Raw genomic sequence first — 72089 nt, forward strand, 5'->3', positions numbered from 1 at the left:
ACTGTGGTGTTTCTGCATATAATCTATATGTATATATTTATTTGATACTTCTCTCTCAACATATGCACACATATACACATAGAAGAAGTGATTAACTTTTTAGGAGTTAAAAATAAATTTAGTGATTTTTTCCAATGTTTAAATAAACTATTGAGAATCATTTTGGGTTTTTCCATAGTATTGAGACAATTGGAAACATCTTTTAGAATAACAATGAAACTTGTACTATAAACATGATTGTATATACAAATTATTATTATGATGCCTTGCACATAGCCTGCCCTATCTGAAAACCCTCCATTATTTCCAAATAGAGTCTAAATTCTTAAGTCTATCATTCAAGGCTTTCTTACAATTTGACCTTCATCATTCTTTCAGGATTTTTTACTTACTATTCCTTTACATCAACCCTCATTCCAGTCAACTGGTCTATATATCATCCCTGGACACATCAAGTCCACCCTTACCTCTGGATCTTTTATCTGATCATTTACCACACTTGGAATGTTCCTCTGGCTTCATCTTTACTTATTAAAATCTTACTCCATCTTTAAAGGTCCAGTCTAAATGTCACCTCCACCAAGAAGCCTTTCCCAATTTCTAAAACAAATGTGGTCTTTCTCTCCTCTGAACTACCAAAGTTCATACTTTGTTCATACTTCCATTATGACCCTAGAATCTCAACCTTTCAAATCTCAGCTCCAACTTGACCCTCCCCCATACTAATTTTTGTCTACTTTGGATGCATTTCTATGTTTTCATGCTCTTTTCCCATTCAAATGTAAGTTCCTTTAGAGTGAGGACTATTTCATTTTGGTATTTATATTCCCAGAATCTGGCACATAGTAGATGGTTAATTAATGCTTATTGATTGACATTTATCACCTCTTACCTTGTAATTTGTACATGTCTTAGTTTCTCCTTTAAGAGGAGTATTACAGTAAGTGTGCATGTCTTATCCTCCCCATTAGACTATAGGACATAATGCCCTTAAAGACAATAGTGACCTATTTATGACTCGTCTTCATAACCTACAAAGTGCCTAGCACAGTTCTTTGCATGGAAACATAATTGTTGAATGGATGGATCATAGATTAGGAGCTGGAAGGGAACTTAGAGTCTATTGAGTCCCCCCTCTCCAATTTTACAAATGAGAAAAGTAAGGCCCAAGGATGTTAAATGACTTGCCCAAAGTCACACAGGTAATAAATTGTCAAAGATGGGATTTGAACCTTTTTTCTTTTGACCTCACTCCACTTGAATGTGAGTGTATGGATGAATGCATAATACCCAAATAATTTCTCAGACATCTTCCTCCTGGTTTTGGGTATATGTGGGTGCATTTCCACTGACTGAGAGACAGTCCCTAGTCTGGAGCTTGTCCTTTCTTTGGCTTTAATGGAGAACTTTTCTAACAGCAGTTCTTCAGCCTATGGATAGGCTTGCCATCATTTGAATTCTTCAGGCAAATATGATCTTGGGCAAGCCCCTTACATTTTCATTTTCAGTTTCTTTATCTGTGAAATTGGCATATATATTTCTTCTGTTACCTACCTCACAGATATGTTTTACAGATTAAACAAGATAATAGATATCTTCATTGGATGTACTAGATGGTGTGACCCTAGGCAAGACACTTCTGCTCTCTGTGAGAAAGACTGTCTACAAACATTTTAAAAGAGGAAGATGGGTGTAAAAACAGCCTTTCTTGGGTTATTTGGAATTGGTGCAAACTTCCATAGTATTCTATCATAAGGACATATTTTTTGAGCATCTACAATAGACAGGACACTAACATGAGGACTGGGGATAACAGAAAAAGGATAGATGCTGCTTTCTTTTCATTCATCATAGAGATGGTGTCCTTGGACTGATGCTTCAGAAGACTGCTAACATGACCAGGCATGATGACAGATGCCTGTGAGCCCTGCTACTAGGGGAGACCAAGGATTCTGACTCCCCTTGGGTTCAAGAGTTCCAAGCTGCAGCAGGGCTGAAGCCAATTGGGTATCCATGCTCAGTCTGGTACCAATGTGGTGAGCTCCCACCAGGCTGCCTGTGGTGGAGCTACCCAGCTCAAGTCAGAAAAACTGGTTAAAACTTCTATGATAATCACTACTGGGATTTGGCCCAGGAATGTCCACTGCACTTCCAGCCTGGTCCAGCTAGAGAATCCCAGTCTCCAAAAGAAAAAAAAGTTGCTGACCCCTGCCAGCTTTTTATGCTGAAGGACATATTTGCACAAATACTTGTGGAGAGGGTGTCTGTGAATGAAAGCACATGCCCAAATCCTAAGATGAAAGCTTGAGTCAGGATTGCCTTGGGGAGGCAGTGAGTGATGGACAGGATAGAACGGAGGGATCTCATCCCATTTTCCTTCACTTAATCTGGAAAAATGTCCTGGAGGAGGTGGGGTTTCATAGATAGAGATTCTCTGAAAAACACATGATCCATACCATATTTGGTTTTGTTGGGCTTACATAGCAAGTATATCTTAAGAAATCCAAAATCCCAAAGAGGCAGGACAAAAAATGAATTAGTCATTTAGTTATGGAACAAAGGGAGGGATTCTTTGGAGGACAGTGTTTCTGTTTTGATGAAACTTGTTTCAGAGTAAGGATAGAAGCCTCCTCATAGGAACATTACAAGGATCAAATAGTACAATAAATCTAAAGTACATTATCTGAAAAGGTGCAAATTTATCAATGTGTATATGAATTAATCAGGTAGCCAACCATAGAAGAGTTTTTATTCCATTTCAGCATTTTCATTGTAGTATCTGGGGGAAAAAACCAAATAAAACATAAAAGAGCATACTTTACCACTCCTCCTTCTACCTGTTCTAGATGCTAAAGTGACATGTGGGCTGCTGTAGACCAAGCTGCTGCAGGTGGCTGCAGCAGGCAAGGGAAAATGGTGGATGGTGTGGATCACATAGACATTTATGCAGATGTGGGTGAAAAGTTCAACCCAGGAGGCTGAATATGGTGGGCATGATCAGATAATTTGTATACTATTGTCATCTCTCCATCTGTGAATAATGGATATGCCCCAGAGGATTGTGATTACACGTATGCTTTCCCACCATCTGTTGGCAATGATATAGGTAAAGGATCAGCACTAAATGTTGTCTTTACATATATTGGAAAGAAAACTGCATTGTACATTGGAAATCTTACATGCTGGACAATTGATGAAGATTTAACTCAAGCAGTCCATTCTTTAGGAATAAATTATATTTCAGAGATTAAGTTTTTTGAAAACCATGCTAATGGCCAGTCAAAGGGGTTTGCCCTTGCTGGTGCTCGATCTGAAGGATCCTCAAAAAAGTTAATGCCTCTGTTACCTAAAAGAGAACTACATGGTCAGAATCCTGTTGTGACTGCTTGTAGTAAGCAGTTCCTGAACCAATTTGAAATGCAATCCAGAAAAACTATGTAGTCAGGACAAATGTCAGGGGAAGGCAAAGCTGGCCCTCCAGGAGGCAGTTAATATGCAGAATTTCCACAAAGTGGTAGGAGATGGGATCATTTTCCAGGATTGTTCCAGGTAGGGACAGATTTTCTGGACCAGCTGGACCAGGAGGGTCACCCCCACCTTTCCCAGGAAATTTGATCAAACATCTTATTAAAGGAACTTGGCCTTTGATCCTAGAAACTGGGATTCTATGATATATGAGGCACAGCATAGAGTAAATACCCATGTTTGGCCTAAAATCTGAACAAAGTCCACCACGTCCACCCATAGGTCCTCCAGGCCCTCCCAGTGCACCAGGCCCTATCCCTCCTGGTCAGGTTCTACCTCCTCCATTATCTGGGCCTCTTAATGGAGGAGGTTACCCTCCACCACCAGTTCTTTTTCCAGGACAGCCTTTTGGGCAGCCTCCATTGGGTCCAATTTCTTCTGGTCCTCCACCTAGTGTCAGGCTATGGCCCTTGTCCTGGTCCTCTACCTCCAAGCAATGAGCACCTCCACCTCCAAGCCCTTTTCTACTCACACACCTGGCCCTTTGAGGCCACCCCTCTCACTTACTTCTCTTCCATATCTTCCTGGACCACTTCCAGGTGTCCTTACTCCCTCACCAGCTCCACATACGAACCCAACTTTCCCCCACCAACCAACAGCAGCATACCAACATCAGATATCCAAGGTCTATCACCTACCAATCCATATGGCTGACCTCCCCATATGATAAGTGACTATGGGCCACCTGGAAGAGAAATGGATGCTACAAGAATGCCATTAAGTGAAGCAGAGTTTGGAGAAATCACGAATAGAAATGGCAATTTTGAGCAATGCCATTTCAAGAACTGTGTGCTGGTAATTATGGGAGTGCTATTGAGACACTGGTGACACTGGTGACTATTTCCTTAATTAAATAATCCAAAGTATCCGCTGATGATCATTGCAAAGTGCTTATTAGTTCCTTGTGGGATTGCCTTCATGGAATTCAGTCCAAATCTTATGGTTCTGGATCAAGATGTGAACAATGAAGAGAAAGAGACCACAGAAGATCCAGAGAAAAAAGACGATGTCACAAATCCCATAGCAGAAATTGTCATGATAATTGTTATAGAGAGAGAAGAAGAGAACGAGAAAGACATTGGGATCATGACAAAGACCATGACAGAGAAAATAATAGAGAGTGAGAGTATCACCACCATTAGAGAAGCTGAGGGAGGAGGAACATCTCCCAAGACAGGCAACATTTTTCATGGGGGAACATGATATGTGTCCAGCAGTTTGCTTCTTGTGATTGAATTGAACCTGTAAGGATTCATGCATAAAATGAAAAGGAACAGATATGAATGAAGAAGATCTGCATAAATGGTAACTGGTAGCTCTACTCTTACTTTTTATCTTGCTTAACTGTTTTATTTGAAAGAAACCCTAGTGATTTAAAGGTTATAGCTTTTGCAGCTTTGTTACTGGTTATATACATTTGTCCATATGATGTATAAGCAATTGGAAAAAAAAAGTTAAGTAAATGCTTGCTTTTATAGTAGCTTCTTCTTATTAAAATGTTTATATGATAATATCTGTAAACAGTACCATTTTGATTGCAACAGATTTAGTGTTATAATAACTATTTAATGGGGAAAAAAGAAAGTGACGTGTTATCATCTTCATAATCAAGATATAGGCTGTTTATCAGTGGCAGAAAGGATTATGGGGCATTCAAACAGTTGGGTTCACATTTTGTTACTTTTTCCCTTGATCTCTAGAGTTTTATATGTTTGAGAATAGACCAACCCCTAAAACACACCAGGTCCCCTAAAATCTTATATTGTGCCAAATGCATTCTAGGCTATCCCGTCATCACAGTCCTCTGTAATAAAGAGATTATAAGGGCTCAGACAATGGCCCAGTTGTTATGAGCCAAGTTTGCTACCCCAACCTTCCAGAGCAGCCAAAGAATGGAGACTGTCTCTTAGGGTTCACCATAATGGGATCTTATCTGTGGAACTGTGGTTTATATGGGGAAAGAGATACATGAATGAGGTTAAAGAGAAGGCAGAGATTTATAACTGAGATGTGGGGAGTTTGAATGATGGGGGTGAATTTAAGAATATCTCCAAATGAAACATTTTGAAAAGGAAGACTCCTTCTTTGTTCTTTCCAATCTATCCTTCACACAGCTGCCAACATAATATATTTTTTTGCCTAGGTAATGGAGTTAAGTGACTTGCCCAGGGTCACACAGATAGTAAGTGGATTTGAACTCAGGTCCTCCTGAATCCAGAGCCAGGACTCTATCCACTGCACCACCTAGCTGTCCCCCAAAATAATGCTCTTAAGCAGAAGTCTGATCACATCATTCTTTTACTTAAGAAACTTCAGGGTCAGGGGAAGAGGAGGAGCCAATGTTGTTGAGTATGTTGGGCATTATTCCCAAGTTCTACCAACATTACCCTCTAAACCACTTTAAAAAGCAACTCAAATCAAATTCTAATTGGCATAACCAACAAAAAAGTGAAAGTGAGTCATTTTTCTCAGACCAGTACAACTTAGGAGGCTATTAAAAAAAAAACAAAACAACACCCATAGACCCTAGAATATAGGTTGGCCAACCTTGGAGGAAATAGCAGCAGTGGCAGCAATGGTACAGGGAGTCCTCAGAGCCCATGGACCTAAGGGAATTAAACATCTGGTCAAAAGAGATCATAGAAGACCCCTCTATTAGCACTGAGTGCAGGACTGGGTACCATTTGGCAACTCCATTGACCATTGCCCAATTCTAGGTCACAGCTCCAAAGCAGAGAGGAATTGTGATCATGAAAAAGCAGGAATCCTACCTAGGTAAGGACCAGAGTACAGATCAGGAAGACACTGAACATAATTCTTTCTTGATCACACTACCTTGGAAGCAATGAAACTTATAGGCCAACAGAGCTAACTAGGAAAATAGCAGGACATATAAGTCTGAAAAGCCAGGACAGTGACCCCAGCCTCAGAGTTAAGCAGAATGCAACTCTAACATAAAGTCCAAACTCAAGAAATAGGCTGGAAAAATGAGCAAACAACAAAAAACCTGATCATAAAAATATACTGTGGTGATAGGGAAGCTAAAGACACAAATTCAGAAAATTGGAAACATCTACACACAAAGCTTCAAAGAAAAATGCATATTGGACACAAGCCTAACAATAATTCCTGGAAGAGCTAAAGAAAGAAATTTTAAAAAGCAAGAAAATAATTAAAAAAATAAAACAACAAATTAGCATGGCAGAGAAAAATGGGAAAAGAGATGAGATTAAGAAAATTATGAAAAGTGCATTAACAGCTTGATAAAAGAGGTACAAAACTATTGAAGAAAATGACTCCTTTAAAATTAGAATTAATTTTAAAAATGAAGTACAAAATCTCAATGAAGAAAATTATTGCTTAAAACTTAGAATTGGCTAAGTGAAAGTTAATGCTCTATTAGATATCAAGAAACAGCAAAACAAAAGATTGAAGAAATGGAAGAATATGTAAAAGATCTCATAGAAAAAAACAACTGAAAAAAAGATCAAGGAGAGATAAATTAAGAATTAATTATTGGATCACCTGAAATCCATTACTAAAAAAAGTGCCTACACATCATATTTCAAAAAATTATAAAGGAAAACTGTCTAGATATCTTAGAACCTGAACTCAAAATAGAAATTGAAAGAATCCACTGATCACCTCCTGAAAGAGATGAAAACTCCCAGGAATATCATAGTCAAATTCTCGAATTCTCGGATCGAAGAGAAAATACTAAAAGCAACCAGAAGTAAATAATTCAAATACTGTGGAGCCATACTCAGTATTACACAAGATTTAGCAACTTCCACATTAAAGGAGTGGAGAGCTTAGAATATGATATTCCGTAAGGTGAAGGAATGAGGATTACAACAAAGAATAAACTATTTAGTAAAACTGAGTATAATACCACAGAGGAAAAATGGATATTAATGAAATAGGTAACTTTCAAGCATTCCTGATAAAAATATCAGAACTGAATAGAAAATTTGATATTGAAACACAAGATTTGAGAAAAATAAAAATAAAAAAAGACATAAGTGAGAAATCATAAGGAACTTAGTAAGGTCAAACTGTTTATATGCCTAAATGAAAAGATGCTACATATAACCCCTAAGAACTTTATCATCATTACAGCATTTAGAAGAAGACTGCCTAGACAGAGGTTATAGATATGAGTCTATTAGATTGGTATAATTTCAAAATGAGGAGGGAGGAGTGAGAAGGGGTATGCACTGGGAGAAGGGGAAGGGAAAGGAAGAATGGAATATCTATCTATCTATCTATCTATCTATCTATCTATCTATCTATCTATCTATCTATCTATCTATCCATCCATCCATCTATCTATCTATCTATCTATCTATCTATCTATCTATCTATCTATCTATCTACTATCTATTTCTAAACCTCACATCAATAAAAGAGGGGGGAAAAGTAAAAGCAAATCAATGAATTGGGCAAAGTCCTAAAAATCAAAGGAGAGATTAATAGAAGTGAAAGTAAAAAAAAGGAACTAATAAATAAAACTACAATCTGGTTTTATGAAAAACCCAACAAAATAAATGATTGGTTAATTTATTTTTTAAAAGAAAGAAAACCAAATTACTGGTATCAAAACTGAAAAAAGTGAGTACACATTCAATGAAGATGAAATTAAAGTAATTATTAGGAGGTATTTTGCCCAATTATATGCCAATAAAACTAACAATCTAAATGAAATACATACATATTTACAAAAATATAAATTGCCTAGATTAATAGAAGAAATAGAATACTTAAATTACCCTCTTAGAAAAAGAATCTGAACAAGTAATAAAAGAGCTATAAATGAACTCCCTAAGAAAAAAAAATCCCCAGGACCAGATATATTTACAAGTAAATTCTACCAACATTTAAAGAATAATTAATTCAGATAATATCATGTAAAGTATTTGGGAAAAATAGATAAAGGAGTCCTACCAAATTATTTCTATGACCTAAATATGATTTTGATACCTAAACCAGGGAGAGCAAAAACAGAGAAAGAAAACTATATACTATTTTCCTAATGAATATTAATGCAAAAAATTTTAAATAAAATATGAGCACAGAGGTTATTATAATATACCACAAATATCATATACTGTGACCAGGTGGGATTTACACCAAGAATTCAAGGCTGGCTCAATATTAGGAAAACTGTAAGTATAATTTATCATACCAATGAAAAAACAGCAAAAATCTTATGCTTCTATCAATAGATTTAGATAAAGCTTTTAAGAAAACATAACACAGATTTCTATTAAAAATCCTAGAAAGCATGAGGATAATTAAAGTTCATCTTTTCACTTTTAAAAATATTTTTTCCAATTACATGTAAAAACTATTTTTAACATTTAAAAAAAAATTTTGATTTCCAAATTCTCTCCCTCCTCTTCTCCCCTTCTCCCCTTCTCCCTGTCTCTTTCATTAAGAAGGCAAGCAATTTTATGTAGTGCAGTCAGGCAAAATGTATTTCCATATTAGTCATGTTGTGAAAGAAAACACGACCAAAAAGCCCCCAAGAAAAATAAAGTAAAAAAAAAAAGCATGCTTCTATCTGCATTCAGATTCCATCAGTTTTTTCTCTGGAAGTGGATAGCATTTTTCATCGTAAGTCCCTCAGAATCGTCTTGGATCATTGTATTGATCAGAGTAACTAAGACCTTTACATTTGATCATTGTTGTAATATTGGTGTTACTGTATACAATGTTCTCCTTGTTCAGTTCACTGCACTTTACGTCAGGTCATGTAAGTCTTTCCAGGTTTACCTGAAAGCATCCTGATCATCATTTCTTACAACAAAATAGTATTCCATCACAATCATATGCCACAACTTGTTCAGCCATTCCCAATTGATGGACATCCCCTCAATTTGCCATAACAAAAAGAGCTGCTATAGATATTTTTGTACAAATAGGTATTTTTAAAAAATCTCTTAAGGATATAGACCTAGTAGTAGTATGCCCTTTGGTCATAGTTGCAAATTGTTCTCCAGAATGGTTGGATCAGTTCACAACTCCATTAATAGTGCATTAGTGTCCTAATTTTCACACATCCCTTCCAATATTTGTCATTTTCTTTTTTTGTCATATTAACCAAACTGATAGGTGTGAGGTAGTACCTTAGAGTTCTTTTAATATGCATTTCTCTAACAAATAGTAATACAGAGCATTTTTTCATATGACTATGGATTGCTTTGATTTTTTTCTTTGAAAAACTTCCTGTTCATATCCTTTGACCATCAATCAATTGGGAAATGACTTACATTCTTATAAGTTTGACTCCATTCTCTATATATTTGAGAAATGAGACCTTTATCAGAGAAACTTGCTGTAATTTTTTCACATTTATGATTACTGTATATTTCCCTCCATTCTATTTTCTTCCTGTTAATCCTTCTTTCTCTCTCCTTTCACCTTGTCCCTCCTCACCTTAGCATCCAAATTCACAAAGGAAACTTTATCTAAGCTACAGGAAGACATAGACAATAACATAATAGTGACAGGAGACTTTAAGATCCCTCTCTCAGTTTTGGATACATCTAACAGAGAGATGAACAAAAAGGAAAATGTGTTACTGAACAATTTGCTGGAGAAACTATAGCTAAAAGATTTATGGTGTCTTCTAAATGGACTGCAAAAGAACACACATATACCTCAGTACCATAAGGATCTTTTGCCCTCACTTTTATCAGCTACCGCTCTTTGTCTTATCAACTTCCCATTCTACTTGCTTATAAAGTAATATACATTTCTGTGACCAACTGAGTATGTATGTTATTCTGTCTTTCCTATTCTTATGAGAGTAAAGTTGAAGCATTGTCGGCCAATATGTACTATGTTGGGAAGAAGAAAGAATAACAAATTATTGTGTTTCATTCTAGACTCTGTACTTTAAGAGAGGCATTGACAAATCAAAGAGCATCCAGAAGATGATGCTGAGGCTGTACTATGGCACAAAGATACTGCAAACAAATGTAAAAATGATGAAGTAGAAGCAGACTATAACACAATAAAAATAGTTACTGATTCTGAGACCACAAACAAAAGATATAGACCCAGATGGAGACTTAATAATAAAATCCTACATAATGAGTGGGTTGAAGAACAAATTGTACAAATGATCAATAACTACATAAAAGAAAATAATAATATTGAAACAAAAATTCTGGGATGCAGCTAAAGCAGTCCTTAGGGCAGAAATCCTATCCTTACAAACATCTATAACAAAAAGAAAAAGAGAAGATTAATAAACTGAATATGCATTTTAAAAATTAGAAAGCCAACAAATAAAAGTTTTTAAATAAGCACAAAAAAGAGATATTAAAATCAGAGGGGAAATAGGTAAATTGGAATTAAAAACTTAGAATTGTTGAATAAAACTAAAAGCTGGTTCTTTGAAAATACTAATAAAATTGACAAACCCTTAACTAATCTGATTAAAAAGAAGAGAGCAGAACATCAAATCAATAAGACAGAAAGTGAGCAAGGTGAAATCACAGCAAAACTGGAAGAAAAAAAGAGAAATCAGAATATGTTATTCACAATTGAAGGCTGACAAAACTTAGAACACAAAAGAAGTAGAGGAATATCACCAAAAACATAAAAAACCCTCAAACTGTCAGAAGACCAGATAGACATCTTAAATAACCCAATCTCAGAAAAGGAAATAGATCTAGCTGTTAAGGAACTACCAAAGGAAAAAAAAAACTCCTGGTTCTGATGGATTCACAGGAGAGTTCTATCAAATTTTTAAGAACAATTAGTACCCATATTTCACAAATTATTCTCAAAATGGAGAAAGAAAACACTCTACATGAATTATTTTATGAGACAAATATAGTCCTAATACCTAAACCAGGGAAAGATAAAACAGTGGAAGAAAACTGTAGGCCAGTATCATTAAGGAAAATTGACTCAAAAATTTTTAACAAAATCCTGCCAGAGTACAGTGATTTATCCAAGAAATTAAATGGTCAGGGTGATTATTAAATTTATTAAAAGAAGTAGCATTATACCCCACACCCATCTCCCCCTTTCCAATTTTATACTCTGAAGTTTAAACCAGAAATAAATGATGAAGTTGCCTTAGTGACTCATGGGAAAGAGACTTTGCCAATGCAAGTCAACAATATTGAAAAGACGCTGAAAGAGAGAAAGGAAAGTTCATCAATGATTCCAGAATATTTCAGTCCTAGACCCTTCCCCCCTCTATCATCCCTCCCTGTCTCAGCATGTACTTATGGAAGACATCAGAAACAGATCTCCTTCTATGGTGGGAAATAAGACACTCAACAACATGTTTAATATTTATCTTTTCTTTTATCAAGCAGCTCATTCCCTCTCTCTCTCTCTCTCTCTCTCTCTCTCTCTCTCTCTCTCTCTCTCTTCTCTTCTCTCTCTCTCTCTCTCTCACACACACACACACACACACACACACACACACACGCACACACATCAAATCCCATATATTGAATTACTGGTGAAATGTTTCTAACTCTCAGCGCCGAGATCAGATGACAGAATGCATGGGGGGATTGCTTTTTAATCTTGGCTGGGAGAAGGAAATGAAAATGACTTGCAGGATTCTGACACGCTGATCAGAGATTTCTTTTTTTTTTGATCCCCCTCCCCTCAAAAAAATGGGAACTTGTCAGATGCCATTATGAAATCATATAGATCAGAATGAGTCTCAGTTTTTCTGTGAGTTGGAGAGCAATAAAGACTTATAACCACATTCCAAGTTATGTTTTGATTAGTGATGACTCTGTGCCCCCAAAGAATTTGTTCAACCTGAAGACTGATAAAGTTTTAGCCAATTTATCATCCTGAAAACGAGATGCTGAGCACTCATTTAGCCATAAAACACCATCATGATCTCTGACCCCTACCACATTGGGTTTGAATCTTCAGATGGGACAAACTCAGAGGGTAAATCCTTCAGCGGCAAAGAAACAGGAAGAATCCAGGATCATCTTCCATTTCTGGTTCCTATTTACTTGAGGGACAAAATACATTTTAATAAAGATCTCTGCCTGTGATGAACAACATTCAAGAATTCTTTATTGCCATTGCTTGCCCATCAAACAAATGAATTGCTGCTCTTCCTGATTTTTCACCAGGAGGCCTTTGACAGATATCGTATTGGGGACTCTCAGTTTAAAGTCTTACTTTGGTTGGAGAAGCTTCAACAAATGGGGGTAAGGTGAGGATTGTTCGCCTCCCTTAGGGGTGTGGGGACCAGAATTCTTCAAACCTTTTTGCTGGTGCCTTTTCTAATGAAGACAGATGCCATACCATGTCTGGTTTATCCAGATAGTCTAAAGTGTAACTCAACTCCCCAATTTATTAACAATAGTGATTCATTACTGTGACAATTGGAGAAAAACTGATTACCTAGAATTTCTGACGAGGTAATTCTGCCTCTCTCTAGCACCAGTAATGAATCACCATTTTCCCTCCCTCCGCTGACCTGATTTTCCAAATCATGTACCTACATAAGAGATTGTACAGAAGAATACATCTATTTATCTTGTAGGAGTTTTCTCCTTCTAAATTTGAGGGAGAAGACAAGCCTTGAACTGGGAGGGAAGATTCATGAATGTGAAGAGCAGTAGGTTCGCCAAAGTCCAAAAACCCCACTAGATAATTAATCTGAAGCTGCCATGATTCCTGTGGCAGTCACTCCCATCTCACTGGCTGGCTCTCAGGAATTAAGCCTGCGTGCACACAGGGAATCTAAATGAAAAATAAAAATCTGCTTCCGTTCATTGTAACATGATACCCAAGGCACAGTCTTCAAAGGCTAGGACATATTTCTCCTAATAACATTTTAAGCTTCATAACTTCCATCCCCATGTGATTTTATGTACCCATAATTGTTATCTTATGTAAATGATGCCATTTGGCCTCCCCTCAGTCTTCAAATCAATAGTCAGTTACTGGATTTCAAACCAAATTCTCTGTCTTTTTCTTTAGGTTCCTTGACATGAGAAATACATCCCAGAACTTAAATCAGTTTGTTCTAATTTGATTAACCATGCTGGGTCACCCCTGGGACTCATCTTGATATTATCTCCCCACACATACAAAGGGCCAACTAATCAGCAGGTGTTTCCTTTTACTCTGTCACCCTTTGCTACTGTCCAGTGAAAGCCCAGGCCATTCCTCTTAGAAATTCAGATACTTTGGCATCATTTCATGAACATACCTATCACACAATTCAATTTAATTCAATTCAGTCCAATTGAAGTCAATACTTAATTTATTAAGTGCCTACCAGTTGAGAAAAACAATGAAAGAGAGATAATTCAATGCCAGGAAAAGATCATGGTGGGTTAGTTAGGGAAGTTTTAATGAAGGAGGTTTTTCTTGAGCTGGACTTGGAAGGAAGTATAGGGTTTGGACAAATAAATCAGAGAAGGGAGGTTATTCTAGGCAGTAAGACGACATCAATAATGAGCAAGGCTGTTAAGTAGCTGTCACTGATCATGACCTATTTTTACAATGATATAATTTAAGAGATAATAGGCCACTCACTCTGAAAAATCCCTCTCCCTCTGCAGCCCCTTCTTTTGATTAATTAGTTTTTCCAGCACCTCCACAAAAAACGTATCCAAGACAGTCATATTCACTTCTTCATTCATCTCCAAGCTCCTGACTATCTGATCTTCTTTCTCCATCATAACCCTTCATAGATATGTTGATACATTTCCTTTTCCTCCCCCCTCTACTTTTCAGCTTATTTTTAAATGTGTTGTCTCCCTTCATTAGAAAGTAAGTTCCTTAAGGACAGGGACTGTCTTTCTTTTTGCTTTTATTTATATTCTCAGAGCTTATCACATTTCCTAGAACACAGTAAGTGCTTAATAAGTGCTTGATGATTTGACAACACTCTGAATAGTTAAAAAAAAGATGGTTAAATATAAAATGTAGATATTATTTTCTAGACATAGTGACCCTATAATGAGGCTTATAGAAAATGCAAGTTCATGTAATATTTAAGGCACTTCATTCTTAGCTACCTGTTTTGCTTCTTCTACTACTTTCATTTTCCCAACAGTGCCTAGTATTGTGTTGTCTGAAAAGTAGAAAGCATTATACAAATCAATCTTTTTGTTCTTTTCTAATAGTGGTTCAATAGTGTGTGTGTGGTATCAGTGTATCTGTGTGGTCTTCTATGAGCAGTCAGAGCCATGAACAATGGTGGCTGTCAATCAAACCAATGCTCTGCCCCATAGATACATCACCTCCAAGTCTGTTTTATCTAGAAATATGACTCATTCTGTTAACGGCTCATGTTCCCATCCTACTAACCACTCCTTCATATTCCTCTGTGTGCCATGTCAATCAAAACCTCAGAACAATCAGTTTAATTGGATTAGATAAAAATGTAATAAAATGAAAGCAAAAGACATGTGTATCTCAGAAGACACAACCATATTAATTTCCCCACTCCACCCCAGGATGACATAATATGCCTCTCACTGGATCTTGCTGCTAGGTGGGGAAAAAAAATAAGTACACGTATTTAATGCAAACCTCCCAGTGCTGGCTGGGTACAAAGAGAAATCACTCACAACAGTTAGCACTGGCCAGGGCCTAGAATTTTACTCCCAGCTCAAATGGCTCTGGAAATCTTAGCCACCACATCACCTGATTTTCCACAGTACTTGTTCATTAGCTTGATGGTATAGGTACAGGGGTGGGGAACCTGTAGCCTCAAGGCTGAATGTGGCCCTCCAGGTCCTCAAGTGTGGCCCTTTAACTGAATCCAAACTTCACAGAGCAAATCCCCTCAATAAAAGGATTTGTTCTGTAAAGCTTGGACTCAGTCAAAAGGCTGCACCCAAGGACCTAGAAGGCTACATGTGGCCTTGAGGTCACAGGTTTCCCATCCCTGCATAGGACCTTGCTTGACCCACTCTGACCACTGCTGATCATGCCAAAGTCTGGATCAAGTCAATTAAACCTTGTGGCTATAGAACAAACTACTGACTACCCCTATCCAGTTCTTGGGGAAAGGCTGTGCCCAAGGCAGTGAAATTCTGCTCTTTCTTTTCCCTCTGAACTTCACTTTCCAAGTCTATATGACCAGTTATGACTCTGTGCCTCCACTTGGATGTCCAGGGAGTAACTTTGTGGATTTATGTATGATTTGCCCCAAAGTCTTCTGGGAGTTGTAGTCCACTGGAAAAAGCAAGCAAATTCCAAAACACTTGCTTGCTATATCAAGAAGATATATTCCATGTCCTCAAGAAGCTAATCTTGGGAGGGGGTGAAGAATGAGACAGAAACATACGTGTTTGGGGCACATCACTCATTTGAATGGTTGATATGGAGGACAACCATGCCAACCTACATTTCCCTTGATGCCTCCTTCAGAGCCGGACTACTAGGTTGGACTTTGCAGTGGCAAGAGTTCTAGGTTTGAATTTCAGTTTTAGCAGTTGCTAGCTGTGTGAGTATAAGCAAGTTGATTTCTTCTTTGAATCTCAGTTTCCTCACCTTTAAATTGGTAATAATAATTCCTTCCTTACATTTATAGGATTATTGGAGAAAAAGCTGAAGAGAAAGATAAACAGAAGAGAGTTACAAAATATGATTTATAATTAGTTCATTCTAGTACTTTGATAGATCTATCATATCAATGTTGCCTTCCACATTCACTGGAGACCATTCACCAGTGCAGATCCTACTTTCTCATCTTGTGTAATTCTTGTCCAAGACGCTTAAAATCCATATATCCTCCAGTCAAATTATGCAACATGTTAGTTATCTTGTTTTTTTTTTTTAATAACTAACAGGTAAAAAATACAATACCGGGGCTCTCTATATATTTGCTCTTATGTCATTGGCATCTCATTTCATTTTTTGATGATCCATGTTTTCAAAGACGTTTCTGATGCTACTTCTAACATTATTGGCAATATGCTTTAGGCTACTTATATCTACCACGTGTTTCACTGTTTTCATTTTATTCTACTTTCATTTATTTAATTTTAATAAATTGATTACTTCCAAATGAACCATATCCTTCTCCCATTGTATATTGCCACAGAAAGAGTTAAAGAAAACTTTCTCATATTGCAGTTAGGATTGATAAGATATGTAATTTTCTATTCTCACAGTTAATTATTACTTTTTTGGTGAGGCAATCAGGTTGAAGTGACTTGCCCAGGGTCACATAGTTGGTAAGTGTCTGAGGCCGGATTTGAACTCAGGTCCTCCTGACTCCAGGGCTGGTGCTCTATCCACTATGCACCTAGCCACCTTTCAGTTTATTACTTCTTAACAGAAAGCAAGCATGGGTATTTTAATCACAACTATCTGGAATGAACATTGACAAGTTCACTTGAGGTGGAAGTGTCATCTTCTTTAAAGTTATTTTAGCTATTGTGTAAAGTGCTCTTTTGGCTTTGCTTTCTTTCCTATGCATTAGTTAATACAAATAAGTCATTCATAGACCATAGTTGTTGATGCAGTTCTTGTTTTTAAACATTCCCCAGTTGTTGAGGATCTAAATTGCTTTTGTTTTCCCTGATTTCAAATAGTGTTGATATGAATTTTTGCCTAAGTGTGGGGAATTTGTTTGCCACTGATGTTTTTGAGTTATAAATCTAGTTGTAGAATTTTTAGATTAAAGTGTATAAACAATTTAGTAACCTTTCTTGCTTCATTCCTAATTGTTTACTAGAATGGGTTACAAAATTTTACAGCTTCACCAAAAAGAGTTCCTGTCTTCTCTTTTACCAGCTTGCTAATCTGATGGGTGTGAGGTGATACTTCAGGATTGTTTAAATTTACTTTTCTCTTGTTATTCATGATTTGGATAATATTTTCATATGGCTTTGATATTTGCATTTCTTCCTTTGAAATATGGTTTGCTCATATTCTTTAACTGATTATACATTGGGGAATGACACTTGGGCTTAAAGAGTTTTGTCAATTGCCCAATGACTTTGAATGTCAAGCTTTTATCAGAGATGTCTGATGGAAATCAAATTCCTAAAACAAAATTTCTTATGTTTGCTGCTTTGATTTTGTTTATGTAAAATTTTTTATTTTGTGTTATAAAAATATTCTGTTTTGTCTTTTATTATCTTTTTCATTCCTTGCCTATTTAACTAAAAAATATGAAGAATATTTTGCTCTCTTCTCAATTTTTTTTTATAGTTTAGTACTTCATATTTAGGTGGTTTATGCTTTTAAATTTATTGTGGCCCATAATGTAAGTTGTTAGTCTAACCATATTCTTTACTAAACTATTTTCATTTTCCCAGTAATTCTAGTTCAGTAAAGAATAGTAGTTTGTGTTCTTGGGTTCTGTATATGTTAATTTCTAGGTATTGCTTAGCTAGTCTGTCCCAATAATTTCCCTTTATATTTTTAACCAGTAATTTTGATTATTTCTGCTTTGCAATAGAATTTAATATGTGGTAATCTTAACTTCCCTTTATTCCTACCTTCTTATATCATTCTCCTTGAAATTCTTGAATTTTTCTCTCCATCTTGTCCTCCCTCCCCTCATGTGAAATTTGCTATTATTTCATCTAGTTCTACATAATATTCCTTTGATAATTTTGCTGCAAAATAACTAACTAAATTTAAGTGATTTATGTGTGAATTTTTTATTATTGATATTGGCAAGGCCCATTCATAGACATTAAAATTTTGTCTTATTCCTTTAGGTTTTCCTTTATTTCTACAACTATTATTTTACAGTTGTATTGATATAAGACCTGAGTGTTTTAATAGCTTAATTCTGAAAATCTTTTATTCATTTTGTAGTTATTTTCAATTTATTTTGTCTTCCTGTATTTTGCTTCTGGCTTTTGCTTTTTTTGTTGTTGTTGTTCTCTAATTTTATTTTCCCCTCAATTACATGTTTAAAAAAAATCTTAATATGCATTTTTAAAAATTTGCAATTTCAGGGCAGCTAGGTGGCACAGTACATAGGGCTCTGGCCTTGGAGTCAGAAGTTCAAATCCAGCCTCAGACACATGACACTTAATAGCTGTGTGACCCTGGGCAAGTCACTTAATCCCGATTGCCTCACCCACCCCAAAAAAAAAAGCAAAAAGAAAAATTGGAATTCCAAATTTTCTGCTTCCCTCTAGTCCCTCCTCCTTTTTAAGAAGGCAAACAATTTGATATCAATTATATGTGTGAAGTAATCCTAAACAACTTTCTATATTAGTTATGTTGCAAACACAGACCAAAAAAAAAAAAAACAAACACAGGCCCCGCCCAAAAAAAACCAAGAAAATTTAAAAAAAAATAAAGAAAGTGGAAAAATTTTGCTTCAATCTGTATTCAAACTCCATTGGTTCTTTTTCTGGAGGTGGACAACATTTTTCATCATAAGTTCTACAGAATTGTTTTGGATCATTGTATTGCTGAAAATAGCTAAGACATTCACAATTGATCATTGTACAATATTGGTGTTATGTGTACAGTGTTCTAGTTCTGCTCATGTCACTTTGCATCAGTTCATATAAAACTTTCCAAGTTTTTTTCTGAAAGCTGCCTGCTCATTATTTCATATTGCCCAATAGTATTCCATCACAACCATATACCATTTGCTTAGCCATTCCCCAATTGATGGATATTTCCTAAATTTCCAATTCTTTGCTACCACAAAGAGATATGCTATAGATATTTTTTACATATAGATCCTTTTCTCTTTGATCTTTTTGGGATACAGACATAGTAGTGGTATTTCATAGTAGTGGGTCAAAGGGTATGCACAGTTTTATAGCCATTTGGTTGTAGTTTCAAATTGCTCTCCAGTATGGTTGGATCAGTTCACAATTTCACCAACAATGCATTAATGTCTCAATTTTTCCACATCCCTTCCAGTATTTGTCATTTTCCTTTTTGGTCATATTAGCCAATCTCATAGGTATGAGGTGGTACTTCAGTAATTTTAATTAACATTTCCCTAACCAATAGTGATTTAGAGCATTTTTTTTCATGTGACTATTGATAGCTTTGATTTCTTTTTCTGAAAACTGCTTGTTCCTGTCTTTTGCCCATTTATCAACTGGAAAATTGTTTGTATTGTTGTAAATTTGACTCAATTCTTTATCAGAGAAGCTTGCTATAAATCTTCCCCCAGTTTCCTGCTTTCTTCTAATCTTGGCTGCATTAGTTCTGTTTGTGCAAAACCTTTTTAAAATAACATAATCAAAATCAGCCATTTTACATCCTATAATGCTGTCTATCTCTCGTGTGACCACAAATTCTTTGCCTATCCATAGATGTGACAAGTAAAATTTTCCATGTTCCCCTAATTTGTTTATGATATCATCTTTTATGTCTAAATAATGTGCCCATTTTGACCTTTTTTTCTTATACAACATGAAATGTTGTTCTATACCTAGTTTCTGACAAACTGCTTTTCCAGATATTTTTGTCAGATAATGAGTTCTTGTCCCAAAAGCTTGGATCTTTGAGTTTACCAAACACTGGATTACTGTGGTCACAATACTGTGTATAATGTACCTAATCTATTGCACTGATCTACCATTCTATTTCTTAGCCAGTACCAGATTGTTTTTGATGATTACCACTTTGTAATATGGTTTGAGATCTACTACTGCTAGGCCACCTTTTTTCACCTTTTTTTATTTTTAATGATTACTATGATATTTTCTTCCTTTTGTTTTTCCAAATCAATTTTGTTATTATTTTTTCTAGCTCTATGAAATAATTTTTGTTAGTTTGATTGGTATGCTACTGAATTCTGGCTTTTGTTAGAAACATATAGAAATGTTATTTTTTACACTCATTTTTTATCCAGTTAACTTTGCTAACATTATTAATTGCATTGGTAGCTATTCTACTGATTCTCTAAGGTTTTCTAAGTAAACCATCATATTACTTTCAAGTAAGAAAAATATTGTCTCCCCTTTGCTGATGCTTATTCCTTTAATTTAGTTCTCCTTTATTATTGCTGTAGTCTCTACTTTTATGTTAAATAACAAAGGAGACTGGGGATACCCTTGCTTCACCTCTGAAGTAATTAGTAAAGTTTCCAATGATTCTCATTTCATATAAAACTAGTTCTTTTAGAGAAATACTTTTAATTTCTCATTACTTCTAGTGATTCCTTTTTAAAAAAACTCAAATGAGTACTATATTTTGTCGAAGGCTTTTCTTTACCTATTAATGTTCTCATGGCTTTTGTAATTTATGTGTTGAATTATGTTGTTTTCTAATGTTGAACTATCTGGTATAAATCCACACAGGTCATAACCAATGACATTTGGTTGTATTGCTGTAGCTTCTAAGCTAATATTTTTTTCAAATTTTTTGCATCAATATTTATTAGTAATGTTTGTCTTTAGATATTTTCTTTACTTGACTCTTTATTGGCTCAAGTAATAGTACCATATTTGTTCTATAAAAAGAGTTTATGGGTATATCTTAATTTTTTTAGAACATTTTATGTAACATAAGGAATTTTAAATGTTTGTTATTTGCAAACCTATTTGGCCAATTAATTATGCCTTATGTAATTTCTCTTTCTGAGACTTGATTGTTGAGTATCTCTATTTCCTATTTTCTTAATTTTTAAATTTTCTATTTTTATAAATATTTCTCTAGTTCCTTTACATTTTCAGTCTTGATAATATATTTTGGCACAGTGTTTTATGATATTTTTCTTCATTTCTTCTCTATTAATTGACAATTCATTATATTTTTTATTTTGGCAATTTGGCCACTCTCTGTCTCTTTGTCTTTTTCTCTGTTCCTTTCTTCCTCCATGCCCACGCTATATATGTCTTTAAAAACCACATGTTTTTGTTTTGTCTATTATTTTGACATACTTTATTTTCATTTTTTTTGTACTTTGATTTCCAAAGTGCTTTTTTAAATTCATTTTGATATTTCCTATTCCTTTTTTAGTTTTTAAATTTTCACATTTAATTAGTTAATCCTCTTTTGTTTTGTTAACATTTATTTTTTGGAGATAAATATTTTCCTCTAAGAACATGTATTTGTGGTGTTCCCTCACAATTTCTATTTTTTGCTTTTTGACCTACTCATTATTTATACTTAGCCTTAATTTAGGAATGTGCCTTTTTTTCATATTTCCTTTGTGTGTCACTATTTTAATTGCATTATAGTCTATAAGGATGAATTGGATTGTATTATCTAAGCCTGGCATCTATATTTTTATGATTTTTTATGCTTTACATAATCAACTTTTAAAGATTACCATTGATGCATAAATAGAAGTATAAACTTTGATATTCTTTTTTAATAACCACTATAACTATATCACATTTAACTTTTCTAACATTCTGGCAAATCAAAAATTTCCTTTTTCCACAGTGTAAGATTTATCAAAATCCCATCTACAATTGCTTTTTAATATCAATGTGTTTTTTGCTTATATTTTAGTTATATTTTTCATTAAGTGCTTATATACTATGCTACTTGGTGCATATGTATTTAATTATAATATTGTTTAATTAACTGTGATGATTTTAAGCATAATGTAATTTCCTTGTTTGTCTCTCTTAACAGTAATTATTTTGTACTATTGTGTTATCTGAAATCATAATTGAACCTCCCGCCCTTTTTGGAACTTTATGAAACATAACACATTGTATTATAGTCCCTCATTTTAATTCTACTTATGTTGTTATGTTTTAAGTGTGTTTTTTGTATGCTGCAAATTATTGGATTCTCTTTTCTTATCTATTCAGTCATTCTTTTCTTTTATAGGTAAGTTTTTAGTTCCATCACATTCAAGATCAAAATAGTTAAATATGTATTTATCTCTTTCAAATTTCATTATGTTAATGTCTTTCTTTTAAACTGGTACTTGGTCCCCATGATTTATTTTGTTTATGTCAATCTGATCCCAATATGCATAGCCCAAACCTAGATTCCTTGATTCTTCTTTCATTGTTATTCTCTCTCTTCATTTTTTAACCCTTCACTTTACAAAATATACAAAGTACATCCTTAATAAGAGTAAAGCTTAGCATCTTCCCTAACAATTATTCATTTTTCTTTGAATGATTACATGGCACCCCTTTCCAAGAAATATTTATTCAGCTCTTTCCCTTCCATATTCCTTTACCTTATCCCCTTTCATGAGCTTTAAACATAAATATTCTCTCTTTGTTCTTTCAATGGCCCTTATACAAGATCACCACCATCACCACCACCACTCAATCCTGGATCACTGCTTTGCTATGGTGGAGGGGCTTGCGTAGCTTAACAAAACTATGAGCTATGCCATGAAGAGTTACTCAAGATGGATAGGTCATAGTGGAAACCACTGGCAAAAAGTGATCCACTAGAGAAGGAAATTCAAACCATTCCAACAAAGGTGTATATAGTCAAAGCCATAGTTTTTCCAGTAGCAATGTATGGCTGTGAGAATTGGACTATAAGGAAAACAGATATCCTCAGAACTGACAATCTCGAATTTTGGTGGTGGAGAAGGCTTTTGATCAAATCAGGAGATCAAATCAGTAAGTACTTAAAGAAATAAATTCAGGCTGTTGTTGTCTCTTTGTCATTTTAGAAGAAGACTAATGACATCACGAGGCTGATGTCTTGACTTGTAAGTAAATTGGATTTAGATGAGGCAGAGCTACACAAAGCCATCAGTCTCAATCTGTCTTCCAGAGTCATCAAAGTTTAGTGGCAAGACAAAAACCAAGATGACTGATAATGGTCTGGGGTGCAATGGATGAGTATTCACTGGAAGGTCAAACACTGAATCTGAAGCTTAACTACTTTGGCTACATAATGAAATATGGGACTTATTGGAAAGGACCCTGATGTTGGGAAAGATTGGGGGCAAAAAGAAAAGGTAATGGCAGAGGATGAGATGGATAGGTAGTGTCATGGAAACAGTGAACATGAACTTGGACAGATTTTGAGAAACAGTGGAAGATAGAAGGGCCTGGCATGCTATGGTACATAAAGTCATGAAGAATTGGACATGACTAAACAATTGAACAAATATGCAAGATGAAATTTCTAAAATATCTCCCCTTTATCTAGCCCAGATAAGAATGCATTTTTGCATCTCCCAACTCATCTCTTTTCCATCTCTTTGATTGAAGTATATTCATTTATGGAGCCTAATTTCTAGAAATATTAAGTCAAGAAGGAGGCAGCATGGTGTAGTTGAAGGAGGTCTGGCTTCAGAGGCAGAGGACCAAGGCCTTTCTCACTACCATTATACCCTAGACCTAGGTGAATACTGTTGGCTACAAGGAATAACCTAGTCATTCCACTTCTCTGAACCTTAGTTCCCTATCTGCAAATTGTGGGGACTGAACAAGAACTCTTCAAGATCTACCTTCTCTAGAACTGTCATATTCTTCAAATCTTACCTGATCCCCTCATTCTCATGTCTAGCCTACATATTTCTCACATGTTTTCTTGAAAGCAGGTTTTACTAGAGCAGGAGCAGAAGTTGACTGGGTAGGAAGACAGGGTTATTCAGGTGCAAAAAGGCATAAAAGTGAGAAGCTGAAGGTCTTGGATCTCAGATCCTCATGGGATGGAGGGATGAAAATAGGAGAGAATTTAAGTGCAGCTCAATAAAGGCAGAAATAGAAGCAATATTATCATGAGATTACACTATGTACCACCTGAAAGAAAGGAGGAAATAGATGAGGAGCTCAGGAAAGAGATCACATGCTTAGCAGTGATGGAGGACTTTACTAACTAGACAGCTCCTAGAGCAGTCTGTTTGCCAAAAGCAGAACAGCTAACAAATTCTTGGCTCTCCATATTAAGAATTTCATACTTCAAAGATGATACTTGGGGGGGGAGGAACATTCCGTATTTTAATTTTTGATAAATGATGAAGATAAAACCAGGAATAGTCCATCTACCCTAGATTTTGAGAGTGTAGGTTTCAGACAGTTCAGAGAAAGGATACTTAGGTTCCTGTGACTTAAAATTTTATAGGTAAGTCAGCCCAAGAAATAATGATAAGCTCTTAGGAATAAAATTATGAAAAGAAACAACAAAGCTATAATAATCTAAAGAGGAAACACATGGACATTACCAATCAACTTTTACTTTTAAAAGACAGAAGAGAAAAAAATCAATGAAGGTAACAGAAGAGAATGAATGCAGAATCATGGCATGACCCCACAAGAAAAGAGTCAGTTCAAAATTAGCTGAGGCTGGTAAAGAAAGTTAAGGATGATGGCTTTCCAGTCTGGTCTTTGGACTGGAGAGAACAAACATGGCAAAAAGGGAGCTGAAAATTGAGACAAGTGAAAAAATTACAGGCCAGACAAAGTATATCCAGGTTACTGAAAGAACTTATGTATGTGACTGCTGAGCCATGATACCTGGAAGATCATGAAGGAGAAAAACATGGTAGGACTAGGGAAGGACAAATGGCCCAATCATCAAAAAAAATGGAATATGTCAAGTTATTGACTAATGGACCTGAAAATTATCCTCTGTCAAAATTCTAGAATGCAAAATGAGCTTACCAAATGTAGAAGAATAGTGAGGGATTTTGACTACAACATCAAAAGTTACCAGTTTTGCTTCCAACAGATATATATAATAAAGTCAGGAATGTGAGATAAAATAGACGTACAGCAACTTCCTTGCCTCATTTAATTGTTATTTGTTCTGGTTAAAATTCATTTGTATGCTAATTTAGAAAGGAACTTGGGAATTTCTAACTCCAAGTTAGTTGGTTGTCTGAGACACAGAACTACAACTTTTGTTCTAAACATAGTTTACAAATAAAAGATTTAATCTCAGTATGGAGAAATCCTGTCTGGCTTTTTATAGCTTGTTATTACTAAATCCTGTTACTATAGGCAGTTGTTACTAAAGAGTTGTTAGCTCATCTTTACAAGGGAAAGATTTTCTGACCCCTCCACCCTAGCAGATTGGAGCTGGGATGACTGGCAAATGGACTGAAAGAGATGAAGCCCAGAAACTGACAGCAGACAGCAATACTCAACAGAGACTGCATGCTCAGCAAACATTGTGAAACCCTTGAAGCAACTTTTAGTAGAGACTATGTACCCCATATTTATCATGAGACCAGTGGAACAATATCTCATTAAGACTGTTAACCTCAGAAGTCACCAACAGTCAACATGACAGTGTTATGCCCAGAAGAGCTGCTACATTCATAAAGGAGAAGGCCAAGAGAGAACAGTGTGATGATATTACCTGAATACACTGGTAAGCCTACAACACCAGAGGGGTGTGTTGCCACTTCTTACCATGTGCCCTAGCTGTTTACATCTTTGACATGTTCTTTTCATGTGGAATTCCTATACATTCCCACTTTTCCCATGGAAGTTGTATGTATTTCTGGGAGAGTATATCCCAAATTTTTAGAAAAAAGGATCCATTTTTATATTTCCAACTGTATGGTATTACAAAGTACCATTACTTTGAACTAATTGTGTTCTCTGGCTGACTCAGAAAAAAAGTAAACACATTGGTTTGTAAGTTATGGTGGATTGATTGGATTCAGACACATAGATATTGAATCTGGAATAGTTGTTATAGGTGTCAAATACATAAGGGGGGGAATAACCATAAATGAAGCAGTTTGGTGGTATAAAGGATAGAGCACTGAACTTGGAGTGAGGAAAACCTGCATTGAAACCCTACCTCAAACATTTACCAGCAGTGCAACTTTGAGCAAGTCACTTCAAGGGATGTTTTGTTGATATCTAATAAAGGAAGTGCTGATCACAGAAGACCAGCTACATCAAGAATGAGTCATGACAGACTTTTCTCCTTTTTGTTAATTACTAGACTGCTGGATAAAGGGAATGCTGAACTTAATAATTAACTTACATTTTAGCAAAGCATATGACAAAGCTCTTCATTCTATCATTGTGGGAAAAGATGGAATGATGTGGATAGGTTAGCTGACTGTACAATCTGGTCAATTTAAAATTGGTAGAACAATTTGAACTGAGGAATCAATAATGAGCCAATATCAGCTTGAAGAGATGTTCTTGGCCCCATGGGTTTAGCATTTTTACCAATAACCTGGATGAATACCAATGTCATGCTTTCCAGATTTACAGATGGCACTGAGCTAGGAGAGAAAGCCATTGGATGGCAGAGTCAAGATCCAAAGAGGCTTTGATAGGCTAGAACATTGGGCCAAATCTAATTAGATGAATTTTATGGAAACCTTGAAATAATGCCTTGTGTCCTAGGAGCAAGAGAAAGAACTTAAGTTTTTTTGCCTGGACAAGAGAAGACGTGGGGCAGAGGGTGGGGTTTGGGGGACTGGGATGCAGTGGTCAAGTGTTTTAAGGACTGTCAAGGAGAGGAATTTATTACATTTGTTCTTTTTGGCAGATGAATAAAGAAGGAGCAATGGATGTAAGATACAGAAAGGAAGATTTAGACTTGATGCAAGGAGACATCTAATAATTATAACTATCCAAAAGGGTGAATGAGCTACCAAGATTGGTAAGTAGTGAAGTTCCTGTCATTGTGGGCCTTTAATAAAAGGCTGGATAAACACTTGCTGGAGATATTGTAGAGGGGATTCTTATTCAGGTACAAACTGGATTAGATGGTCTCTGAGGTTCCTTCTAAACCCAAGATTCTGTGATTCATGGGAAGTTGAGATAGCTCAGGGAATTTTACTAGCATGGGCCAGAGGACAGGTAGTGTGCAATTTGTATGTCTCAGAGGTAGGAGAGGCTTTCTTTCCCTATTCTCCTATCAATATCTCATGGCCTAAAGGTCTGAGTTGGCATGGCATCTTTCCCCAGAGAGTCTCTGAAAATGAAGGAGGAGGAGGTCTTTTTGATGCTCATATCAACATATTAACAGCCTTTCAATCAGAGCAAAAATAATATGGGGGGTGGTAGGAAAAAATCTTTGTGATTAATAAAAACTAGCTTAAGGTAGAAAATTATAAGATTCATTTTACTGATAATTCTAATGCCGTGGAAAGAGCACTGACTCTCAAGTCAGAGTATCTGGGTTCAAATCCCACTTCCAACACCTACTTCCTATATAATTATGGACAAATTATTTAACCTCTCTAGGCCTCAGTTTCCTTACCTATAAAATAAGGGTATTGGGCTACATGGTCTCTAAAGTCCCTATCTTCTTTAGATCTACAGTTCTATTATTTATGGTCCCAAGATTCTAATGTTCACATAGACCTCCCTGGCATGAAACTTCCAGATCAGTTCTTGGTTTCCCATTCTTGTCCAAGTTCTCTTGGATTTGGTATTTCTGAAGAGCTCTGGTTCCTGTTCTTTGGTTTACATATGAACTCTAAAATCTAATCCTCTTTCCCCAGGGGGAATATTCTCCTCCCCTCAGAACTAGTAATTGCTCAAGTCATCTGTACTCATTCTTCACCTTGCCCCAGATGCAATGGCAGAAACCTAAACATTGTCTGATTAGCCTGAAGAGGTTGGTGTCTGCCTCCACCCATGATAATTCCTTATAAAGACCTGGCCAAGGTTCCTAAGAATTGCCAACCAAGGCAGGAATATTCCTGCATTAGACAAATCCTGCCTTAAGGTCCTGAAGAAGCTGATATATTCTATCACTCTCCTCTGATTCTGTCTGAGTTGGTGAATATGGTAGCTGACAATATCAGTATCTACTTAAGACATATATATCAAAACTCTGCTTGAACCTTTGGATAAACTTTAATGCTTTTGACACTAGGGCCTGTGATGCAACATGGTGTAATGGAAAGTAAGTCAGAATTGGAGTAAGAGACAATGAGTGGCCCAGTGGGTGGCTGATCCCAATAGATAATATACATCAAAGGCCACTGTGGCTTAGGATATCGGTAATGTCTGAGTATAAAGGTCTATTAACAGTTGGAATTGTATCTGAAACTCTGGAAGGTCCTCTGATTACTCTGAGAACTGATCTAGGAGACTCTACATTGTTGCTAACTGGGACAGCTGACTCAACTCAACAATACTTGTTAAACCCCTATCTTCTGCAAGGCACTGGTATAGAATAACTAAAAGAACCTCAGAGAATTGATATCCAATGGAAGTTGTTATAAGAATGATAGCACACAGTCCTGAGCTACCCTACTAACCCTCAATGGCCTTGGCAAGCTGGATTCCAGATGGCAGCTACTACATCTACTCTTGGGGTTCTAGGGGTAGCCCTGAGGCTTTGGGGAGTGGTTTTTAATCCACAGTTTACAGGTCCCTCCTTAACATTATAGCAGTAGCCCTAAGTGTTTGGAAGAGTGTCTAGTTAAACACTATAGTTTATGGGGCCCCACTGGTATGCTTTTTACCATGATTATGGATTGATGTTAATTAGTCAGGCAGACTTAATCAGATTTTTTTTAGAATAGGGTATTTACTAAGGTGGCATAGAAAGAACAGTTAGTTAAAAGAAAATCTGGGAAATAATTTCCCCCAAGTATATACAGAATGCAGGGGAAAGTGAGCCCAAGCTTAAAAAACACGTGTAGCAAGGGGTAACTTATAGCTCTTAGAAGTCCTTTCACTAGGGTCCTTAAGTTCTTCTTTTTAGGTATGGGGAAGCTTTTCTTTTGGGCTCCTTGTCAGTTATTGAATCTAAGCTTCCTCATCTATTTCAGCCTATCCCTGCCTCATGATGCAGATATTACTGTCAGCTACTGCTGCCCCAGGGACACAGCAAATTACAAAGTCCAAATCCTCTGGTCCTCACAAGTTCATAAGTCTTCCTCTGAAAAAAGGAAGAGGAGGAGGAGAAAGAGATGGAGACTGAGCATGCCAGAGGTCCCTCACTCCCCCACTGATTTCTTCAGAGAGAGTTAGCTGGAACTCTTCTCTCTGCTAGAATCTTCAGTTATAATAATAATAATAATAACAATGATATTGATAACAGAGCTATATGCCAGGCAGTATTTGATCCTCACAACAACCCTGGGAGGTAGATACTATTATTTTCCCCATTTTATAGTTGAGAAAACTGAAGCAAACAGAGGTTAAATGACTTGTCTGGGGTCACACAACTAGTAAATAACTAACGCCATATTTGAAACGAGGTCTTCCCTGACCGCAGGCCCAGTGCTCTATTCACCTAGTTGTCTCATTTGAATTGGCTCAGTTTTTACTTAATGAACCACAGGGTATGACCCTTTTTCTTTAAAACAATTTAACATACATTTTTTACAACATCACTCCTGTTCATTCAATGTTTTCAAAGAAATTGTGAAGGTGATTAAGGATTCAGTTTCCTCAACTGAAAAGCGGGAATGAAAATAGCACTTACCTCCCAGGGTTGTTGTAAGGATAAAAAGGACAAAAAAAAATTTGTAGAATGTGCTTTGTAAACCTTAAATTGCTATATGAATGCTGTTATTAATTAATTAATTTGCTTATTGTCCACTCAGACTCAAGTGCAGAGCCAATGTCAAGAGCACCATTTCTATAGCACTATGTGTCTACTTGGGAAGTTTTCGGGGGTTCTACACATGACTTCAGTATATGCCTCTTGGAGACTGTGAGGTGTGGCTCAGGAATTCCTTAAGTGGAGACATCTCTAGATCTGTGTAGCCCATTTCCTTTTTCACTATTTTTAAAAGTCATTTAGTGGAGCCTGACTTGATTTTTTGTTTTTGTGTTGGAGGGTTTAGGTTAAATTGAGGTAACAGAGACCTCTCCCACCTCCTTGGCTGGCACCCCCTACCCCAAAGTGAAACCAGATGCCTAACAAGCTCTTGGCACCAAACAATTGATTTTAAACTGGATCAGGAGACAAGGATGGTTCGGGTAAGGGTTGGGTTTTTTTTTAAGTGTTGGCCACATGAGATGATGTTTAGAAACTTCCTCATCCAATCACTTTGAGCCCCTTCAAAGAAATGTATCCCATCCATTCCTATCTTTGTTATGACTGCAGAGAAAGAAAAAAAATTGAACAGACTGCATTAATAGAAGAATATTGTCCTGCTCACAAGGGGAATAGTCTCACTGTACTCTGCACTGCTCAAACATGACCTGGAATGTTAGGTTTGGTTCTGGTCCAGCATCTTGAGAGGAACACTGATCAATGTCCTATGGGAAATAACTTGAGGAAAAGTGATGCTTAACCTGGATAAGAGTAGACATGGAGACAGAGTCACTTAAGCTGTTTTCAAATGCAAGGTGTCCCAAAATCTTAGTGCAGTTTTAAGTTTGAGTAGCTTGAGATGGCACTAAGACTTTTAGGACACTCGGTACTTGGTGAGTTATCATTGGACGATTCAGTGTTGTTTCAGAGGACAGGACTAGCACCCATCATTGAAACTTGGGTTCTAAACATGTATTTATTATCTTTTTCATTTCATTTGCAGCTCAAATAAACTCTGGGGATCCTTATCCCAACTTTCATTTGTACTGTCAAATAAGGTCCTCAGACAGCATTTACACCTATTGCTTATAGTTCTAAGGGGGCAATGGAGTACCTCTTATAATGCTATTGGCTAAAGCTCCCATTATGGCATGTCCTTCCCAATATAAATTTCCATTTAAAGTAAGTATCGCCCTTATGTTATTAATTGACTTGGTGATTAGCACCCTATTATCTTTCAGTTGATTAACATCAGTTTACAAAGGGATGTTTATAGAAAAGATATAACAAAAACAGATGCTACAAACCATTTCCCCCCTAAAACCCAGAGCACACTTTCCCCTCTACACCTTGTTCCGTGGGGAGAGTGGAGTCAAACTAAAAGTGTTTCCTACAAAAGCATCTCTGAATGTGATATAGCAGGTAGAGGAGTCATTCCCTTGATGCAGGTCACTGCCTCTCATTAGCCAGTCCCCTGTTACACACTGCCATGGACCTCAGTTTCCTCATCTGTTAAATGACAGAGTGGGACCAGATGATCTCCAAGTTCTCTTAAAGCTATAAAACCATGTAAGTCTGTAATCCAAGTTAAAGTGAAGTAAATACCAAAAAGAGTTTCCTAACAACTGTTCTGTTAAGCTATGGAATGGTTGACTTGTAAAACGATGAGATCTCTGTCACTTGAGGTATTTAAGTAGAGGGTAGATGATTACTTATCAGAGATGGGGTAGAGAGGATTTATATTTCAGGTGTGGGTTGGATTATATCATGTCCAAAGTCTCTACCAAATATAACTATCATCTATGGGGAAGGTCAGCCAGCTTAGCTGGAGTATCAAATAACCTGCAGGGAGAGTCAGGAGTTGGAATGTTGCAGGCAAGTTGATCACAGCTAAGACCTTTATTGAAATAGCTTAGGACCCAGAACTGAAGAACCTTCAGAATAGTATAGTGTCCGTCTTCCCTGAAAGACCTATTATGCTTCCAGACCAAGCCCTATAGTTGTCACTGAGGGAAGTAATGACTATGGAGAATGGACCCATATTCCTTGCCAACACCAACATCAGCTGTTGCACAACTGTCACTGATGGACAGGTTGTCACTCCCCACACTAGCCCTTCTTCCATCTCAATTCCCTCAGCCATCACTGAATAGAGCAATCATGGGGGCCATATTACTCACCTCTGCAACACCAACTGCTGACCAGCTGCCACCAACGGTCAGGTGAAGCCGAGAACCATAGGAATAGCAGCCGGCCCCAGCCTCCTGGTCTTGCTTTCAGCCCAGCCCTCACAGCCTTCATCCCCAGAGGCAAACTTCATGGAAATAGACAAGTGTTTCTGCAAGTCCTAAAACTCCAGTTAATGAAGACTCAGAAAAGAAAGTTCTTGACACCAAAACCCTTGGCACTCTCAAAAAGTTCAACAACTGAAATAGATATGGCTTTATTAGTGGAAATGACGTGAAAATAGATGCACTGCCATCTACTTTGTTGCTCTATCCTTAAGACCATGGGGTTTTTCCCACTGACTTGTAGCTAAAACTCTCCTGATGCATCTTCTTCCTCTTTTAAGAATGTGAGTTCTTGAAAGGAAGCACTCTTAGCCTTTCTGTTTCTATCCCCAGTGCGTAGTCAGCACTTACAACTGCATTTTCATTCATTCATTCATTTATTCATCTAAGATTCTGGGGTTCTGAGATTTAGGAGGATGATAAAAAGGCAATGATCCAGAGGAACAAGCAGATATTTTTACAAACGCATGACAACACCATTTTTCTCTAGCCCTAAAGTTAATGCTACATGAAGGTTAGGTGCAGAGGATGGGGAAGGTGGGGCATGGGGGAAGAACTGGGAAGATGGTATGGAGAGGAGAGGAACCTGAGTTAAAGCATCATAGCAAATTTCGGTGACCAGTGTGGTCAGAATATTAATAATAAGGAGCACGCAAATAGTAGCATAAGCCACCTAACATAGAGGGTGAGGTCTCAAGGTGGAACCTCTAGGGATAATGCTTCAAGGACACAAGCCAATAAGAAAAAGGTGATTTCTCTGCCCCATATTTTACTTACAGGTTTTCAAATTTCACCCCCCAGATAATTTGCTTTTCTTTCAACAAAGAGTTTTAAGTCGACCTCAAGATGGCTGTGTGAAGGGAGTGAAGAGGAGGGGAAGGAGGAGATTAAAATAGAAATGAGAGTAATGGGTCTATTTATATCCTTCACTCCTTGTCCTTTAAGATTATGAGGTTTGGTGCCTAGAAAGAATGACAGCTGATTTACAATCTGTCATCTCCAGATGGTCATTCTGCAAGTGGCTTTCTATAGTCTCTGCTTTGTCTGAAGTTGCCTCTGCTATGACCCCTGAACAGTGCTATTGTTTTCAGGGTGTAATTTAGCTCCCTGGAGATTGGCTGTTATCATGAAATAGTATTTAAACTTGGCTGCTCTCACCAAGGAGGGAAGCACTGGGATTCCAAGAGATCATGAAATGACATGAGGAAGGAAGATTTTGTAGAGGGAAGCCTTCCCAGAACATGGAAATGAGTTGATGGAAACACTGTGCCTGTTAGGATGTGGGGAAAAGCTGACGATAGCAATACTGAATGTCAAAATGGAAACATTACTGGAGAGTCTCTCTAAGGGGATGATACTGGACTGGGTTCAGAGAATTTAAAGTTGGAAGGAACTTTTGAGGTCATCTAGTCCAGTGCCTTCATTTTACTGATGAGGAAACAGAAGCCCAGAGAAGTTGCATCTCTTCAGTTGACAATCTGTGACACTTTGCTAAACTGACATGGTTTTGAGAGGATACAGCGAGGGCTAGCAAGGCCTCAGTAAAATTGTAAATTAGTCACAACTCATCTTTTTCTTTCCATCATTCTATCAAGCCTCCTCTCTTTCTTCCTGATAAACATTCTCTGTTTTTTTCTCTTTATCCTGAGATTTTTCTGTGAACCACTTTCGACAGATGAAAAATGAATACTAGTTAATAGCTAAGGTAAATGTAATCAGAAGACCTGGGTTGGAGACTTGACTCTGCTATTTAATAGTTATTTGACCTAGGGCAAATCACTTCACCACTAAATAGCCTCATCTGTGAAATGAAGTGTTTGGTCTAAGTGACCGGTCCCTTTACCTTCTAACTCCTATCATCCCAAGACTGTGATGTCAGGATAGTGGAATACAGTTATCCTTTTCACATCACAATTTCCCCCATCACAGTTTTATATATCATAGGTCAGCACAAGGAATTAAATGGGAATTTGGTGGGAGTTTTGTGGAAGCCGTAGACAAGACATGAAGGCCAACTGAGGACACAAAAAAGTTTAGAAATTCATAAATGCATAAAATGCATATAGTATTGTACACTATCAACATATTTTGTCTTTTAGTATCGTAATAATTCAGGCTACTTCTCTGATACAGAGGGAGGGCCAAAACATTTTATGTGGATTTTCCAGTCCGTGGGGTTCCATACCCCTAACCTTGCAATAAAGAATGGATAAATATGCAGTATTTTTTTTATGCAATTGGGGTTAAGTGACTTGCCTGAGGTCACACAGCTAGTAAGTATCAAGTGTTTGGTCTGAGGTTGGATTTGAACTCAGGTCCTCCTGACTTCAGGGCCAGTGCTCTATCCGCTGTGCCACCTAGCTGCCCCATAAATATACAGTATTGATGGATAAATTTAAGGTATGATCCTGCTCAAGAGTGTTTACATTTTAAGTGTTGGTCTCGAAGAGAGAAAAGCCTTCAACAAAATGACAGGGGGTAACGTTTATTCCAGATCAGGGGTTGTACTGCTTTATACTTTTATGGCAGCTAGGGAGCACCATGGATAGAGTACCAGACCTGGAGTCAGGAAGACTCATCTTTCTGAGTTCAAATCCCATTTCAGACACTTACTAGCTATGTGACCCTGGACAAGTCACTTAACCTTGTTTGCCTCAGTTTCTCCATCTGTAAAATGAGCTGGAGAAGGAAATGGCAAACCACTCCAGCATCTTTGTCAAGAAACCCCAAATGGGGTCATGAAAAGAGTAAGACATGACTGAAAACAACTGAACATACTTTTATGAGACTGCCTATGATTGTAGGGTGAAATGTGCAGATTCTTTCTAATGACTAAGGCTGTCTATGATAGAATAGATTGCCTCATAAAGTAGTGAACTCTCTTCTCCTAACAGTATCCTAGCGGCAGCTGATGGGAATGTTGTAGAGATGATTTGTGCTACAGAGGAGGATTGGACTGCTTGGCCCCTGAAGGAGCCCCTGCCCAATCTAAGGCTCTGAGAGTCTGAGATCTAGAAGGATGTTGACAGTGCGGTGGTTCAGAGGAAAAAGCAGACTTTTGTGGGAACATGACACCACAGACTTTTTTCCCACCACCTCTTCCCTCCTACCTCATCAGGGTCATTCATAAGAATGTAGAATATTAATTAGTTGAAAGTTGAAATTAAAGAAGTTGAAAGGACCTGACAGATTAGCTAACATAAGCCCATCTATTCCGCTGTAGGGACTTTGAGGCTTAAGGTGGCCCTAGTAATGAAGGAACAGGACAGTATAACAAAATAGGATTTAGAATCAGAGGACCTAAGTTCAAATTCTGATTCAGCCATTTACTAGCTCTTGTGGGGGAGACCTTGGGGAGAAAATCACTTAGCTTCTTTCTCTAGGTGCTAATTTCTTCATTCGTAAAATCTGAAGGTTGGCCTAGATAATACTGATGACCCCTTCTGGCTCTAAACCTCTGATCTTATAATGATCTCAGATTTGTATATACTTTATGATCCAGCCAGACAAAGTTGTTTCTACATTCCAACATGCCCCGTGCTTCCTGCCTTAGAGTCTTTGCTCGGCTTCCCCTCTTCCAGGAACATTATGCCTTTCCCTGCCCCCACCTACTTTTGCCAGTTAACATTTTACTTATCTTTTAATGTCCAACTTAAATTTCTCTTCCCCTAGGAAATTTTCCACAATCCCACCAATTGACAATGACCTTTTCCTCCTTTTTTTTTTCATATAACCTGCCTAACAAGTTTGTGATATATGAATTCATATTATAAGAATTAATTATGTGTGTGGAGCTATTAGATTGTAAGTTCCATGTAGGAAAGGATTATCTCTCATCTAAGCTTTATATCTGTGCCCCACCTTCAATCTCCCATAACTTTTTTTTTCCTAAACAGAATTGAAATACAGTGTCCTGCTGCTGAGTGTTTTTTTTTTTCACACAAATGCTACTCATTTTTCTATTCTTCCCAAACCAGCTGTGAGGGGATGAAGAAATAGTTTGATATTGTTACATTGGAAGATTTTTGGAGTCTTAGTCTAGACCAGAAGTGGGGGACCTGTGACCTCAAGGCCACATGTGGACCTCTTGGTCCTCAAGTGTGGCCCCTGGTCTAGAATCTTAATTTCACAATTTAGAAGTACCAATTTCTTTCCTTCTTAGAGAATTCTGATCCATGTCTTTAATGAGCCATAGAATTTCTTAGTTGAAATGTGTAGCGTAAATGAGTGAGCCTAGTTAAACCCTGGAAAAGGTGTGTATTTCTAAGGATGCCATATCTGAGTAGCTAATTTGTTCTCTGTTGCTTTAGAGGGCAGAACAAGGAAAAATGAGAACAAGTTAGGAAGAGAGACTTTGGTGGTATCCTGATAATGAAAGCTGTCAGTAAATGGAATGGATCTCCTTATGAGGTAAGGGATTCCCCATTCACAGAACACTGCAGGTGTGCAAGCAGAGGTTAGATCACCTATTTGGGGTTCTGTAGAGAGGATCCTTACATACAATTGGAGGGTAGACTGACTTTTAATGTCTCTTCTAACCTGCAAATTATACCACCCTGAACAGGTCTGATCTCAGAGTGTTGGACCTGCCTGGTTTGGGGATGGGATATAGTCTGGAAATGTTGTTTGGTCATTTTTTTAGTTGTGTCTGACTCTCTGAACCCCATTTGGGGTTTTTTTTGGCAAAGGTACTAGAGTGGTTTGCCTTTTCTTTCTCCAGCTCATTTTATGGTTGAGAAAACTAAGGCAAACAGGGTTAGCTGACTTGCCCAAGGTCACACAGCTAGTAAGTATGAGGCCAGATTTGAACTCAGGTCTTCCTGACTCCATGCCCTATGCTGTATCCATTGCACCACCAGGTACTATAAGTTTTATGAGGCAACATGGTATTGCAGAAAGATCACTGAATTTTGAATCATATTATAATAGATACAAAACTGAAAGAGGCTTCAGAAGTCATCAAGTCTGACTCCTTTCCCCCTTTGACAGATAAGGAAATAGGCTCTGGGGAGGTCTAATGACTTGCCCAAGGTCTCACAGGCAATGATTATCAGACCCATGTCCAATATCACCTACCTTAGAATGTTGTGAGGATCAAATGAGATAATATAGGCAATGAATTTTGCAAACCTTTCATGCATTTTATGGATAAAGAAACTGAAACTTAGAGCAATGAAGTGATGAGAACAATGTCACACAGGTAGTGAGTGGCAGGGCCTGGACCTGAGCCAAAGTTTACCAACACAGTGCAGTACCATGGAAAGTGCACTGCTTGGACATGGGTCTCATAATCATTACCTGTGAGACCTGGGGCAAGTTGGGCCTCCTCCTCCTCCTCTTCCTCCTCCTCCCAATCCCTCTTAATGTTACATATACACATGTATGTATATATACACATGTCTATATATTAATTTATATGTTATATTTATATTCACATGTTATATTTATAGATTTATATTTATTTATACTGATATGATATATGTAGATGTGCATATATATATGTGACATAACTGTATTTATATTTTCTCCTTCATTAATTATACTATGATCTCTTTGAGAACAGGCATTGGTTTTGATCTTTTTTGTATATCCCCGATGTTCAGCGCAGTGCCCAGCACACAGCAAGCAGTTCATAAATGCTTGTTAACTGACTGAAGCTTAACTTTCCAATATTCCTTGTCTTCCTCATTAGAAAGTACTTTCCTTCACAGTACAGACTATTTCATTTCTGTATCTGCTGGTCAACAAGTTTTCTATTAAGTGCTTACTTGCATTCTCAGAGCTTAGTAGCACTTGACATCTAAGTGCTTAAAAATTCTTTCTTTCTTTCTTTCTTTCTTTCTTTCTTTCTTTCTTTCTTTCTTTCTTTCTTTCTTTCTTTCTTTCTTTCTTTCTTTCTGTCCTTCCTTCCTTCCTTCCTTCCTTCCTTCCTTCCTTCCTTCCTTCCTTCCTTCCTTCCTTCCTTCCTTCCTTCCTTTCTTCCTTCTTTCCTTCCTTCCTCTTTCTCTCCCTCCCTTCCATATTTATTCATCAACTCTTGTTGAACAACAATATGTTACAGTAAAAATTCAACTAAATCTGGGCTCTTATGACCTGAGTTCATTTTTGGCTCTCCTAATTTATAACTTGTGTACTCCTGGACAAGTATCAGGCCTCAGATCTCTCATCTATAAAATAATGGGACTGGGCTAAATGATTATGAAGGTCCCTTTCCAACTCCGAATCTGTTAATAAGGTAGCAGGAAAAAAAGTTCACTGAAAAACAGAAAATATCATGCAAATGTCAGCTATTGCTAACCAACGAATACTGCCTTAAGAGCCGGCTAACATTAGAACCTTATCTTACAGATTTCTCTCCCAGCTTCTTTCTGATTGACTCCAGAATCTCCTTCCCCCTTCATCCTTCTCTCTTCTGTATTCCTCCACTCCACCCCCATACAACAGGAGCTTAAGGACTGCAAAACCTGAATAAGATTTTTTTTTTCCTTTGCTATTCCTGAGCCTCGGTGGTGAGATCCCTCTGCGGTGATGGTGCTAAGGATGTCCCCTCTGCTGTCATTGATAGCAGCCTGATATTAAACTGCCTCTTTGTCCACAGCCCTGATTTAATATACTCTACATTCTTGGCAGTCTGTACGACAGGAATCCCCCACTGCCCCTCCCTCTATCAGAAGGAGCCACATTATTTTCCACTCTTTGTTGCTTGGATTCCTTCTCAAAAGCTCACATTTATCCCTCTCAAGCACATGTGCCACTTCAAATCTCTTTCCCCACTGGCACCTTTTGCGTTATCGGGAGAAACCTGTTGGCTTTCCTAGACTACAGCACATTGTCCCCTCTGCTCTGTGGCGGTCACTTGCCACTGCATTCTCTCCCTCCCCCCTCGGATTCCCTTTTTCAGTCTGGTGCTTTTGCAAGAATTCCCCAGGAGGAATTCTCATTTCTGAGTGCCGTGGCCTGGCTCTGTCTACCATATGCCTGACAAATGCAGGGCTCTCTGCCTCTCTTCCTCTTTCCTGGTATCTCCTTTGTTGTGGTATTTGCACTTTATGTCCCTCCCTCCTTACAAATCAAAGATTATATAGGCCTCTGCTCCCTTCAAATCAGGTTCCACAGAGTCTCCTATACCTTGGGTAGGTTCTCTGTGATCTTGTTTGCCGTGTGTGTGTGTGTGTGTGTGTGTGTAGCAATTTAAGAGGAGCTTTCAGGATGGGAAGATGCTGCAAGAGGCCATACAGAAATGCTTTTTTTCATGACAATTGAGCCTTTGAAATCTCAGGCTAGGAATGCATCCTAGCTCTTTTTCTTATCCTTTCTGAACATGACCAATAATAACCAGAGTGTGGCTTTGTAGGAATTGATTGGAAGAGATGAGCCTCAATGAATAGATTTTTCAGAGCATCATGGGATCATAGGATTCTGAACTAGAAGGGAACCTTGAAATCATTGTGTCCAACCCTCTTCTTTCATGAGGAAGAAAATTGAGGCTGAATAACTCACCCAAGGTCATCCAGCTACTAAACAGTAGACCTGGGATTTGAACCCCTGTCCCCTGACTCCAAATCCAATGCTTCCCCCATTACATCATGCTACCTCTTGGGGTACTTAATAGGCACTCAGATTACAGGTGGTGATAAAATTGCTATCTTCATTTGGTTTGTTATATCTTTTTTTTTCCCTTAAAAGACACTTAGGAGATACTGTAGAAGGATATTTAGAATGTATTTGCTTTCCTTGATGGGAAGTATAAATAAACTGATCTTGGACCCCTAGTCTTCTTGCACAGACCATCTCCCCTGCTATTCTCACCGCACCGCATTCTTAGAATGTCCTCACTTTTAATTCTTGGAGCTGTTAGTTTCATTCAAGACTCTACTCAAAGGCCACCTTCTACATGAAAATTTTCCTAATTCCCCCAAACTACAAGTATTTCCCTTACACAAATTGTCTTGTAACTGTATTATATATACTTATATACTCTATGTTGTTTGCATAGAATGCAAACTCCTTGAGGGCAGAACTCTGAGGTTGCTTCCAGCTCTAAATGTATCATCTTATGACTTTTGTTCTGTCTCTTGTACCTCTTGTTGATTCGTTGCTTGGTTAAGTAGCTACTTAGAATTGGAAGGGCTCTTAGAGATCCTCCAATCCAGGAGTTCTTAACCTTTTTGGTGTCACGGATCCTTTGGGAGAATGGTGAAACCTGTGGGTTCCTTCTCAGAATAATTGTTTTAAATTCATAAAATAAAATACATAAAGCTAAAAACAAATCAAATGTTTGTGAAAATAGATATGGAATTTTTTTTCTTGTTCAAGTTCATATACTCCCTAAAAATCTTTTTACAGATCCAAGGACCCTTAATCAAACCCAGCATTCCCTCCCCTCCCATTTTACAGATGAAGAAACTGAGAAGAATCAGCTTGCCCAGAGTCACACAGTTAGCCAGTGGCAAAGCGAGTACTATGAGCTCTCCTGATTGCCAGACCAGTGCAATTTCCACTGAGGAATAATCAGAGGCTATAACTTCTCCATTAAATATTTTAATTTTTATTCTGTCCTCTTACTTAGTGATGTAACTCCCCAAGAATAAATCTGCAGCCAAGGTGGGGTTTGGGTACATAAAGCAATCCAGGAACATTTTAATGCGGCCCATCTACTTAGTAGATCTTCCAATAGTTTTGCTATCTCCCCTTCCTGGCCCTCATTCTTCCACAACCCACATGGCTCCCTCCATTTTTGGATTTTCCAAGATCATATAACCCTACTGCAGTTTTAGACAAGCCTTTCCTGACTTCCTTTAACCTACCAAGGTACCCTGTGGTAGTCTAATTTGCTCTCCAATTCTCAGGTATCAGGGACTCAGAAACACCTCTGGAAATATAACAGACCAGTCCTGTGCTTCCTTTACTCTGGTCCCCCTTACATAGCCAACATGGGCCAGCTGTGAGCTGACTTGTTAAGTCAGCTCTTACTAAGGCACAAAAACATCTGTTGGCAAATCAGTGTCACTAAACATTCACACGGTTCCTAGCATGGCTGCTGACACCTGCAGCCTGTCTGGGACCCTTTACGATCCAAGGAAGCCGACCAGGAAAATGCCAGTGCAGATGCGAGGTGCATGGTTGTCAGAGCAGTCAGCCTCGGTGGGCAGATGATATTTCCCTCCCTACCCTGTCCTCCACAATGCTTGATCCTGGTGGCTGAATCCAATTGTGGCATGAGTTGATGACTTCACAGTCTGCTGGGATCCCTACTTCCCAAACTTTGAATGCTGCATAGAATCAATTCCTGTCACCTTGCATCCTTGCTGACAGACCCTGCTGGAGCACCAGGGTATACAGCATAACAATATTATAAAGACATTGATGGGGAAAATGGAGCCCCTCGAAGAAAGTACAGCTGTGCCTGATCTCTGTGCAACTGGGAGAAGTGCTGAGAGGTAAGAAGTAACAGAGTGTGTGAATTAATTCAACCTATAACTAATTGAGCCCTACTTCCCCTCCTCCCTCTGCCACCACTCCCAAAGACATGAAGATAGCAAATGGCTGAAATGTAGTCTAGGCGAGGATTTAAGTAGGCCTTGGACAAATCACTTAACCCCATTTTCCTCGTTTGTCAAAAAGGAAGGTTAGGCTAGATGACCTTGAATATCCTTTCCAGCCTTAAATCTCCAGTCCTATGATCCCAAGCTTTCCTTGACTAACCCATCCTAAAGTGATATGACCCTCCCTCGAACTCCTGGAGAACTCTTTGTCCATGCCATTCACAATGTCCTGAACTCTCTTTTATTACTGATATAAGTTGTCATGTAAATCTTCTGTTTTGGTTATTTGATTTCTTATTTAGAATCACAGAATGTTCAAGCTGGAAGGAACATTGTAGTTTGCCTATTTGAAACCCTTTATTATATAGCTGAGTTGGGAAGTGCCTTGTTCACCACCACACAATAACGGGCCGAGCTGGGTTCTGGGGCAGACTTGGACCCCATATCTTCTGACTCAAACTCTAGTGGTCTTTCCATTTCCCCAAACTGTCTCTATCAGTTTTCTCTTCCCAGCTAGACTCAGGAAAAGAGTAGAATCTCCCAGATGTACTTAGATAGTTGAGGCTTAAACAATATTTATTGAACAACCATGCTCACCTCAACCCTGTCTCTCAATGTTGCAAAAGACAATAGAAGAGAGTTTAGAACCAGAGACAGGCCTGGGGCAGAGAGAGCCTAACTCACCGAAAGGTAAAGGATTTTTGTAAGGTACATTACTATGCAAATCAGAAATGTACCAGAGGAACTTTGGGTGTGTTGCTGCCAATGCTGTAAAGATCACTGCCCTTGCAGTGACTGCCCTTCAACTTAGCACTGACACTTCGTATGTAGCATGGGTCTATAGTTGTTATATTTTGTGGTAAAAGTCATATTTCCAAGGGATAGCTATCCTACACTGACTCAATTCAGTTCAACTCAGCAAACTTATTAAGTTTCCATGGCAGACAAAGCATTATGCTCATCAAGCCACAGTACAGATGAGGGTGTGCTGGTAAACGTTTAACAACTAGCTTTCTGAGGAAAAAAAAAGCATGGAATTCCTGCTTAATTTTCATTGTTAACATTTTCTCGTCACTTCCTTAAGTCTAAACAATTACCAAAACAATAACTCGGGCCCGAGTGTAATGTGTGCTGATTTCCAAAGCATAAATGCTGATCCTGAAAATCTAACAATTGGGAGCTGCTTCCAATTGACTCCTGGACACTTGGTGCTAATTTACTTTGTAGCCTTGCGAAAGTCACTTAGAGGACCATGACATTTCTAGACAGAAGAGACCTTAGAGAATGATCTGGTTCAACTCATTCATTTTATTGATGAGGTTACAGAGTGCCAGAGAGAGGAAGACATTTGCCCAATACCAATGGCACATAGGAGAGGAGCAGAGGAAGAATCTGATTTGTGTGCCCTGACTTCAAGTGGAGTGGTTTCTCTGGACCTTCATTTCCTCAGCTATAAAATGAGATGACTGGAATAGGCAATAGAGGATCTTTAAAGTCTCTAACTCTATAATCAAGTCACTTCCCTACTTAAAGACCTGCATTGGTTCCCTATTTAACCTGGTATTCAAGGTTATTCAGAATTCAACCCTTATAATTTTTTGTGTTTTTTTTTGGGATGTGCGTATGAAAGGTTTCTAGACCATGACACAGACCCTTGCTGGGCTAGCATCAGAAAAGAAATCAAGCTTGACTAAAGGAGAATAAAATCACTTTTTTAAAAAATGAAGGTACAATGAAAAAAATCTATTGAATTTGAACCCTGGTTCAAATCTCACCTCTGCCACTTTGTAAAACGAAGGAGTTGGACTGGATGGTCTCTAAATCCATTCCAGCTCTAAAGCTATATCCTTCAGAAAACATTTATTAAGCATTTGCTATTGTCAAGGCCCTGTAAAAATGAAGACAAGAGGGAGAGAGCAACCCATTTGAGCTGAAGGTCCTATACTTGGGGACCCCTCCAAACAAAGAACAAAGAAAAGAACCGTATTAATTTCTCTTCAGAACCACAACTGCAAATCTGTCCCCGTTCCACCCTGTACATTTTGATGAAGGGAGTGGGAAGCCAATCACAGGTGCTGATCAATGCATTCATTTTCAAATTAGAATAAGAATGTGCCCTTGTAATTTAAAAAAATCCATTCTTTTTCCTTTCCTATATTAGGACTGAGAACTGTTAGCCATATATTGGAAGTTCAATCTCCTGCCAAAGATGTGAGAGTAAGTAATTTACTTTCAGTCAATCAAATGAACCAAGGAAGAAATCTCAAGGTAGTGGATGTGGGGGGAGGGATTGTTTTGTTTTTCTAATGTTATTGAAGGCTCCACAGAGCAACTGGCAGACTTTCCCCAGCTGGGTGAGGCCTCCCAGCAGGTAGCTGTGGACTGCTGGAATCCTCCAGCAAATCATCCTCAGCAACTGCAACCATGAAATTCAGCCAGATCCCAAAAAAAGGTGACCTCTGCAAACCCCAGTGCCCTCTGGGGCCCCATGGGCAGCCCTTTCCGTTTCTGTACTGGCGTGGACACTGAGGAATGTAAAAAATCTACTTGTCAGGCGGACACAAGGTCTTCAGGTGTTGCCAGGTCAGAAGGGGAGGCTTGTGTGGTGCAGCCATTTCTCAATGCAGCCTTCCACATCTCCTCCTCTCTCCTGACCTCCCACCCCCATCTCCCTAGTCCCTAAACTCATCTCTAGCACAGCAAGGCCTTAATATTTTGCCCACTGGTCTGGATGAAGAAGATAAAGCTGGTTGACCTGGGCTGGTTGAGGGGAAAGTGACAGTGGGCCCATCTTTTCAGGGGTATTATTTCTGAGGGAAACAGTTGGGCTAATTGAAAACAGGTGTCTCCAGGTGCTAACATGGAGACTCCCACTGGAAAAGTGGGTGCAAAGTGAAACCACATGGGCTACTTAAAAATAAGTGAGGTGTGAGTTGGCTAGCTCTTCTGCCTTCAGTCCCCTTCTCTTGCCCTCTTTCCTCCTTCCTCCCGCCTCATACTCAAAATCTGAAGGGGGAAAAGCGCTGGGCACTCGCATATTAGGTTGTACAGTTCAGGTTTATGTGAAATCCTTCACCAGGTGGAGAAAAGTGTGGGTCAAAAAATGACCCTGAGTACCTTACTGATCTGGGCTTTTGAATCCAGTTAGTGGTCTGGATAACCCCAGAAAGGGAGTGATAGAGCCAAAGGCACTGGACAAACAGATGGGTTCAGCTTGGGTCATTGTCTTTTCAAAAGAATGTGAAGCAGCTACAGAGCATCTAGAGAAGAGAGAGGAAGGTGACAAATAGGAAATGGATGGAATGAAGAAAACAGATAGAAAAACCAACCACGGCCATTTGGCTTTTGGGAAGGGAACCCCAAGAGCTACTTGCCACATATACTTTCAGAATCTACTGGAGCAGAGAAAATGTCAGAGTTGGAAGGAATTTGAAAGCTATATCTAAGAAGTCAAAAGGCATAGTAAATGAATGGAGCCCTGGACTAACAATCAGTAAAGTGAAGTTTGTATCCTGCCTCTGACATTTAGGAGCTACACCATCCTTTGCAGCATACTATGTCCTCTCTCTACCCCATTCCTGACCAACTGCTCCCTCCTTTCATTTCAAGTGTAAGCATTTATTCTCAGGAAGCCTATTTCTTTGTCTGCCTTGCTGGGAAAAATACTTTGTGATCCTACAAGTACTATATAAAACTGTGAATCATTAATGTTTCCATCCAGACTAACCCCATCAGTGTGTAGATGAGTAAGGGAAACAAAGAGACTTGTCCAAAGTTACCATACCTCTTGACTCCTGATCCTGGTTAAAATGATGGCTACGAATCCAGAATCTTTTAGTAGCTTTTGTGGCATAATAGGAAAAGTTAATGTCAAGTCAAGTCATCAGGTCAAGTGAAGAAGCATTTTTTCAGTGTGTGCTCTGTACCCTACATCCCAACACATACTCTTTTCTATCCATTGAAACTGACCTCTTGGCTGTTCCACAAACAAGATACTCTATATCTCAATTCTGGGCATTTTTTTCTTGTTGCCACCCATGCCTAGAATGCTCTCCCTCCTCTGCTTTGACTACTGATCTCTCTGGCTTCTTTTAAGTCTCGACTAAAATCCCATCTTCTGCAGCAAGCCTAACTTTTGTTTTGTTTGCTACCACAAGGCAGAACCAGAAGCCATTACTAGAAATGTCAAGGAGGCAAAATATTTTTTTGGGGGTGGAAAATCCTGACAGAGATATCCAAAAAGGGGAAGAGCTTCCTCAGGAGGAACTTGGGGGCTATTGGACAGTCAACCCTTTTCCCCAATCCAATATTCCCATGTCATGGGAATAACTCATGGTAATAGCAGATGGTAAGCTCAGCACTTCTTTCTCTTCTATGGTATAGCTTTAGTCACATAACTATTCCTACTAGCACTGAGAAACACATACAAAATTCTCTAATCTCTCTAAGAGGTGTGCTGCCCACAAATTTCCCCTTCTCTGGATAGAAAGTTGGCTCCCCAAATTCACAAAATGGGTGCTTTTTGGGAAATTCACCTTTCTCTAGCTAGAATGTTGGATTCTGAAATTAAGCTGACTAGAAAATCCCCTTTCTTTGGATAGAAGAACAGATTCTGGAACTCTTGAACTTGGGGCACCTAGAGAAGAAACCTTCAAGAATAGTTGGGATGCAGCTACGTATTATTTCTGTCCATATTTACCTGAGGTTGAGAGTTTATACCACTTTCTCTCCAAAGCCTAGGTCAGGCCTTTAATATTACTGAGGAATTCTCCTGTCAGGCCATGTGGACTCAAGCACATGATATTTGCCATATTATTCTGCTCTAAGAAGGGCCCTTCCCAAAAACCTGCCTAATATCTTTCCCCAACACTTGCTATGTTCTCAGAAGCTATCTGGAAGAAAGGTAGAAAGCAAAAAAAAAAAAAGCCTAAGAAGCTTTGGTATATCTCTTTTTTAGGCTTAAACATAAGGAGAGCTTGTCTGATGAAATGGTTCTCCTAGGAGTCTGAGCCAACCAAGTCACCTTGAAGACAAACTTCATCCTAATGAAACACATCCTTCAGTAGATGTCAAGCAGTGTTTCTCTGCTCTTTCTAGTGAGAAACAGTTAAAAGTTCTGTACCACCTCCATGTTCATGGAATTATGAAATCTCCTAATCTGATCATAGTCTACTGGCATTCTACTTTCCCTTCTGTCTTTCAAACCCTGCTGTTTGTCCACACCATGATATCTAATCACTCAACTCCTCTTTTCTCTCCCTGACATCAGCCTTGCACTAGCTCTACCTTCCTCCTTTCTCCATCTTAGTCCCTTGGCGAGCCAATTCAACTCTATAGTATCCCTTGCCCCCTTAACATATCACTTGTGCTCTGCCAAGCCTCAGCCATAGATTGCTCCCACCATCTGCTGCTTTCACTCCTACATAAGTGCTGCTGAACAAAGGTGGAGAAGAATCACTCAACCATCTTGACTGAGACCACCACAAATTTATGTTCCATGACTTCATCTGGGCCCTCACTACAAATGGACAGTCCTTTTACCCTTCCCTTTAACTCACTATACCAGTCTCTATTGTGGTTCTTCTAAACCTTTTCAAACCCTCATCAAAACTCCCATGCTCCTCCTTCACCTGCCCTCTTAGCTGAGAATCTTGCCTTCTATATTATATTAAAAATTGAGGCCATTCACCCAGGGCTCCCTCTTCTCCCCTCCTCCTTATCTCACATCACCCAGATGCAATCTACCATTATGCCCTCTTTCACCCTTGTGTCACATGATGAGGTGGCCCTTCTTGTTGCCAAGGCCAACCCCTTCACATGCACAATTTATTCCACTTAGCCTGTCTCCTCTAGCAGACTGACTCTTCATATAACTCTTCCAGGCTCAAAAATCACTTGCTCTAGGGGCTAATAGCCCTTTTATAGCAAGCAGAATTGAACAAACCATTGGCAGCAGAAGCACTTACAGAGGGACAATCTATTTTATTAATTATTGACAGATATTATCCAGCATAATTCTGATATGTTATTCATTCAAGATATATTTATTAAGTACCTACTATGTCCCAGGCAGTTGGGTGCTGCAGATACAAATACAAAAATGAAATGGCAATGGCAATAGCAAACGCATTCGTTGTTTAATGTAGATTTGGGAAGTTTTCATTTCAGTGGTTTAGAACTAGTCTTAGAAACATGCCTCCCCCCTCCATTAGCTTCTCATTTTGGTTAATACAAAGATTGAGTAGCTAATCTTAGGATCAAATTTTAAAATAGTTCTAATACCTTGGAAGAAGAAAAGATAACCAAGAAGAAATACAAAAGAGTGGTATAAATCTGTTAGAATAGTTCCATGAAGACAAAAGTACAAGAATAAGCTGAAACTTTACAGAATGATAAGGATAATAAAAGAGGATTTTATTTTCTTTAAAAAAGCAATGTTTAGGGAAAGAAAAAAATACTGCTAAAAAATAAAAACAGAAGAAATGACTCTGAGGATAGAGCTTCCACCATCACATTTCAACAGGGGGGAGTTTCCTAGTGCCATTTATATACACATTGTAGGCAACCACCTACTTTCCTTATACATAAAGTCTGTCCTGTCTGGGACAAGCACTAAGTTGGGAAAAATAAGCCACAATATGGAATGAAGGAAAGAGAAGGCAATGGGGAAAAGAGAATAGGGAAGAAGAAAAAGAAAAGAGAAGGGAGGAAGGAAGGAAGAACATAAAGGAAGAATGGGGAGAGGCGAGGTGAGTAAAGGAAGGATGGAGGTAAGAGGTGAAATGTAGAGAAAGACAAGAGAAAAGAGTAGGAGAGGGGTGGAAGGAGGAGGGAAGGGTGTAAAGGCAAAAAGAGATAAGGAAAAGGAGAGAGAAGAAGGGATAACAGAAGCCCAGAGTGATCTCCACCTGCTCAGAAATGTCACCCTCTATTTAACTTCTATTTAAGTTAGATAATGATAGTTTGATAAGAAAGAGACATCCTCTCTTATCTGAGGAAGCACTTGTCCCATCCTCCCTTCATCTTGAGAATTACCTGTATATGTGAAGTTCACTGACCACCTCTGTCACATTTGGTGTCTGCCCCCCTACTCTGTGTTAATGGAATAGCTGAACACAGCTCTGAATGGGCTGGAGCGGCAGGAGGGCAGAGCCTGTAAGTGCTTGTTAGCAAAGAGCTGGCAGGCCCTGGGAGGGGGCCTCTTGAAGAGGAAAGTGGGCTGTAGGGGGTTGTCATCGTGCCTTTGAGGACCTGGCCCTGTGGGCTGAGCCTGGCGATCCCTTTGAGCATGCTCATCTGGGGCCCTGATAACATCTTCACTTTGTCAGCAGGACCGCTATGGAGAATGACAGCTTTGGCCACAGAAATTCAGATTTTTCTATCTTATTCTTGGTGAATAAAGACCTCATTCTGCTAGCCCCATGAACCCAATTAATTGCAAAAAACTTGTGCATCCACTCCTGCAACTCATGGATGCTTCCTCTGAGGATCCCTGGCAGGGCAGGCCTTATGTGGAAATAGGAAAAGCAGGTGGTTGCTTATAAAGTATATTTTGAGTGGAATTAGTAAATGCCCTTTCTGGTCTGTTCACAGTGCCTGAACTACCACCTTTAGAGATTTATTTCTTTTAGTTAAAGTATTGCTGTTTCCAGAAGTGCTTTGTAAAGTATAAATACACAAAGGGAGGGATGAAGCGTTTAGATATTGTTGTCCCTTAGTGTAACTTAGTATATCATATTTTTCCTGGGGTCAGCTACTTGAGCATATTCCCCTTGTGAGAAAAGGGATTTTATGGTGGGGAAAGGGATCATTTTGGAGTCCTGGCTACATTTCTCTGTATGAACAGCCCCAATATAAGACTAAGAGAATCTTGTAGACAGCTTGAGGCTACTGGGCTGCTGAGGAACTTAAGAGCTAAAATAGAGGAGAATAGCTACTCACAACAATGTTTGCTGATTTAAAAAATTTATTGAGCACTAGCCCTAGTTTCAAGGGTAGAAGAGATTAGAGACTTCCTGGTACATACCTTAAGAGTCAGAGCTTCTTACTTAAAAGTTTCTGGGAAATGAGCAAATACGTGAGAAAGTGGTAATATCATTCTCTAAGCACCATTCATCCAACATATTACCTGCTCTCATCCTTGACCTTGCTTCTACTTCTACTTCTTCCTCCTACTCTTACTCTAGTATAACAATTTGGACTTTGGTGGAGAAGGAATATAGGAAGCTGTATCCTACTTTTATATATTTATGTCTCTATCTGTATCTATATTTTTCTGTATCTGCATAACCAACCAAATGTCATGCTTTGGTTAATAATGTACTAATGTATGTTTGAGCCTTACTCTCATCAGATTTGGCTCAAGAAGGACATAACATAATCAGTTAGGTATAGGAATCTAACTTGCCCTACAGGCAGTAGGAGGATAAAGGGGAAAGAAAAGGGAGGGGGGGAAAGAAGGGAGGGAAGAAGCAGTAAGAGTAAAGGGGAAGAAAGGGAAAGGGATAATAAAAGGGAGGAACTGAAGGAGGCGGTGGTCAAAAGCAAAACACTAGTGAAGGGGGCAAAGGAAAAAGGAGAAAGAAAAGTATAAATGGGGGGGAAGGATGGAGTAAAAGACACTGATAGTAATCATAGCTGTGAATGTGAATGGGATGAACTCTCCCATAAAATGGAAACAGATTGCAGAATGGATTAAAAACCATAACCCTACAATATGTTGTTTACAGGAAACACATTTGAAAATAGAGTGACACAAACAGGGTAAAGGTAAAAGGCTGGAGCAGAATATATTATGCTCAGCTGAAGTAAAAAAAGACAGGGGTAGCAATCCTGATCTCAGACAAAGCAAAAGCAAAAATAGATCTAATCAAAAGAGATAAGGAAGGAAACTACATCCTGCTAAAAGGCACCATAGACAATGAAGTAATATCTACTAAACATATATGCACCAAATGGTATAGCATCCAAATTCTTACAGGAGAAGTTCAGGGAGTTACAGGAAGAAATAGACAGCAAAACTATACTAGTGGGGGACCTGAACCTCCCCTCTCTGCACTAGATAAGTCTAACCACAAAATAAACAAGAAAGAAGTTAAGGAGGTGAATAGAACATTAGAAAAGTTAGGTATGATAGACCTCTGGAGAAAACTGAATGGGATAGAAAAATATACTTTTTTCTGCAGTACATGGCACATACACAAAAATTGACCATGTGCTAGGGCATAAAAACCTCACAATCCAATGCAGAAAGGCAGAAATATTAAATGCATCCTTTTCAGATCATGATGCAATAAAAATTATATGTAATAAAGGGCCATGGAAAGATAGACTAAAAAATAATTGGAAACTAAATAATCTAATCCTAAAAAATGATTGGGTCAAACAACAAATCATAGAAACAAACAATAATTTCATTCAAGAGAATGACAATAATGAGACAACATACCAAAACTATGGGATGCAGAAAGCAGTTCTTAGGGGAAGTTTTATATCTCTAAATGCTTACATAAATAAAATAGAAAAAGAGAGATTAATGAATTGGGCATACAACTAAAAAAACTAGAAAAAGAACAATTAAAAATCCTCAACTAAACACCAAATTAGAAATATTGAAAACCAAAGGAAAAATTAATAAAATTGAAATTAAAAAAACTATTGAACTAATAAAAAATAAGAGCTGGTTTTATGAAAAAACAATAAAATAGATAAGCCTTTGGTTAATTTAATTAAAAAAAGAAAGAAGAAAACCAAATTACTAGTATCAAGAATGAAAAGGGTGAAGCTACCACCAAGGAAGAGGAAATTAAAACAATAATTAGGAATTATTTTGCCCAACTATATGCCAACAAATTTGACAATCTTAGTGAAATGGATACATAATTTACAAAAATATAAATTGCCCAGATTAACTGAAGAGGAAGTAAAATACTTAAATAACCCCATCTCAGAAAAAGAAATTGAACAAGCCATTGATGAACTCCCTAGGAAAAAATCTCCAGGGCCAGATGGATTTACATGCAATTCTATCAAACATTTAAAGAACAATTAATTCCAATACTATATAGACTATTTGGGAAAATAGGTGAAGAAGGAGTCTTACCAAATTCTTTTTATGATACAAATATGGTGTTGATACCTAAACCAGGAAGAGTCAAAATAGAGAAAGAAAATTATAGACCAATTTCTCTAATGAATATAGATGCAAAAATTTTAAACAAAATACTAGCAAATAGATTGCAGCAACTTATCACTGGAATAATACACTATGACCAGGTAGGATTTATACCAGGAATGCAGGGTTGGTTCAATATTAGGAAAACTATCAGCATCATTGAGCATATCAACACCAAAACCAACAGAAACCACATGATCATCTCAATAGATGCAGAAAAAGCTTTTGATAAAATACAACACCCATTCCTATTAAAAACACTAGAAAGTAGGTATAAATGGAGTCTTCCTTAAAATAATAAATAGCATCTATCTAAAATGTTCAGCAAGCATTATATGTAATGGGAACAGGCTAGAAGTATTTCCAATAAGGTTGGGGATGAAACAAGGATGTCCATTATCACCACTGTTATTCAATATTGTACTGGAAATTTAGCTTTAGCAATAAGAGAAGAAAAAGAAATTGAAAGTATTAGAATAGGCAAAGAAGAAACAAAGCTATCACTCTTTGCAGATGACATGATGATATACTTAGAGAATCCTAGAGAATCAAGTAAAAAACTACTTGAAATAATAAACAACTTTAGCAAAGTTGCAGGCTATAAAATAAACCCACATAAATCATCAGCATTTCTATATATTACCAACAAAGCCCAACAGCAAGAGATAGAAAGAGAAATCCCATTTAAAATTACTGTAGACATTATAAAATATTTAGGAGTCTACCTCCGAAACAAACCCAGGAACTCTATGAACACAATTACAAAACACTTTTCACACAAATAAAATCAGATCTAAATAATTGGAAAAACATCAGTTGCTCATGGGTAGGCCTAGCTAATATAAAAAAATGACAATCCTACCTAAGCTAATTTACTTATTCAGTGCCATACCAATCAAACTACCAAAAATTATTTTATAGAGTTAGAAAAAATAATAACAAGATTCATTTGGAAAAAAAAAGGTCCAGAATATCAAAGGAACTAATGAAAAGAAATGCAGGGAAGGTGGAGCAATTCCAGATCTTAAATTGTATTATAAAGCAGCAACCAATCAAACTGCTTGGGTACTGGCTAAGAAATAGGGAGGTGGATCAGTGGAATAGGTTAAATATGCAAGACACAGTAGTCAATGACTATAGTAATCTATTATTTGATAAACCCAAAGACCCTCAGCTTCTGGATAAGAACCCACTCTTTGAAAAAAACTGCTGGGAAAACTGGAAAAGAGTATGGCAGAAACTAGGCATAGACCCAAATCTCACACCATATACCAAAATAAAGTCAAAATGGGTTCATGACTTAGATATAAAGGCTGATACCATAAGTAAACTGGGAGAACAAGGAATAGTTTACCTATCAGATCTATGGAGAACAGAAGAATTCATGACCAAACAGGAGATAGAGAACATTATGAAAAGCAAAATGGATAATTTTGATTACATTAAATTGAAAAGTTTTTGCACAAACAAAGCCAATGCAACTAAGATTAGAAGGAAGGTAGAAAATTGGGAAAGAATTTTTACAACCAGTCTCTCTGATAAAGGCCTCATTTCTAAAATATATAGAGAATTAAGACAAATTTATAAGAACACAAGCCATTCCCCAATTGATAAATGGTCAAAGGATATGAACAGACAGTTCTCAGATGAAGAAATTAAAGCCATCTATAGTCATATGAAAAAATGCTCTAAATCATTATTGATTAGAGAAATGCAAATCAAAACAACTCTGAGGTACCACATCACACCTATCAGATTGGCCAACATGACAAAACAGGAAAATGATAAATGTTGGAGAAGATGTGGGAAAATTGGAACACTAATACATTGTTGGTGGAGTTGTGAAATGATCCAACCATTTTGGAGAACAATTTGGAACTATGCCCAAAGGGCTACAAAAATGTGCATGCCCTTTGATCCAGCAATAGCACTTCTAGAGCTATATCCCAAAGAGATCAAACAAATGCGGAAAGGACCCACATGTACAAAAATATTCATAGCAGCTCCTTTTGTAGTGGCAAAGAATTGGAAATTGAGAGGATGCCCATCAATTGGGGAATGGCTGAGCAAGTTGTGGTATATGAATGTAATGGAATACTATTGTGCTATAAGAAATGATGAACAGGCTGACTTCAGAAAAACCTGGAAAGACGTATATGGTCTGATGCTGAGTGAAGTGAGCAGAACCAAGAGGATTTTGTACACCATAACAGCCACGTTATGCAATTACTAAGATTGTTAAACTGAACCCTTCTCAGCATTACGAGAATCTAAGACATCTCCAGAGGCCTCAGGATGGAAAATGCTGTCCACATCCAAAGAAAGAACTATGGAAGTTGAATCGCTATCACTTATTTTCACCTTCTGTTGAGTTTTGTTTCATCTTTCTGATGGTTCCTCCTATTGGTTTTAATTTTTACTTACAACTTCACTAAAGTGAAAATCTGTTTAATAGGAATGTAAATATAAAGCCTATATCAGATTGTGCACCATCTTGGGGGGGAGGGGGGAGAAAAATTTTCAACTCAAAAGCATATGGAAGTGATTGTTGATAAATCAAAATAAATTAATAAAATTTAAAAAAATGTACTAATGTACTTTTCAACCACCTTGTTTTTCTTATGTGGATAGCCAAGCTTATCATTTTGGAATGGCCGTGGATCTCATAAAGGAAGTCATAGAGAATTCAGGGGCTCAATTCGATAAATTTAATGGCATCTTAAAATAGAAGAATCTAAATAAACTTGAGCTCTATCCACTGCCTTTTTCTAATTGAATTCTATGTGTAACATCTTCCATAATACTGACACCTTTGGTGAGCTTATATTTCCTTATTTTATGCATTATTTAGCACATAATTAAATAGTTATCTCCACAGTTGTGCCTGTCATAGAATGTTGTATTATTTTAAAATATCCATGGGAGATGCTGTCTTTGAAGAGAGGCTTTAGAGTTTCAGTTTGTTCTGCCAAGTCAACAAACAACAGACACAACAGCTCTTATGTTTCCTATAGTTGAGATATCATTGTTTCCAGAAGTCCTTTGTAAAATATAAATTCTCAGTAAATTGTGTGACTTTGTAACATACAAGTTCTCAGTAAATTGTATGATTATGAAAATGAGGTCCGCATAGAAAATTGCCTAGGAAAACCTGCCTAATATCTTCCCACAATTTTCATCAGGGATTCCTTTGCTGCGTTTTAGACCATTTTCATGAAGATTTTATAGAAGTGATACAGTAGGCATATACACTGAGAGTTGCCAATGTCTTCTCATTTGTTGCATTAGTCATACTATCCATAGAGAGAATTCAGGTCAACCTTGAAGGCAGGAGGATCTGACTTCAAATGTTGCCTTTGACACAAATGGACTGTATGACCCTGGACAAGTCAGATAGTCTTTCAGTGCTCTAGGGAACTCTTGAAGGCCAGAAATTACAGGGAAAAAAATGCTCATCTACATTTTTGGAGGAGGTTTCTATACCAGCAAGTCCTCATATTTAAGAAGTTATAGGTCTACATGTTTTAAAAATGACAGAGCCCATCCTATAAATCCTACCATTCTTGGGATATCTTAAAAATTAATCCCTAAATGCTTTTAAATGACTGTCATCACTGACATGGATTTTTTCTGTATATAAATGACATTGCCACTTCCCTTTCACATATCACCAAAGTTGGAAAGTTGGAAAGCATAGTGCTTCAACTATCCTTTCTGACAACATAATATCACTACAGAAAGGATGGCAGATAAACTATACATGTCTATTTGTTGTCATTCTAATTTCATTGACAAATGCTCTTGGAATAATCTAGCTTATCTAGATTTCACACCAATGCATATGTAGGCTCCCCTCTCTCTTGCTGTTTTTGTTTGTTTTTAAGGTAATATGGCTCATAGGTATATGTCCTATCATGCTTTGCAGATGAGCTCATACTCTAAATTTGAATTGGTTTTGATTACCTTGTCTTTCCACTTAGCAAAGAGATCAAGTGTTTCCTGACTGACATGTTTTCTGTGCTATTTTAGTCACCTGTTGTGATGATAATTTTCCATTTGTTAAATTTCCCTAAGAAATTTTTATCATCAGAGTCAGTGTCTTTATTTTTGTCTGTTTCCCTTTTTATTTTTCAAGGATTGTTTATTTCAACAGATTGAAACAGAGGTATTCTCATGCTGCATTTTTTCATCTAGTTTGTCATTGATTTTGTTCATTGTTCAATTATCTGAATATGCATACAAATAACTGATTCTAGAATGGCTCCCATGTACAAGAAAAGTCACTTGTTGTTGATTAAAATATAAGAAAGCCCTTTCTTTTCTTTTCTTTTCTTTTCTTTTCTTTTCTTTTCTTTTCTTTTCTTTTTTTGTTGTTAATGTTCTGGAACAGAACAGCTAGGCTTACCTAATACCTTCCATCTTTTTTTTTTTTGGGAAGAAAACCTGAGTTTTGCGTGGTGTCCCAATCTTGCAATCCTTGAAATTAGGGGAAGCTGAGATTGGAGGATTAATTGAATTCAGGAGTTATGAGCTAAAGTAGGACTAAGAGACTAATTGGGTGACTGCTCTAAGTCCAGCATCAATGTAGTGATACTTCTTCACTGTATCCTCAGGATTGGGGAATAGGGTATCAGGCTATTTTAGCAGAGGCAAATTTGTCCAAGTTTGAACAGAACGGGTCAGAGCTTTTGTGCCAATTAATGGTGGGGTTTGGGACCACAAGTAGCTGCTGCACTTGTAGCTTGAGCAAGATAGAAAGACCTAATGAGAAAAAGAGAGAGAGAAAGAGAGAGACAGAGAGAGAGAGAGAGAGAGAGAGAGAGAGAGAGAGAGAGAGAGAGAGAGAGAGAGAGAAAAGGAGGGAGAAAATAAGGAAGGGAGGGAAGAAGTAAAGAAGGAAGGAAGGTAGGAAGGAAGGAAGGTAGGAAGGAAGGAAGGAAGGAAGGAAGGAAGGAAGGAAGGAAGGAAGGAAGGAAGGAAGGAAGGAAGGAAGGAAGGAAGGAAGGAAAGATAGTTGTGAGGCTTTCTAGTAGTAGTCCTAGTTTGGCTGCTTTCATTTCTAAATCATGAACCATATAACCCTAAAACCAATATAGATTTCATCTTCTTTAGCTAAGTTCACCTTAATATTTAAGTCAGCAAGTATCAAGGAATGTCCAGGTAGACTTGAAGATCTTGAGAAGTTCTTCAAGGACTATATTTACTTCATTGTCCTTTGCAGCACACATTGTACTACATCCACAGGGTGGTTGAAATGCCTTTGACGTTAAGGTGAAGTCTTAAACTTCTTTTATGTTCCCTATAATAACAGGCTCCTAGATGTTCAGTCACTTCAGTCATGTCTGTGACCCTATTTGGGGTTTTCTTGGCAAAGATGGAGCGGTTTGTCGTTTCTTTCTCCAGAACTCCAGAACATTCTTAATTCAATTCAACAAAACTTTATAAAAGCACTAACTTTGTGTAAGATACTTTGCTACAGTTTGTAGGGCATAAAAGTCCCTGACCTTGTAGAATTTGTATTTAATTATACAGTGGAAATAGAAGTGTATTTGAAGTTAGAGAACTGAATTTGTATCCTGGCTGGGTCTCTTACTACCAGTATGACCTTGGGCTAGTTACTGTACTTCTCCAGCCTTCAGTTTACTGTATCTGTATCATCAGTAGGCTGGACTAAATGGAAAACTGCCACTGGGGATAGTAAAGGAAGGTTATACAGGGGAAATGAGTTTTCAGGTTTTGGGGAGGAGAGAAAACATGCATTGATTTTCCCAAGGTCTGGGACCTGGATTTTTGAGGATTGGTGTGGGGGTCCAGGATTGAGGTTAGATGTTGGGGTGACTCTTGAGTTGATGAGGTGGCCACCAAGACTGGAAAAAAAAATCCATCTCAGGATTGCTATTGGGTCCTTTGTTCTGAGGGAAATAAAAACAAAGCTAAAGTGTTAACCAGAGGTGTGTGGCCCAATCTCAGACCAACCCAGGTATGCACATGTTCTGATGGAGGAGCAGGTCAATGGCAGTAGGCTGACTGGGAGACAGCCTGATGACTGCCTGGATGTGGTGTGAAGCTGACACAAGGGAAAAAAAAAGAATAAGAAGAACATGGAATGGCAAAGAAAAATTGTGGAGGTGGGGGGAGGACCATGGGACACTCCCATAGAGATGGCCATTCTTGTGAGCAGGCTTTCATAGAATGATGTCAATGAAAGGATCACACATCATTACTTGGCACTAGAGTTAGGTATTTGTATTTTTGCTTGCATCATCCCCTTGACTGGAATGCCTTCCTCTGTCTCCTCTGACTGTTGAAAACCTATCCATTTTTCAGGACCTTTGTCAATTCTCAACTCCTTCATAACTTCTTTAACATCTTCAGGCCTCAAAGCAATTATCTACATAATCCTGAATCATATAATAGCACTTTCTATCCATGTTATTCAATTATCATATACTATTTTATGGCATATTTCACATTGTTTTCTTATGTTGTTATTTAAATGTTCATAGGTTTTAAGACTAGAAGCTCCTTGAGAGTAGGAACTATGTCTTTACATTCCCCATACCACCTAGTAGGGTGTTCCATACATGGTGCTCAATATTTGATATAAAGAAATGAATGAATGAAAAGTAGATCATAGATTCAGAGCTAGAAGGGACTGCAAAGGCCCTTCTACTGCAGCTGCCTTATTTTACAGGAAACTAAGCCCATGGAGGCTACATGACCTGTTCAAGGTAACACAGGTAGTAAGTATCAGAGGCAGGATTTGAACAAAGGAACTCTGATTTCAGAAGCTTTTTCCATTGTTTCCACCAAAAGTTTTAGTTCTTTGAAAAGTTTTTACTTTTTTGAAAAAAAAAATTAGATTATGGAATTCAGAGCTATAAGGGATCTTTGAGCTGAAAAGAACTTTAGCTTTCAATATAATCTCAAAAATAAGAGACTACAGAATTCAGAGCTACAAGGGACCTTTGAGATCAGCAACCCAACACCCTCATCTTACAGCTGATGAAACTGAAGTCCAGAAAGGAAAAACAAGTTGTCTGAGGTCCCACAGGCTGGAAGTGGTTGATTCAGGATTTGAACCCAAATCTGGCATTCTTTCCACCCTGCCTCCATGGATCTCAATTTCCTCATACAAATGAGGGTAAAATTGGACTAGGTAGATAAGCACTGAAGTTGTTTTCAGTTCAAAATTCTGTAATCCTTTGATCCAATGAGGTACCTATAGAAGCTTTCTGCTGCCTTCATACTGGATTTTTCTCTTAATGATACTTCTTTCATAATTCTCTTGTATCACTCTCATTTCTTTCACTCATTTTTCTTCTACCTCTCTTACATGATTTTTAAGCTCATTTTTGAGCTCTTCCACGAGTTCTTTCTGGGCTTGAGACCACTTTCCATTTTTCTTTGGGGTTTTGCCCATAAGTGTTTTGACATTGTTGTCCTCTTCTGAGTTTGTGTCTTCATCTTCCTTGTCAACATAGTAACTTTCTATGGTCAGATTCTTTTTTTTGTTCTTGTTTTTTGCTTATCTTTTTTTTTTTTTGAGGGGGTTAGGGGAAAGCTTTTAAATTTGAGCTCTGCTCTCAGGGTTGAAGGGGTACTGTCTCAGGTTTCTTGTGCCAGTGGCTACAGGCCTTGGCTATTTACCTGGTGCTGCACTAATGCTGTCCTAAGGCCCATGGGGGACCTTTGTGTCTGGTGAGGGGGTGGGGTGGGGTTTGTCTGGTGCCGCTTGAGGCCATGGGGTGTGGCAGCTTACCTGGTGCTGAGCTGGAGTCCTAGTGGAGGTGGCTGGCTTATGCTGAGGCCTGGTGGGGTGTTTCCGTGTTCCCTGCAGCTACACTGGAGCACATGGAGGTCTAGCCACTAGAGGATGTCTATTTTCCTGGGGCTGTGCTGAAGCACATGGAGGTCTGGCCTCTGGAGGATGCCTGTTTGCCCGGAGCTGTGCTGAAGCATGTGGTGGTTTTTGGAGCTGGAATCTGCAGATTACCCTGGCTGGGCTAAGACATGTGGGCAGTCCTGGTGTTGGCATTTGACTGCTCCATCACACTGGGGCTCAGGATCTCCCTCTGGTTTGCTGAGGTGGGGCTTGCTGCTGGCTTATTGGGATGCTTTCATTCTGGATTGCATTCCCATTTTACCTGATCGAAAGAGACCTTTCTTGCCAATCTTCCAAATTTCTTGGGCTAAATGATTGTTTCACTTTGCCTTTTTGCTGGTTTTGCTGTGCTAGGATTTATTTTGGGGAGCTATTTTGTAGTCATTTGGAGGTGAATATGGAAGAGTTACAGGGATTTACTGCATACTCTGCCACCACTCTGCCACATATGGAAGTAGTCCTATTCTGGCCACTTCCCTTAGACCTCACATACTAGATGTGTCCATCACCCATAGAATGCTATATATGCAGCAGTCACATCCCAGTAAACTGTCTTGGTAGGCCTACTAAACCAGGTTAAGAGTAACCAATGGGCCCCATGTCAACCTCAAACATGAAGTTTTCCCCCAGCAGAATGAGCAAATGAGAACAATTTGTTCCAATGGTCATGATGATGGCAGAAGCGGCTTTGTGGAGTGCTTAGAGTTTGGTCAGACATCAAAGATGCCAAGGCCATCCATTGCATCTCAGGCTATCATCAGTGGTCCTGACTTTTCTCTTGCCACTGGACTTCAATGACTCTGGAAGACAGAGTGAGGCTGATAACTTTGTGTAATTCTACGTCACTTAAATCTAATTCACATGCAAGTAAAGACATCATTTCATGATGTCACTGGTCCTCTTCAAAAGCAAAGGACAAACAACAAGAAAATTACAGCTGAAAGGATGTTAGAGATCATTTATTACAACCTCTTCATTTTACAGATGAAAAAACAAATGGGGCTCAGACATCTCAGGATTAGAACTAAGGTATCTTGACTCCTGGTCACATTCTCTTTAAACCTCATCACAAAACTTTCTCTGATTCTGTGCCAGGTAAAAATAAATTAGATCATCTCTCAATATGAAAACCTTTCTGAGAAGTGAGAATCATCTCTCTAAACTAGGGTTTAGAGTCAAAGCCAATTGGTTCATCAACCAATGTAGGAAAGAAATCAAGAAAATGATCCCCAGAACACAAAAAGTTGGGGATTTGTGGAAATGGCTGGGAAAGACCAGAAAAACAGTCTATAGCTTTTGCAGGAGCTCTGGGCTGTCCCTCAAAGGGTTATTAAACTGCCTATACCCTTTGACCCATCAATACCACCACTTGGTCTATTTCTAAAAATGATTAGGGGAAAAAGGAAAAGAACCTGCATGTTCTAAAATGTTTATAGCAGCTCTCTTTGTGGTGGCAAAGAAGTGAAAATTGCAGGGATGCCCATGAATTGCGGAATGGCTGAATAAGTTGTGGTACATGATTGCAATAGAACACTACTGTGCTATAAGAAATAATGGTTTTAGAAAAACTCAGAAAGACTTGCATGAAATAACAAAGAGTGAAATGAGCAGAACCAAGAGAACATTGTATATAGTAATAGCAATATTGTTTTAACAACAACTTTGGTGAATAAGTTATTTTGTCTCATAAATAACTAAACTATAAAGGACATATGAAGAAAGATGCTAACTGCATCTAGAGAAAGAATTGATAAATAGAAGTATGGATAGAATAATTGTGTGTGTGTGTGTGTGTGTGTGTGTGTGTGTGTGTGTGTGTGTGTGTAATGGTAGACATTTGGGAGGGAGAGAAGAAAAAAGAAAAAAAATGCATAATTTTGATGTATATTTGAAAGAAATAGAAAGTTATGCATAGTAGATTTGCTGCTTTGTGTACAATTGTGTTTTTATTGTATTATGTCATGAAAATGCTTGTTTTATTCCATAAATTTAAAATAAAATTTAGAAAAGGAAAAAGAAAATGAATGCAATGATCCCACATATGTTGCTCTTGCCTCTCATCCTAAAAGCAGCCTTAGCTTCTGGGTTTCTAAATAAACCTCTTGGCAGCGGTGAGGTCCTTTGATGGGCCATGTTAGGGGTGTTGTGTCATCTCCTGAACATGGCTTTATTAATGCTTGTCACTCCCAGCCTTGGCCTTGGCATTTCTAGTAGTGGTGAGAGCCGTGAATTTTCGTGTTGAGTGCCTTGTCTTAAACGATTAGGCAGGGCTGGAGGGAGGGGGGAGCCAGTGTGCACCTGATTAACAAGCTAAACCTGGAGGGCTATGAAGAGACTGGGAGGCAGGCACCAACTTAGAAAGTGAAGGTGAAGGTGAAATTCATGATACAAATGAGGAGAAGTCCTTACATTTAAGGGTATTCAATAAATTCTGAAGAATGAGTGACATTTAATGTAGGTGAAAGAAGATTTCATGGAGCTAATGATTATTAATCAATCAATCAACAATAATATATTTTGTGCCCTTTTTTTCTTAGTGTTCCCAATAATGGTTTAGAGACATATAACTCCTTCATCGTGCAGATATTTCCATGTGAAGTATCCTACATCAGTGTGGAATTTTCCACATTTCTTTGGACTGATTAAGGTCAGCATTTTTTCTATTAATTACATGGTCTTGGAAGGCTGCCTGTATGGTCGGTTGTGACCTGCCCAGGGACACACAGCCAGTGTGTGTTAGAAGTAGGATTGAACTGAGGTCTTTCTCATTCCAAGTCCATAATACCTCTCATAAACATTTATTAAGCACCTGCTGTGCACAAGGCAAACAAGCATTTGTTAAGCATTTACTACATGTAAATAAATAATGTGGTAAGTGCTGGGAATACAAAGAAAGGTGAAAACAGTTCCTGTCCTTAAGAAGGTTACAGACTAATGGGGGAGACATCATTTATATAAATAGGCACATACAAAACACAGAGGTGACAGAAGAACACCTTAGAGCAAACAGGTAGTGTCTTAGATATGTATTATGCTACACAGTTATGAAGATACTTTGTAGATTTCATTGTATTCTAACAATAAGACTGTTAAGCAGATATTACAAATATTTCTGGGGAAAGGGATAGAAAATTCTCTCTACCAATGTAGACTTCTTTGCAACTAAGAGTTTTAGATAATAAGAAATAGTATTTATATAGCATTTTGAGGACTATACATTGCCTGGAACATTGAAAAGTCAGAAACTGCTCACAGTCACATACATTCTCCCACCTTTGAAGGGTAATTGAAATTTTACCCCAGACCTATGCTCAGTGGAGAGAGTGTTGGGCCTGGAGTCAGGAGGACTTGAGTTCAAATCCAGCCTCAGACACTTACTAGTAGTATGACACTGGGAAAATCACTTAATCCTGTTTGCCTCAGTTTCTTCATCTGTAAAATGAGCTGGAGAAGGAAATGGCAAAGCACCCAAGTATCTTTGCCAAGAAAACTCCATATGGGGTCAGAAAGAGTCAGACACAATGGAAATGAGTCAACAACAACAACATAATATAATATTCTTTCCTTATCTTCATCTTTTGGAATACTAACTTTCCTTCAAGGCTCACCTCAGTTGCCAACATCTCCAGGAAGCCTTCTTTGTCTTTCCCATTTGTTAGTGTTTTGTCTTAGCTCAAATGTCCTGGTGTTTATATATCTACCACCATTTTGTATACTATCCCTCTGCCCAAGCAGAATCTAAGTTCCTTAAGGACAGGTACAGTTTAATTTTTGGCTTTGGATATCCAGAATCTTAATAAGTATTCATTGAATTGAATTATGGGAATCAAACTATTGCATAGACTCTGGAATGTTGGGGTAGAACAGAACATAAGCCTGATTTACCGAGGACACGTAACTAAAGAAGTAAAGACCTCCCCCTACCTCTCCCCCATTTCATTCTTGACATCTGCACAGAGATCTCTAATCCCTTTTGTAAATAACCATTTTATTCTTTTCATTTTTTATGATTTTGTTTGCATCCTATTTAAAACACTTGTATTATTAATCTGCATCCGAATCATTCATGTTCAGCATCATTTGAACTATTAGTCAATACAAAGAAAGACATGTTTGTGATTTAAGTAAAACTGGTGTAGGAAAAAAAAGCAGGCTTTGTTATCCTTCATTTTCTTTTCTTTTTTTAGGTAATTGGGGTTAAGTGACTTTCCCAGGGTTACACAGTTAGTAAGTGTCAATCAAGTGTTTGGTCTGAGGCCACATTTGAACTCAGGTCCTCCTGACTTCAGGGCTGGTGCTCTATCCACTGCGCCACCTAGCTGCCCCTGTCCTTCATTTTCAATGAAGACCAATGACATCATGGTTCCTGTCCTGATTTGTCTGTGAATTGGATTTAAGTGAGGCAGAGTTGCGCAAAGTCATCAGCCTCACTCTGTCTTCCAGAGTCATCCAAGTCCAGTGGCAGGATTTAAGTCAAGATGACTGGTGATGGCCTGGGATGCAGTGGACGACCTTGGAGCCTTTGATGTCTGACCAAACTCTAAGCACTTCACAAGCACCTGCGTCAGTCTCCTTCATGGCTATTAGAACAGATTATTCTCATCCACCTATTCTACCAGGGGAAGTCTTCACACCCTTAGGGTAGATACAGCTTACCTCACTGATGGGTTTGAAGCCCATTGGTTACCCTCGATGTGGTTTAGACAGTCTGCTGAGATGGTATTTACAGGGGTATGACCACTGCACATGCTACAGCTTCTTGAAGCCACAGGTGGGAATGGGGTGATGGGTGGACAGCAAAGGAAGATGAGCAGCCCTGAAGAGGGCTCAGCAAGCCCTCACACCAGAGGTTCCAGGTCTCCCTGAACACCCCTTATACCCCAAAGAAGCAGGTAAAGCTACTAAAAACAGACTTTGGGGGTGACTCCAAGGTTGAGGCCACTTGCAATGTCACAGGAAATAGAATATAGAAGGTTTTAGTGGATACAAAATGCAAAGGAATTTTTGGAGGATGGCAGGAGGGAGGACTACAGAACAAACCAACATAGTTTGTCTGAATGAAATGAGAGAAAAAAAAACTAAGAAGTAGTTTGAAAAGTAGTAGCATCAAATGACCCTGGAATACCAAGCAGTTTCAGCCTTTAACCTTTACCTTTCTAGATTCCAACAGGTTGACCAGCAGTCACATCTATATATATAGACCGATGGACTAATTATCCTATAACATGTCAGAATAGTAGACATCCTCCATCCCCTTGGGATCCCAGGATCTGGGGATTTAGATTTAGAAGATACCACAGAAGCCATCTAGTCTAATCCCTCCCTTTGTAAATGAAGAAACTTTTATAAATAAGAGGCCCAGAGAAATCAAGTGGCTTCTCCAAGATCACATATTTGGTAAGTAGCAGACCCAAGATTTGAAGCCAGGTCTTTTGACTCCAAATCCAGCACTTTTTCAGGAGAGCCATGCTGCACCCCTCTATTTGTTTGTTTTGTTCTTTTCCTGAGATGATTGAGGGGCCAATCTCTTGTGTAGTCACAGCTTTCATTGAAAAGAGTCTTTAGAATAGGAGTTCTTCATCTTTTTGGGAGGCGTCATGGACCCCTTTGGCAGTCTGGTGAAGCATAGGGACCCCTTCTCAGGATAATGTTTTTAAATGCACAAGACAAATTCCATAGTTTACAAAGGAAACCAATTATACTGACATACAGTTGATCAAAACATAAAAAAATAAACAAATTTACATGCCCTTTAAAATCTATCCATGGACCCCTGGTTAAGAATCTTTTTTTAGACCATTACCACCCCACTACTCCCAGCTGTAGCTCACAATTAAAGAGTTTCTCTGTCAAAGGGTTTTAAAACATTCATTCAAATCCTTACTTCACAACGATAAAATGTGTATAATGCTTCAAACTTTGTAAAGCATTTTCACATCCACTGTCTTATTGAATCCTCACGATATCCTCTGTGATGCAGCTAGAGAAGGAATCAGAAATGCCACTCTACAGATGAAGAAACTGAGGTCCAGGGCAATTGAATGAGTGACTTTCATCCAAAGCAACAAAGCAAGTTTGTGGGCTAAGAGGAATTAAAATGCTGGTCTTTCAGCTTGGTGTTCTTTCCCCTACACCACATTGATTCCCAAGTCAGCTAACTTCAGGAAAAAAAATAGATTGTGGGAAAATTGCCAGCAAAAATGTGAAAGAGTTAAGCATACTCTTCTGAGTGACACAAAGCACCATGTTATAGTCCTATGCCACTTAGAAGTATAATAAATTGAAGGTGAAAGGGACTTTAAATAATGATCTCCTCATCTAACTCCTTAATTTTACAGATGAGGAAACGGACTCAGAAGTTGAATGACTTGTTCAAGGTCACACAACTGGTCAGTGTCAGAGCCAGAGGCAGTCGGTGTATGGTTCACTCATATTGTGAGTGTCCAACAGCACTCTCTACACTCAGTTTTCTCTTTTAGAGGTTGAGACGATACTTCTTTGCAAAGTTGTGCAGTGGCTGATGCAATCAGGAGTAACACGGGAGCTAATAAACAAATTTGTAATGTGTGCAGCAAATTAAAATAATTAGATTGTTACATTGATCCATTCCTTGCATCTGTAGCCCTTATGTTTGTGTCTGAAATGGCCTGTAGGATTGAAGATGAGCATGAAAGGAAATAATTATAAGTTATCTGAATAAAATCTGCAACAAATTACCTATAAAACCATAACTATCCAAACAGGATGACATTTACTTTATAGGTTCATGACTCCCTTTCTTTAAAGTTTTCTTAAGAAGAGAGCAAAGTAATTACAGTTCTCCTTTGATTGATTAAACATGACATATATGCTAATATGAAAGTAACTTCTGTCCTTTGTTACTCCAGCTTCTGGCTTAAAGTAATTTGGAAGGTAACAGATATGATCATATCAAGGCTGCCAGGCCTGAATTTTTCTATGCTAAGAATAGAATTTTGGATTTCCTTTTCTACAACCAAGAACCTATGTTCTACCTTCTATAATTTAGATATGGAAGGGAGAGGATATAAGTGAAATGATATTGCATCCACCGAATGCCCATTTCTTATTCACTATATAGAGAAAATACGTTATCACCAAGTGTTTGGCAAGAGAAACATCTGCTGAAATTGGGTTTAAATTGATTATGGGCCTGGTAGTCTCTTGGAATAAAATGATTATAGAATAGACTTAGAAAAAAATTTAAAATACAAAATCGAATCATTAAGAAAATGTGCAACTTGTTGAGTTCTTAGGAGAAAAAATATTAATTTTAAGGGGGTGACCATTTAAAAAAATACATGGCCACATTTATTAAAATCAATCACTAATATGAGTAATTACCAGCACTACAATAGAAGAAAGTGACACGGTATTATGGAGAAAGGAATCAACTGGGAGTTAAGATTTCACCTTGTGATTTGACCCAAGTGATTTGAAGCAAGGCGTTTAATACTGATGGCGTAGTTTAAAATGAGGCCTACCATTAGATGCGCATAGGATTCAAGGGTTAAGTGACCAAATAGTCTATTACTCTCATTTTTATAGATGAAACAAGACCTAAAGAGGTTAAGTGACTTACCCCAGGCCATACTGATGGAAAGAAACAGAACTAGCATCTAAACCCTGGTACTCTGACCCTACCAGCCTATGTTCTGCTCAGTGGATCAATTTGATTTAATCATTAAATATGATGTAAATAAGAAGTATGATGTAGAAATTCAATATTCTTCCAAGTTATCCTGCTAGGATAATCTAGAATAAGAAATGTTTAGATCCTATATTGAAGAACAATTGTTGAACAGCTGTATTGTGAGGTAAGCAAGCCTCTGTGGATCAGCCTCATCTGTTGATTTTTACTTCTTTTTGGCCATAATCAGCACATGTTGCTCTATAGATGACCATTCTTGACAGAAAACATAAAAACAGGACTGGGATGAAACTGCTTATGTGGGATCAAAGGTCACAACCTTGCTCTCTGGTACTATTCTTGCTGACTCTCTTACCCCTCTTTACCTTATCCAATCTTGTTGCCTCTGGATCCTTATTTGCTTCCTTACCTTTCTTTCTTATTGGATTTTCCAGACTCTGGACTTCACCAGCCTGGTTGCACTTGTTCCTCTCTCTCTTGACTAGTTCCTTGTAATAAATTAATTTTCTAAGTATTTTATTAAGTGCTCACTGTGTCAGCACTGTGCTAAGCATTAGGGATACAAATACAAGTAAGCGAGATCATCACCTCCCTCAGGAAGCTTACATTCTAATAGGGGAGGATAACACATAGAGTTGGAAATGGAGTGGGGAATAATGCACTCAACTTCCTCACCTGTAAACTGAGAGATTGGGACTAAATGGCCTCTAGGGCTCCTTCCAGCTCTAACTCTATGATTCTGTGATAAATCCTGGCAAATTTTCTCAGTAAACATGGTTCCCTGGTCTTTGGCATTATGGGAAATGCAGTTACATGGAAAGTTTTAGTTTTCTATCTGTGGTTGTAGCATTTTTGTCGATTATCATCTGTAAATCTGAGTACAATTAAATGCATTCAACTTTAGAGATATAATTTGGGTTGTTTTTTTTTTTAATTAACAACATACCTCATCCCTGAATTCCTCTTACCATCTGCCTCTTTGGGTCTTACTCATGTGTTGATGAGTGGAAGTGGAGGAAATCACAAATTCATATTATATACTTCAACAAGGCCCTTACTGCAGTGCAGCAGTTCTTCCTTAACCAATTCTCCAAGTTACTCCTCATAAAAAAAATTCCAAACCTTTCCTTCTCTCCCCAAGCCTCTAACACTTTGCCCTCCTTACTCTCTCAGCTGAGGACCTTGTGACTTTCTCTACTGAGAAAATTAAGGACATTCAACATGAGTTCCCTCTTCTCCCTGTTTCATCTCAAAACTCATTGACATGACCCTTCCCCGACACCAGCTGGCAATGAAGTGGCCCTTCTCCTTGCCATGACCAACCCTTCTACATATGTACTCGATCCCATCCCTTCCTTTCTTCTTCGGCAGATTGCAACCTTATTATTATTGCAACCTTCTCTCTCTCTCTAATCTTCAACCTCTCCTATCTACTAATTAATCCTTTCCTTGCTACTTAAAAATAAAATGCCCAAGTTTCCCTCATCCTTCAATAAATCAATAAACATTTATTAAGTACCTACTACTTGTCTGGCACTGTGTTAAGTGCTGGGGATACAAAAGGACAAAAAAAAAACCAGTCTCTGCCCTCCAGGAGCTTACTGTCAACCTATATTTTTCCTCTTTTTCTTAGATAAATTCTTAGATACATACTCTCCTCTCACTTGCTCCTCAACCCAGTCTGGCTGCTTACCTCATTATTCAACTGACTTCAATCCAAAGTTGCTGACTATCTTTTAATTGCTGGATCTGATTTTTTTAGGTTTATTTTTTTTCAGCTCACATTCTTGTCAACCCATCTGGTGCATTTGGCACTATTGAATACCTTCTCCTCCTACATAATCTTTGCTTTCTGGTTTTTCATGATACTACTTTCTTCTGGTTGTTCTCCTATCTGTATAATTGCTTCTCCATTTATTTTGCTGGTATCATCCATGTCAAGCCTCCTTGATATGGATGTTCCCTAAGACTCTGTCCTGGGCACTTCTCTCTTCTCTATCTATACTTTCTCTTAATAACTTCATCAGTTTCTATGGGTTTGATTACCATCTCTATGCTGATAAATTGAAGATTTGTTTAATCAGTCTCAAGGTCTCCCTTAAACTTCAGTCTTAGATCACCAACTATCTATTGGACATTTAAAACTGTTTATTCTGGAGACATCTCAAACTTAGGATGTCTTAAGTTGAACTCTTAACCATTCGTTTCAAACCATCTGTTTCTGAGCTTCAGTCGATAGCCAAGTAACCATGCATTTATTAAACTTCTGCTACACACTAAAAACTGGACTAAGTACTATTGATACTAAAAAAAAAAGACAAAGACATCATCCCTACCCTCAAGAAGTTCATGTTTTAATTGAAGACAATATGAAAAAATGTGCATATTAAATATATAGACAATGTAAATGGGAGGTAATCTCAGAGGGAGGGAAAGAAGTCTTCCTGTAGAAGATAGGGTTTGAACTGAATCTTGAAGGAAGCCAGGAAATCAAGGTATTGGGGGGAAGCACTGCAGGCAAAGAGGACAGCCAATGAAATGGTAGAGTTGGGAGATGCAATGTTATATTCCAGAAATGGCAAGAAGGTCAGTGTTGTTGGATCATACAGTATGCAGTAGAGATTGAAGTAGGAGAAGTAGGAAGGGGCTAGGTTGTGAAAGGATTCAAAAGCCATATGATTTTATATTTCATCCTAGGGGTAATAGGGAGCCACTAGAAGTGGCGGGAGAGGGTGATATGGTCTGACCTGAGCTTTAGAAAAATCACTTTGGCAGCTGAGTGGACAATGGATTAAAGTGGGGAGAGATCTGAGGCAGGGAGACTAACTTGTAAGCTATTGTAGTAGGACAGGTATGAAGTGATGAATGCGTGCGCCAGGATAGAGTCTGTGTAACTAAAGGAGAGAAAGGAATGCATATCGTGTATATCATGATGATAGAAAGGACAAGACTTGGCAAGATTAAATGTGTTGTGTTAGTTCAATTGAGACCCTCCCATTCTTTCTAGTGCCCCAGGTTGGTAACATTGACTTTCTCCTTGACTCCCTTGCTGTCTCTCACTCCATGATTACTCAATCAGTTGTCAAATTTGGCCATTTCTCACCACCACAATATCTTTCATATCTGACCTCTTCACTACTGGCACAGTAACTGCCTTTCTTCAGGCTCTTAGCACCTCTGCTTCAGTTATTGTAATGACCTTCTAATTATTATCCCTGCCAGAGAATTTTCCCCACTCCAGTTCCTCTCACATTCTGCTGCCAAAGTGATTTCTCTGAAGCATAGCCCTGATCATGTCATTCTGCCCATTAGCAAACTCCAGGGGATCCTTATTGTTTCTAAGATATACAAACTTCATTGTATAGCTTTTAAAGCCCTTCACAAACTGATCTCAGCCTATCTTTCCAGCTTCAATATACATCATTCTCCTTCCCATACTCTATGACCCAAACTGTCCTTTCTCTTCACACACAATATACAATCTCCTTTCATGGTACTTTTGGTCTGGCCATCCTCTGTGTCTAAAATGCACTCACGCTTTACCACCATCTCATAGAATCTCTCTCTTCCTTTAAGACAGCTCAAAAACCACTGTCTGCATGAAATGTGTACTGCAACCCACACCCACCCCCGAACCTTTTAGTGCCTTTTAGTTATTTTATACTTATTGTCTTTATATGTATTCTGTATAAATTGTACTCTTTTTGTTTCCACATTAGAATGCAATCTGCTTGTAGTAGGGATTATTTCATTCATCGTATTCCCCATACCTATCTCAGTGCCTGGCACTTGGATACTCTTAATAGCTGCTCGTAGATTGCATTATACTTTGTATTCACTGATTTCTTCATCCCCTTTGACATGCTCTTCAAAACTGCTCAGGTTCTCCTCTCAATGAGTCTGATATCTATAACTGTATTGCTGCAATTATACTGTGTTGAAATCACTTAGCAAATATTAAAAGACTATAAATGGCATTTCTCTTTCTCCTCCTCCTCTACCTTCCCCCTCCTCCTCCTCCTCCTCTTCTTCTTCTTCTTCTTCTTCTTCTTCTTCTTCTTCTTCTTCTCTCCTTCTCCTTCTTCTCCTTCTTCTCTTCTTCTTCTTCTTCTTCTTCTTCTTCTTCATCCTCTTCCTCCTCCTCCTCCTTTTCTTATTTCTCCACTTCTTTTCCTTCTTTGTTGAAAGAGGGGAAAAGTATAAAAATGAAATTCTCTTGGGGACTACACTTTGGTTTTGGGGGAATTAAGGTCATTTATCTCTTTTTGCCCTTTTTTCTTGCTACCATGCCTAAGAAGTCCCAGTGACCTTGGTGCAAGTCTATCCCCTGACAAAATTGGGAAACGTTTTTAAAAATTCTATTTGGAGCTCTCTGCTCCTCTGCCCCTTTTCTTCAGCTCTCTTCCTCTGGCTATGGATAAGGTTGAACATACTTCTAAGGAACCTTCAGTTGTTATGATCATTTGCCAAGGAACAATAAGAAAAGCTTATCAGAGCTATTGGGTCTATAAGAAGTTCCCTGGTCTGGCTCTAGAATGGGTGGTTTAGGTGGTTGCCTCATGCTTATGCAGGGTAGATGGCCCCTTAGCTTGGGTCATTGATAAGCAGTGGAAAGCCCACCTGAGTCCAAGTTTTTCTCCTACCAATATGCCAGGGCATCTGAAATATGAGCCATCAGTCATGCCAAGGG

General features: G+C 38.2%; 1 pseudogene; it reads left to right on the forward strand.

Annotated features, from left to right (window-relative positions):
* The first annotated feature begins 2913 nt into the window (after window positions 1-2913).
* On the forward strand, window positions 2914-44354 carry LOC110198565 (cleavage and polyadenylation specificity factor subunit 6-like; annotated as a pseudogene).
* Window positions 44355-72089: the final 27735 nt, after the last annotated feature.

This window comes from Phascolarctos cinereus, unplaced genomic scaffold (genome assembly GCF_003287225.1).
Source record: "Phascolarctos cinereus isolate Bilbo 61053 unplaced genomic scaffold, phaCin_HiC Scaffold_726;HRSCAF=1367, whole genome shotgun sequence".
NCBI lineage: Eukaryota > Metazoa > Chordata > Mammalia > Diprotodontia > Phascolarctidae > Phascolarctos > Phascolarctos cinereus.